We start from the raw sequence: 72,089 nt of genomic DNA, 5'->3' as shown, positions 1-72,089 counted from the left end.
AAATCTTGAAATCATAATTTTAAATCTGACTAATTATTTGGTTACTCAAAGTTTGATATGATGTGGAAATATGATGGATAAATAAAAGGGACTGAATGAGAATTTAGAAGAGGTAGCTCAGTAGCAGACAAAGTTTGGGCACCAGAGGTCAAGAAGCCTGAATGTCAAGGGAAGTTTGGCCATTGGTTACAGGCATCTTTCATTTGTTTTATATAACAAGCTCAGACAGCTCATCCCTCTCCCCTTGCATTGATCACATTGGTCCTAAGCTAGCTGACACAATTGCAGACACCTACACAAGTTGAATAGATAACAACAGAAGGAAGCAGGTCCAGTAGAATAGACATAGAAATTTGGAAGGTACCATATTTCCCCATGTAGCAGATGCACCCTTTTTTGAAAATTTGGGGTCTATAAACTGGGTGCATCTTATACAGTGGTTGTAAATTTTTTTACTTGCACTGCCCACTTTTTCATGCTTCTTTTTGCACTCATTGTTGTATATTCTTTTACTTGCATTTTCTGCTTTTACATGCTTATCATCTTTGTGCTCATTGTTTTGCATTTGTTACTGATATATTATGGTAGGTTATGTTTTGCCAAGTTCTGCCTAGATATGGCTCAGAAAAGATTTTCATACAGTGTTAAAAGTAATCGAGTTTGCAAAAGTGAATGGAAATTGTGCTGCTGAACATAAGTTTGGTCCTCCTCCAACTGAGAAATCAATTCAAGACTGGATATAGGAAGAAGAAACCCTACTGAAAATGTCATGGCAGAAGAAGACCATAAGAGGCAAGCCAGAAAAATGGCCTGATTTAAAAAGGGAATTAAAGATATGGATTGAAGAGCAAAGGGCAATTGGAATTCCTGTGTCCACAAATATGATTCAGCATGAGGCAAGAGGAACTGCTGATGAAAAAGAAGTTACTGATTTCAAAGGAGGACACAATTGGTGCTTCAGGTTCCTGAAACAGAATAGACTAAGCATGCGTACATGCACCAGACTTGCCCAAAAGATACCTGAAAGCTATGAGCAGAAGATCCTTGAATTTCATTGTTTTGTCTTTCAATGTCAGAAGACACATCAGTTTGAGTTGGGACAGATTGCAAATATGAACAAAGTTCCCCTTCAATTTGATGTCTCAAGTAACAGAACTGTTGATAAAAAGGGGATAAAACTGTAGCTGAAAACAAGTGGACACATAAAGAGCCATTATACAGTTGTTCTAGCTTGTGCTGATGGAACCAAGCTGCTTCCTATGCTAATTTTCAAAGGCAAAACAATGCCAAAAGAAGACATTCTTTGAGGAGTGATTATCCACGTTCATGACTAGGGTTGGATGGATCAAGATGGGATGAAGATCTGGTTTGAGAAAGTTTGGAGAAGGAGACCATGTGGGCTTTTATGCAAACCTGCCCTATTGGTGCTTGATCAGTTCAGGGCACACATAACAAAAAACACAAAGATTGCTGCAGAGCAAAGAACAAAACTTGCTGTCATACCTGGAGGCTTGACATCCCAGCTCCAACCACTTGATGTCAGCATTAACAAACCCTTCAAAGCTGCCATGGGAGATGAATAGAACCAATAGATGAAGTTTTCTAGGGACAATTTGACACTAGCAAGAAGAGTAAAGAAATCAACTATAGGAGTAGTTTGTACCTGGGTGAAAATATCCTGGGATAATATCAAGATTGAGATCATTGTCAAGTCATTTAAGAAGTGTGGTATTTCAAATGCCATAGATGAAACTGAGGACGAGGCAATATATGAAGACAGTGATTCGTCATCAGACACAGATGAGGACAAGCTCATGGATGGGGAGTTTTGACAGTGATGAGGAGTTGTATGAATTTTATGATGAATAAAACTTGAGTTCAATAACTTTATGTAATACATTTTTTTTCAAATTTCAGGCCCCAAAATTAAGGTGTGTCTTATACACAGGAGCCTCTTATACATGGAGAAATATGGTAAGTACCAGCTGACGCTGACATGTGATGTTAACAACACTGGGCATGGGAGAGAGCAGGGACACATGGAGAGAGTATGCTCTCTATGATGCAGACAACCTTCACTTCTAGCTGCCTGTTGCTTTGTGGAAAAAGAGGTTCTGCATTCTGAGAGCACCTTTATTTTTTTAAAGAAGCCATAAATTCAATTACATTTAATGTTATATGTTAGCAAAGAATATTTCAGTATTTTAAGTTATCTCCTAAGGCGACACGGTGAAGACCAATGAAACTCTGCTTCCAGGCAAAATTGAGGTCTCAACCTTCCAATTTGTAAGGTCATATCTGGGGCTTCTGGTTATTCTTTACCAGAAAAGCATCTTCGGGGTTGGGACTAATTTTTGCAAAAAGCAACAAAAGAAGTGATTTAAATATAAGTTCTTCTGAAACCTATTCAATTTCCAATTCTAAAAAAAATGTTTAATTTCATTAAAAGTAGGTGATGTGAAAGGAAATATTAGATGCAAAGTCTGCCTGGTATTTTTCTTGGAAAAGGAAGGTGTAAGGAGAAACCCATAATGGGATTCTACTGTGGGGACCATCCAGGGAGGCGGGGAGTTCCATGCAAAGCCTGCCAGGCAGCTGCGAGGCCCTGCCTGAGCTCTACTTTGGTTGGCAGTACACTACCAGGACCACATTGTTCATTAATGCTAGTATTATGTCTTTTGCTGTAAATAATTGAATATAATAAAGTATCTTGTATACATGAATAGCTCTTATTTAGACAGATTTTATTCTTTCATCCTAAAGGAACATTTAATTCTTATGTTAATTCATGGTGTTTGGTGAGTATATGAATTGTATCAAGTTATTATTTAACAAACATGTCCAACCTTTCAAGAAATGTAGACAACCTCAATTTAAAAAAATTTGGTTGGACTGTGACATGAAATAATGTTTCAGAATGGCACTGAGGAATATCATGGCATTCTCTAGATTGCTTATTGCCAGGGAGATGCAGCATTTCCTTTGTAAACATGAGCAGGATATTGTTCACATGCTATTTAACATTTTAGCCATGAATTTATTTCCCTGTAATCTCGGTGTATTACCAATAAACCGTCTCATACTTAATAGTTCTATTTCTATATTTTGTTGTCATTACTTGTCTCTTATTGATAAATATTGCTAATACATGTCATTTTATAGTTGTGATTTCCTTAATTAAAAGGACTATACTTAGTTGATGCCACAGCTATCTTTCTCCCCTCAGGAAAAACAAGAATAGGGAGGTTTAAACAATCTAATTTTCTCAGAAATCCAAGAAAGGTAACCTTACATTTTTTTTTAATGTTTATTCCATGGAAGGGTTACAGAGACAGAAATAACTGAAATATTTTTACTAGGAACTTTATGTGCATAATACCTATGAGACTATAAAACACACTCTTACTCCTGGAATTCTAATGAGCAACCTTTGTCACATACTATAGACATGTTAGAGTGGGAATGGGACTGTATTGCTCTTAGCCCAATGATGAGTATGTGATAGAATCACAGGTTAAATGTGTTCACTGGTCTAACAAGGAAAATGGGGAAGATGAGTGCTGTGAAGAGAGGAAGAGAGAAAAGAGAGCTCCCTGAGCTAATTTTCTAGCCACCAGTCAGCTCATTGTTCCTACTAAAAGAGACTGAAAGAGAATGAAAATGAGTGTTATTATAATAAATATAAAGTGGCTTTAGCCATGGGAAATTCCACAGGGAAGGTCAAGGAGGAGACTCCGGGAGATGGACGGTGAGGGGGAAGGGTGAGCAGAGAGATGCAGGGTCAGGATGCAGAAGTAGGAAGGAACTCACCCACATCAATAACTGCAATGAATGTGTTACATGGTTCAGGAAGGTATGCTGTTTTCTACAGGCTAATTTTATTTATATCCTAATTTTGACTTTATATTCCAAATAGATATGGAGTAAAGTGTGTGTGTGTGGATGTCCCAATTCAGTATCAACAGATTAACAATAACTACATGCTTCATAAGGAAAGTTTTCCTTTTAAGTAAGTCAGACAGAAAAAGTCAAAAACCATATGAGTTCACTGAAAGCAACAAATGAACACACAAGAAAAACAAACAAATGAAAACTTATAGACACAGACAACAGTATGGATGGTTACCAGAGAGAAGGGGGTTGGGAGTAATAGAGGGGGTCAAATATATGGTGATGGAAGAAGATTTGACTTTAGGTAGTAAACACACAATGCAATTAACAGATCATGTATCATAGAATTGTACACCTGAAACCTGTATAACTTTATTAAGCAATGTTAACCAATAAATTTAACACAGAATATTTTCTTTGCATATGTACTGAACTGATACAGAAAAGCAGAAAATCACTGTTACTGGGCCAGTTCACTGCATATATTTACCTGCCACAATTCCATGATGTGTCTATTGGGCAGGTACATAAAAGTGAACTGTATTTGCCTAAGTCATTGTTTGATAATCTATACTGATTGTCTATAGAGCACATAAGGCCTTTGAACAGAAGCACAAGACCTCTTCTGCTATTATTATCCTGTTCATCAAATGTTTAAAACCAGGTCTTAGCAAGAAGAATATACTAAGAGAATCTTCTATTCAATTAGCAAATTAAAAATCAAATAAAATATTTACTGAATAAGTGTAAGCTTCATGATATTGACTGGGAAAGACAAAATATGTGAAGAGCCAGAAAGAGCAACTATCTCCACATGAGAATATAATACAAAAAAGTGTCTTTACCCCAAGAAAAGAAAGTGAAAAAATAATGACTTATGTGAAGCCTAATTTAACTTACCTGACTGCCATCTTTCTCTTGCACATGTATTTAAAATCAATGTTTCTTCTTATGAATTTTGCATTATGCATTTGTAAAAGCAATCAGATCAATAACAGTAGTCCAATGCACCAGGTGGAAACATTAGCTAACCTTAAAAAGAAAAGAAAAAAAACGAGATTTAAAAGCTTCCAGGAGGGTGACGTCAGAAAAAATGGCAGCATGAGACATACTCCTGAACTCTCCTCTTGAAATTTCAAAAATTCTACAACTATAAGCAGAGAAAAAAAATTCAGATGAACCTGAAATATACATACACCAGATAGACAAAGGTAAGACTGTGCAAGAAGGCAGGCCAAACATAGAATCTGCTCACAGAAGAAAATATGCCAGAGGACTAAGCCTTTCTCTATCCTCACGGACCAGAAGGAGGGTGGCTCTGTTGGTGCAAGCTTTGTCACGGAGCCAGAGCCAGAAGAAGAGGAGAGTCTGGGGTGGGGGGGGGAGCTGAGATAGAGGCAACAACCAAGAACGGGAAGCAGAACTGTTTCCTAGCATCTGCTGCACCTGTGATAGCAGATTCTGGGTGATTATAGGCTTACAGGCACTGGGCGTGCACAAAGCCAGTGGCGTGCTCCCAAGACCTACATGTGAATAGCTTATGGAGATCAGCCCATTGGACACTGGGGTGTGCTTGATCTGCCTGCAGAGTTTAGCTTTGTGAGGCCAGACATGCTCAATCTGGAATCTGTACCCCACCCTCTCCGAAGCTCAGCACTGGCTTGCCAGTTGGTGTTTTGCATGTGTGGGTGGGACACCCCTATCTAGGATCCTGCTGCAACTGCTCCTAAAGCTCAGACACTGGCTTGTGGCACACAGCCCCTGCCCTGCCCAGAGCTGTGCTTTGAGTGCATAGAGTGCAAACAGTGGTGGTGGCAGACCCTCCTCAGCTGGGTCTCCAGGCTGCTCTCTTTGTGAGAAGAGAGTGCCCAGGTGTTTGATCCCTTGCTCTGTTGGGGCATGGGGGAAGGCCCAGGAGGACCCCTAGTTGGCCATTGCTAGAGCCATAAAATTGCAAAGCCTTAATAACAAGTCCTTCCTACCAACAAGACAGCCTTGCCTGCATCATTAGACAGTGTGCCTCAGCAGAACTCCACCCAAGAATCTCGCAAGGGCACTCTTGTAGTACAGCACCCCCTACCAGAAAAAGGAATAATTATCTTTTGTTGGGGTTATTAACAATACCACTCACAAATGCCATCAAGGAAAAAGAAATCAAATATGGATATACAAGACAGAGACATAGCTCAGAGAGATGATGAAAAATTTCCAAGAAAAAATCTCAATTACATGGAAACCTTGGAACTTAATGACAGAAAATTCAAAATTAAAACTCTAAAAATACTCAATAAGATACAAGAAAACACTGAAAGACAATTTAGTGAGCTCAAAAAAACAATTTAAAGAACAAAAAGTATGCTTCATTAAGAAAAATGAAAGTATAAAAAAGAACAAAATAGAGATGAAAAACTCAATATACGAAATGAAAACTGAGGTAACAAGCTTAGCCAATAGAACAGGCCAGATAGAAGAGAGAACAGTTGATACTGAAAACAGGCAACCAGGGATTCTACAGAGAGAAGAAGAGAGAGACTTACAAATTTTAAAAAATGAGAAAGATCTACAGGAATTGTCTGACTCCATCAGGAAGAACAATATAAGACTAATGGGTATATTAGAAGAAGAAGAGAGGGAAAAGGGAATAGAGAACGTATTGAAACAAATAATCAGTGAGAACATCCCAAGTCTGTGGAAAGACTTAGAGCCTCGAATCCAAGAAGCAACAGAACACTGAGTTATCTCAACCCAAAAAGACCTATGCCAAGGCACATTGTACTGAAATTATCACAAATCAATGACAAAAAAAGAATTCTCAAGGCAGCTAGGGAAAAGAACAATATAAAATATAAAGGAGGCCCATTAGGCTATCATCAGATTTCTCAGCAGAAACTCTACAAGCCAGAAGAGAGTGGAACCCAACATTTAAAGTACAAGTATTGATCGAGTTATGACCTGTGCAACTTATGACCATTCGACTTTAAGACCACAATCACTAGCCACGATTGCTCCACGTCTGGCAGTGCAAGCATTGCCCAGCTGGGCGTACGACAGTGTGGACCAGTTTCTGGCAGAACTACCATCTCTGTGTGCACTATTTCAACTGTTATCCCAGACTCGGTACAGCAATTTGTGTTTTGTGTCTTGTATATTTTTCATCGAATCCCTCCCAAGATGTCTACCAAAAGGAAATTGTCTTTGTCTACGCCTCAGCCTGCCAAGAGGAAGGAAAGAAACAAAATGGTGTAGAGATGATACAAATGGCATAAAATGAACAAAGAAAATTATGATATATAACAATAATGAAAGAAAATTAAGATAAAATATGACTTAAAGATTTTTATAACATCATTTCACAGTACTGTACATATAGCCTACTCAACTTACGACCAAATTGTGTTACGACTGGTCTGTCGGAACCAATCATGATCGTAAGTTGAGCACTAGCTGTACTGAAAGAGAGTAACTACCAGCCCAGAGTACTATATCCATCAAAGCTATCCTTCAAATATGAAGGGGAATTGAGACATTTATAGACATACAGAAGCTGAGGGAATTTATCACCAGAAAACGCCCATTACAAGAAATACTAAAGGGGGTGATCCAACCAAATACAAAGAACAAAACAAAACAAAACTACACGTAAAAATTTTAAGAAGATTATAATAAAAACAAGGATGTGACAACAATAACATAAAAATAGAGAGGACAAAGACCAGCAGTAGCAAAGGAGAATGGAGTGCAGAAGCACTCATGAGATAATGGACTCTAATAAATATGATACATTTTCTTTTAATAAGCTAATGGTAACTACCCTTGGAAATGCCACTACTAAAACACATAGCTTAAAAAAAAGAAGAAATGGAAGACAGAAGTATGGAATACCACCACACAAAAACAAATGACAGAAAAAAAAAGAAGAATCAAACAAGACACAAAGCTATCAGAAAGCAGTATGTAAATGGCAATGGGAAATCCTCAAGTGTCAGTAATTACACTAAGTGTAAATGGATTGAACTCATCAATTAAGAGGCACAGAGTAGCAGATTGGATCAGAAGCAAAACCCAACAGTATGCTGCCTTCAAGAGACACAGCTACAAGGATAAAAAAAGATTCAAAGTTAATGGCTGGAAAATGATTCTCCAAGCAAATAATATCCAAAGAAAAGCAGGTGTAGCCATACTTATATCTGACAGTGCTGACTACAAGACAACAAAGGTAACCAGAAACAAAGATGGATATTTCATAATGATAAAGGGGACATGGTATCAAGAAGACATAACACTTCTTAATATATATGCACCAAAACAGGGAGCTCCAAAATATATAAGACATCTACTAACTAATCTAAAAGTATAAACTGAAAAAAATATAATCATACTTGGAGACCTCAATACACCATTGATGGCTTTAGATTGTTCATCCAAACAGAATATCAATAAAGAAATATCAGCCTTAAATAAAACACTAGAACAAACGCACATAATAGACATGTACAGAATATTTCAGCTCTAAACGTCAGAGTATACATTTTTCTCCAGTGTACATGAAACATTCTCAGGAATAGACCACATGCTGGGCCACAAAACTAACATCAACAAATTCAGAAAGATTGAAATTATACCAAGCATATTCTCTGACCATAAGGCTTTGAAACTAGAATTCAACTGCAAAAGAGAAGTAAACACACACACACAAAAATGTGGAAATTAAACAACATACTTATAAAAAATGACTAGGTCAAAGAAGTAATAAAAGAAAAGATTAAAAGATATATACAGAAGAATGAAAATGACAACATGACATATCAGTATCTCTGTGATATAGCGAAAACAATAATAAGAGGGAAGTTCATATCATTACAAGCTTATATGAAAAAACAAGAGAGAGCCCAAGTAAACAACCTAGCATCTCATCTTAAGGAACTAGAAAAAGAAGAACAAAGGCAACCCAAACCCAGCAGAAGAAAATAATAAAAATTAGACAGAAATAAATTAAGTAGAGAACAGAAATACCATATAAAAATTAATACAACAAAAAACTGCTTCTTTGAAAATATTAATAAAATCGACAAACCCCTGGCAAGACTCACTAAGGAAAAAAGAGAAAGAACTCATATAAACAAAATAAAAAATGAAAGAGGAGAAATTGCCACAGATATCATAAATATAAAAAAAGATTATTGTAGAATACTTTGAAAAATTATATGCCACAAAATTCAACAATCTAGAATAAATGGATAAACTCCTAGAACAATACAATCTTCCTATACTGAATCACAAAGAAGTAGAAAGCCTAAATAGACCAATAAACAGGGAGGAAATAGAAACAGCTATCAAAAACCTCCCCCAAAATAAGAGTCCAGGGGCAGGTGGCTATACTAGTGAATTCTACCATACATTCAAAGAAGATTTGGTTCCTATCCCTCTCAAAGTCTTCTAAAAAATTGAAGAAGAAGCAATACTTTCAAACATATTTTATGAGATCAACATAACCTTCATACCAAAACCTGGTAAAAAACAACACAAAAAAAGAAAACTACAGACCAATATCTCTAATGAATACAGATGCAGAAATCTTAAACAAAATACTAGCAAATCAAATACAACAATATATCAAAAAACAATTAAATTCATCATGATCAAGTGGGATTCATCCCAGAAACACAAGGATGGTTCAACATACATGAAACAATTAATGTAATACACTATATCAACAAAACAAAGAAAAAAAAACATATAATCCTATCAATAGATGCAGAAAAGGCATTCAATAAAATATAACACCTTTTATGTTTAAAATACTCAACAAAATGGGTGTAGATGAAAAATACCTCAACTTAATAAAGGTCATTTATGACAAACCATCAGTTAACATCATGCTAAATGGTAAAAAGCTGATTTCCTCTAAAATCAGGAACAAGACAAGACTGCCCACTCTCTCCACTCCTATTTAACATAGTGCTGGAAGTTCTAGCCAGAGCAATCAGACAAGAGAAAGAAATAAAAGGCATTCATATTGGGAGAGAAGAATGAAAGGTTTCACTCTTTGCAGATGATATGATCCTGTATGTAGAAAACCCTATGCCTGACCAGGCGGTGGTGCAGTGGATAGAGCGCTGAACTGGGATGCAGTGGACCCAGGTTCGAGACCCTGAGGTTGCCAGCTTGAGCATGGGCTCATCTGCTTTGAGCAAAGCTCATCAGCTTGGACCCAAGGTCGCTGGCTTGAGCCAGGGGTTATTCGATCTGCTGAAGGCCCACAGTCAAGGCACATATGAGAAATCAATAAATGAACAACTAAGGTGTCACAAAAAAAAACTAATAATTGATGCATCTCATCTCTCTCCGTTCCTGTCCATCTGTCCCTATCTATCCCTTTCTCTGACTCTCTCTCTGTTTCTGTAAAAAACAAACAAACCCCAAAGCCTCCACAGAAAGGCTATTAGAACAATAAATCAATACAGTAAGGTCACAGGATACAAAATTAATATACAGGAGTCTATTGCTTTTTTATATGACAACAATAAAACCTCTGCAAAGAATTCAAAAAAATAACCCCCTTTACAGTTGCAACAACAACAAAAGAATACCTAGGAATAAACATAACAAAGAATGTAAAGGACCTATATACTGAAAACTACAAAGCATTATTAAAGGAAATTGAAAAAGACACAATAAAATAAAAAATATTCCTTGTTCATGGATAAGATGACTAAATATAGTTAAAATGACCATATTACCCAAAGCAATATACAAATTTAATGCAATTTCCATCAAAATTCCAATGTCATTTTTTAAATAAATGGGACGAAAATTCATCAGGTTTACATGGAACCATAAAACACCTTGAATACCTAAAGTAATCTTAAAAATAAATAGAAACTGGAGGCATTGCAATACCTGACTTCAAACTATTCTACGGAGCCATGCTAATCAAAACAGCATGGTACTGGCAGAAAAATAGATACACAGACCAATGGAACAGAATAGAGAAACCAGAAATAAAACCACATATATCAATATATGATCAGATCATCTTTGATAAAGAAGCCAAAAACATACAATAGAGAGAAAAAAGTCTCTTCAATAAATGGTGCTGGGAAAATTGGAAAAGCACATGAAAAAGAATGAAGCTTGACTACAGATTGTTTCCTTGCACAAAAATGAATTCAAAATGGATCAAAGACCTAAATATAAGATCTGAGACAATACATTAAGGAATTACATAGAAGGAAGCATAGGTACTAAACTCATGGATCGTGGCAATAGAGAACATTTTATGAATTTGACCCTAAAGTCAAGGGAAGTAAAGGCAAAGATAAATGAATGGGACTATATCAAACTAAGAAGCTCTGCACAGCAATAGAAACTGTCAACAAAACAAACAGCCAACTAAATGGGAGATGATATTTTCAAACAATAGTTCAGGTAAGGGGCTAATATCCAAAATATATAAATAACTCACAAAACTCAGCAACAAATAAGCAAACAACCCAATAAAAAAAATGGCAAGAGGGCATGAACAGACACTTCTCCCAAGAGCAAATACAAATGGCCAACAGATATATGAAAAAAATGTTAATCTTCACTAGCTTTTAGAGAAATGCAAATCAAAACTACAATGAGATACCACTTCACACATGTTAGATTAGCTAGACAGATAAATAATAATAATTGCTAGAGAGGCTGTGGAGAAAAAGGAACTTTCATTCACGGTTGGTGGGAATGTAAATTAGTGCAACCATTATGGAAGAAAGTATGGTGGTTCCTCAAAAAATTAAGAATAGAACTACCATATGACCCAGCAATCCCTCTACTGGGTATATACCCCCAAAACTTGAAAACATGGGTACGTAAAGACACATGTACCCCCATGTTCACTGCAGCATTGTTCACGGTGGCCAAGACATGGAAACAGCCAAAATGTCCTTCAGTAGAGAATTGGATAAAGAAGATGTGGTACATATATACTATGGAATATTGCTCAGCCATAAGAAATGATGACATAGTATCATTTACGACAACATGGAATGACCTTGATAACATTATACTGAGTGAAATAAGTAAATCAGAAAAAGCCAAGAACTGTATAATTCCATACATAGGTGGGTCTCAAAATTAAGACTCACAGACATAGATAAAAGTGCAGCTGTTATCAGGGGGAGAAGAAGAAAGGAGGGTGGGTAGGGGAGGGGAGGGGCTTAAAGAGAAAATATAGGGTGACAAGATGATTTGACTTTGGGTGATGGGTATACAGCATAATCGACTGTCTAAATGATGTGGAGTTATTTTCCCTAAATCTATGTACTCTGACCAATGTCACCCTGTTAAATTTGTCTTAATTAATTAATTAAGTTTTAAAAAGTGGAAAAAAAGAAGAAAAAGACAGTGTATATTTCTCCAAATTTTCTTGGTTGAATATGTCCACTCTGCTTTTAGATAAACTGGACCAGCTGACTCCCCCTCCCCTGGATTATTTTATATGTGTTATTTTCCCACTTTATATTGAAAAATAGTTATCATTTCAAATCCATGCTAAATAATGAAAACTTTCCATATATTTGCACTGACTCTAACAGAGGTGTATTTTATATTTTCCTAAGAGATTGGTGCAGAACACACATACATCCCCAAATGTAAGAATAGTCTTACCATCTTTTATACAGTCTAGTATTTATATTCATTGTGCCTTTAGTTGATGTTTACATTAAATCAGTATTTTAGATTCCAGAAAAATTAGCAGTCCTTCTATTTTAAAAGAAAATAAAATTCACAGGTTTGCACACATAAGGATCAGTTCTGGTTATCATACCTATACAGTATTTCTGAAAATATATGTTTTAATAGAAGTTTCACTCAGTTGAGAAATGGGGACCAAGTTAGTAAAACAAAACAATCTATATTAGAGATAGAAAAATATATAACAGACAGAAAATATTCATTTTATATTGATATATTCAGACTCACTTGACAATTTGTTTTATTTAGAAATTAAATTCAGTTGGGTGACATTGACCAGTAAGAGTACATAGATTTCAAGTAAACATCTTTATAGTATCTGAACTGTTGATTTTGTATGCCCATTGCCCAGAGTCAAATCATTTTCTGTCACCATATATTTGTCCCTCTTTATTCCCAACCCCTCTAACCCCCTCACCCTGGTAACGACTTTCCTTTATCTATTTTAAGGTACAAATAGGTCTATGAGAAATCCAAATTAATTTCAATTACACAAGTGTTTAGTGAGCATAAATTATGTTCCAGGCACTATGCTGAGTACTAATAGCCTAATAACGGCATTGGCAGCATTCTGTCTTACAGAAGGATAATATTGAATAATCAGATAGCATTAAAAATGTATTAGTAACAATTCATGAATACCCAGGAAGAAGTCTATGCTTTCAAAAAATTAAAGAAGCAGTTGACCTTACTCCCTCCAGATTCAACCTCAGGAATTCACTCCAATGTGTATATCTAAAAGCACCTCTTAAAACTTCCTTCCAAGTCGAGGCATTATCCCTCTCTCTCTTTCTCTTTTTAAAGTGAATAAATAAAATGTAAAACAAACAAACAAAAAAGTTTCTTCCTAGGAATTTTCAGAATGACATAATTAGTGTTCAGATAAATTTCAACTTTCTGGCCCTGGTCAGTTGGCTTAGTTGGTAGAGCATCAGCCTGGTGGATGGATGTCCTGAGTTCAGTCCCTGGTCAGGGCACACAGGAGAAGCTACCATCCGTTTCTTCCTCCTACCTTCTCCCCTTTCTCTTCCTCTTCTCCTCTTGCAGTCAGTGACTTGATTGGTTCAAACATGGTCCCGAGTGCTGAGGATAGCTCTGTTGGAGGGCATCAGCCTCAGGCTCTGAAAAAACAGCTTGGTACTCAAGCATCTGCCCATGATGGGGTTGCCAGGTGGATCCCAGTTAGAGCTCATGTGGGAATCTGCCTCACTATCTCCCCTTCTCTCCCCTAAAAAAAAATGAACTTTCTATCCTACCCTTTTGTCAAAGGCTTTGACAAACAAATCCTAACCATGTTTTTTATGCCTCAGATTGGGATCACCACTTCCTTAGGAGCTGTGCCTCAGTTCAACATTTCCCTCTGTATTTTCTTTGGCCCACACTGGAACCCTTTATTTCTAACTGTTTTTGAATGCTTTGCATATGGATTTCCTGCTTTTTATTTTAATAGCTCACCAATATTTGGCAGATGGATCCTAGATACTTGCTGAATGAATGGTTTGCATCCTGAAATCATTGCTCATAAATTGTTGTTCAACAATGGCTGTCTCTCCTATGAATGTCAAGAGGACTTTTGCATTTACCATAAATATAATACCTAATTTCTTATTGCATAAAATCTTCTGTTTACATTTTGTCTTTCTCCCCAACTTCATCATACATATCTGAAGTATAGCAAATTGGCTTTCCAGTTTTTGTAATCTCATTAGATCTGGGTACAGAGGAAGTGGTCAATAAATATGTGTATTGGTTTATCAAAATAGGAGTCATAAAAATGTTTAATTAAAAAAATAATAATTTGCCTGACCAGGTGGTAGCACACTGGATAGAGCGTCGGACTGGGATGCGGAGGACCCAGGTTCGAGACCCAAGGTCACCAGCTTGAGCACGGGATCATCTGGTTTGAGCAGAGCTCACCAGATTGGACCCAAGGTTGCTGGCTCGAGCAAGGGGTTACTAGGTCTGCTTGTAGCCCTGCGGTCAAGGCACATATGAGAAAGTAATCAATGAACAACGAAGGTGTTGCAACGAAAAACTAATGATTGATGCTTCTCATCTCTCTCTGTTCCTGTCTGTCTGTTCCTATCTATTCCTCTCTCTGACTCTCTGTCTCTATAAAATAAATAAATAAATAAATAAATAAATAAATAAATAAATAAATAATTTGCCAGAATAGTAAAATCAGACAATAGATTTGAATTCAAACCCTAAATCCATTTGATTTGAATTCAAACCCTAAATCCATATTTTACTAATGTAGATACCTTAATCACTGTAAGCTTTATTTTTTTATATGTGACACTAGGGTAAGACCATTTTATTCCATTGGTAACATGGAATCATATAATGCATATACATGGAAAATACTTACTGGGGTGATTGAGAGATAGCAAGGGCTCAATAAATAGCTGCTACCTAGTAAATACATACATTTTTCCGTTCACCATTTATTGAATGCCAACTATATTTCAGATACTCTGCTTGTAATGTTTCAAGTGTATTAAGTATGAAATACCATCTCCTTCAAAGAGAAGCAGAAGAAATTGTCATATTGAAAAGAAAATAACTAAAAATAAATATGAATAATTCTGTGGTATACAGAGTATATTACTTTCCATTGATCTGGATATCACACTTGGGAAGAAAGCGGGGATCACATATAGTAAGTAGACCAGAGTTTGACTATGAAGATAAATGCTAACAGTGAAGTAAAGTTGTAAAATTTCATGTCTTGGAAACTGTTGAACACTGAATACATTCTAAGGATCTGCAACAGATACAAAGCAAAATCTAATCTGAAGGTAGTAGCCATGGAAAGCGGCCTCTTGGACAACATTTGAGACATGAAAATCCCATAGAGACTTTATTCCAACTAATGGGCCCCTTGATTTTTCATAAATATTATTCTTTCTCTATACTGTGTGGCAAATGTGGGTTAATACACATGTAATATATATTTGCATGATTCATGAGATTTGTTTTACGCTCCTGTTCTTTGGACCAAAAGTCTGTGTCACTTATATAACACAGTGAGAAATTAATTAGGTAGGCTAAAAGTTCTTAGTGAAGTATTAAAAACCTTGAAGTAGGGCAGTTATCAAATGTGAAACTTCTATCAAGCCAACTGAAATAACCAGTTCCAGACTCAGGTCTTTCTGATGACCTGTTCCCCAAAAGTTTTGTGATGGTGGTAGCCAATAGCTCTGGTCTTTATTACGACCGTCTCAGCTTACTGCCCTGAAGAGATGAGGGATACAAGAGGTGCTAATCCATGAAGCAAAAAATTCCCAATGATTTACACCAGAACTAAAGGAATAGTTTTTTTTTCTCTCCTCCCTCCTACTGGATTCTCTGTAAGTAATTTTCTTAATAAAGCACAGCCCATATTTAGACAGGAAAATATGCTAGGAGATAGAAGGGCAAGCCTACAAATATCCTTGTAGTGTGTTTTGTATAAAACCAAATAAGGTAAAGGAACCCTGCTTCTCTTTGTCTATTGTTACTTTGTTCATTTATTCACTCATATAAAGAGGTCAATATTTGGGATGGTGCCACGGGAGCAAAGAGAGGAAGTGATACAGCCATACTTTCGGACTCAAGCTTACCCATTAGCCGTCACACTGTGACACCGAAAGGAGAGCCTACAGTCTGCCTTCCTGGAATTTTATGTTTAAACAATGCCTGGCTGCAAGAGGAAGTTATGAGAAATAGTTTTGTCACTTCTCAGAAGGGTCAATAACTGAAATATCTAATATACTAATTTTAAAATTGTTGACAAACATTTTTTCCCAGCAGCTTCTACTTACACCCTTTCATGACCAGAATTAAAAGTTTAGTATCTTTTGTTGGTCTTCAAGGAAATCCACACGAATTCAGGACAGTGGTCCTGGCTTTGAGGGGGGGGGGGGGGGGGGACATGTTGAAATGCTAGTCTTTCTGTCTTGATCTGCTCTCTTTCTGTAGTTAGAGAGAACAGTGTAACAGTACTTAAGAGGCTTGCAGGACCTCCTGCTGTCCTTCCTCAGAGCACGACACACATTTTGTTTTTCTGTACAACAGTACCCCCTAGTGGATGAAAGAAAAAGCCCTGTTCTTCATGGCCAACTAAGGCAGGCGACAAGAGCTCTTTAATAGATTCTGCCCTTTGAAAGACCATTCCAAACTGGCCTGATGCATTTTGTTTCTTTCTTTTTTAATTATTATTTAGTAAATTTATTGGGGTAAAATTAGTTCAAAAAAATACAGGATTCAAGTGTACAACTCAACAAAACACCATCGACCCACTGAATCACGTGCTCAGCACCCCATTTTTGGTCTCCATTTTTCCCTACTTTGCCCACCTTCACCACCCGCCATTCCCTTTCTCCCTGGCTCTCACCGCACTATCCTCTGTGCCTATGTGTTTTGTTTATATAAACACACACACACACACACACACACACACACACACACACACGTATTTTTCTTAATTCCTTCTTCTTTCATCTAGTCCCCCAACCTCGCTCTCCTCTGACAGCTGCCAGTCTGTTCCACGTGTCCATGCCTCTATTTCTTTTGTTCATCGGTTTATTTAGTTCATTAGATTCCACATGTCAGTGAGATCATATAGTATTTGTCTTTCTCTGACTGTCTTATTTCACTTAGCATAATAATTGTCAAGTCCATCCATGCTGTCACAAAAGGTAAGTTGTCTTTTTTCTTTTTCTTTTTTGGAAAGCTGAGTAGTGTTCTATTGTGTAAATGTACCAGTCTTTTTGTTTGTTTGTTTTATCCACTCATCTACTGATGGACACCTGGGCTGTTTCCAGAGCTTGGCTATTGTAAATAATACTGCAATGAACATAAAGGTTCATATGTTCTTTCAAATAAGTGCTCCTGAAGAAAGCCAAAGCATTTCCTTCTTACAGCGGTAAAAAGAGAGAAAACAAATCCACATATTTTTGGCATTAAAGTGAAAATATGGCTAATCCCATCAACCTGCTTTTTTAGATATACATTTTTTAAAGATTTTATTTATTCATTTTAGAGAGAGGAGAGAGAGAGAGAGAGAGAGAGAGAGAGAGAAGGGAGGGAGGAGCAGAAAGTATCAAATCCCATATGTGCCTTGACCAGGGAAGCCTGGGGTTTTGAACAAGCGACCTCAATGTTCCAGGTCAACGCTTTTATCCACTGCGCCACCACAGATCAAGCTAGATACACATTTTTTAAAGTTATTAACTGAATACTCAAATGACTGGGAGGTATACTTTTGGAAAGCTTAATTTAAGAATACTGAATAAACTATTCACATTTAAAAAAACAACCAGAATTCATAGATATCATTTACTCAACCACCTTTTGTTAACCACTGCTTGTTCTAGTCTAGTAGTAACAGTGTGAGAGAGTGTGAATGTGTGTGGACAGAACATTCTTTGTCTCCAAAACATGTGATGACAATATTCTGTACTCACAGAGAGAGAAAGAGAAATAGTTATTACATCTATATCACACATACATAAACACAATAATATAATTTGTTCATTAAGTGACAATTTAGAATAGAAAGCTTATTTTAGTGCATGGGTATATTAAAATCAATGTCCTTAAATAAAAAACATGGGTCTTGTTGCAGCTTATTTTTTAAAACCTTCCAGTATTTCATTTCTGGATAATTTCTGAAAGCTAAATACTTAATAGTTCTTTTGTGTTGATTTGCTTGTTTTTATTTCTTCTGTTAAACCATTAAACAAGCTCATTTTACCACTGTTTGTTTTTTAACCCACGAAGTTTTAAGTGGTTTTTTAAAATACATATTTAGAATTAAAAACATAAAACTGTAGAAACCTGAGCAATACAGAGAAAGGGAAATGTCCTTCTAAGAAGTCATGCATAAGAAACCCACAGTTTTTCTCTGAAAGAACATGGCGCAGGAAACGTCATTCAGTGTTCTTGTTTATAGGATATGCTAGGGTAAAAATTAAGTGTAATTCAGAGAGACAATAAAATCTTCTCAACTCCTGCGCTGTTGTGTTAGGGATGAATTTGGGGATGATTAATAAGTAAATCACACAGATCTAAACATTTTTTTTCTCCTTTCTTACTTTTTTTTTTTTTACACCTCCTTCGATGTCATCTTGATTGGGCTTGCACTGTGAACGCAAAGACCTATAGGTCAGACCTGAAATTATAGCTAAACCTCAACTCCTGAGGTACACAGGCTGTTTATATCGATGAAAATTTATGATCTCTATACCCTAAATCCCCGGCCTCTCTTTTACATTGACTTCTTTACTATTTGCTGCTTTATTTTATGGTGATCCCTTGCCCTCTATAAATATATCACGGTTACTTAACCCCGGGTCCCACCCCCAGCCTCCAGGACTTCAGAAAGAATCTATTTGTTCCTTACTCTGCTACTGGGTGTTTCATAATCCTCCACATTAGCAGCTATTATTTTATAGCAGTTAACATTTTCTAAATTTTCATCATCTCTTGAGTTTAGCCCTCTTATTGCTTAATAACACCAGTCTTAGAACTGCTGTTTAGAGATTATGCTGAGGAAGAAATGTTTTTTCCTTAAACTCTTACAATGACAGAAGTATTTTCTATTAAACATGCATATGCAGAAAAATGAATAAATTTAACTGTAAAAAAATTACATTTAAGCAAGCTTAATTGCCTTGTGTTACTTTACATAAAATTTTTAAAACCTGACCTAATCTTAAAAACATGCCACAGTAATTAAAGTTTTCTATGGTTTAGATTCTAATAATTATCTTTTTTTGATGGAACTTCTTATTAGAATCCAAAAAACTAAAGCTAGAAAATAATAAGGGATTACAGATTTGCTAAAGCTATTGTCTGTTGTTAAAATTGTTAAGAAAATATGAGTCAGTATTATGCAAATTCTGACCTAATCCCAGCAGCAATTGGTAGATAATTGCATTTTTTCTTTAAAGGAGGACAGACCCTACAATAATTATGCCTTGTTAGTGTCCACATTGCTACATTTTTGATTTATGTATTTTTCTGGGAGTTGACAGATAAGCAAGAAAAATTGACATATTATAAACTAATAAAAATAAATAATATCAGAATCTGCCTAGCAGCAGTCTACATTGGGAAGTTAAACAAGGCATTAATCACACAATTTTTTGAGCAAAACATAGTTTGTAAAAAATATTTTTAAATGACATATATCAAACAAGACTAAATATTTAAATTGCAGTGAGTGTGTTTATGTGTGTGTGTATGTGTGTGTGTATGTGTTTGTGTACAGGATTGTTAAGATAAATCATTATATACAGTGTATCAAAGCCATTTTTGTTTTATTTCCTTCTTAGAAAGTCCAGGCATTTGTAAATTCTCCCTACAGATTGCAATGTGTAATATTTCTGTGAGATTTAGTATTTCTAGTTTTTCTCCAAAGAATACCCTTTAATAGGAAATTTGATTATGCTCTCTTTTCAGGGTTTTGTTAAAATTCATATTACTTAAAAAGTTGCTGTTTGAAGGCTTTATATTATTTTCTACTAAATGCCAGAAAGGACATAAATAATTTTCAGACTATGACAACAGTTAGCATTAAGAGTCATGCTTTACTGTACTATGGACTGGACAAACAGACAAAAGAAATATGGCATCCATGAGCCCAGGGTTCAGTAGAATCTGGCAACTGACTCTGTATAGCATGAATGGTAAAAACAAATGAATTATCAATGTTCTTTTCTTCAAATGTATGTACTTCATAACCTCATGGGTTTTTTTGTTTATTTTGTATACCCATAGTTTTTTTTTAATTTTTTAAAAGATTTTCTTTATTGATTTTTACAGAGAGAGGAGGGTGGGGGGTACGAGAAGTATATAGTTGCTTCACTTTAGGTGTTCATTGGTTGTTTGTTGTATGTGCCTTGACTAGGGAAGCCCAAAGTTTCAAGCTAGTGACCTCAGTGTGCCAGGTCAGCATTCTATCCACTGTGCCCATAACCTAAAGCCATGGCCAGTTGGCTCAATTGATTAAAGTATCTTCCTGATACACAAAGGTTGCAGGTTTGATCCCCAGTCAGGACACATACAGGAACAGATTGATGTTCTTGTCTCTCTTTCTTTCTCTCTCTCTCATTTCCTCTCTCTAAAATCAATACCTTAAAAAAAGTCTTTAAAAATATATAACCTTAGTTTACAAACAAATGCTTTAGCAGCAATCGATGTAACAGCAATTATCTATGTTTCTCTATTATTCTAACGAAAAGTAAGCATTTTTTTGGTTTGATGTTAAAATCTTAATATTTTCTACTAATAGCTTTAGCTAGATTTTCTAACCAAGATGGATAATCAGTTCTTAAAATTATAGTGAAGGAGAGATAAGTTTTCTTACCATTTATGTGGATATGACCAACATAATCCCAGAAAGCATTGCTTCTTTCAGCCGGGGATGGGAAAGGGGCATGTGCTATTCCCCAATACTATGCATATCATCCCAGAAAATGAATCTTCTCAAACATGTATGAATGCTAAAACAAGCCCAACCTCTACTTCACAGAGTCTATAAACAATTAAGTCTAGTCGATGAAGGCTTATAGATTCATTTCCTCTTAACAACCAATTTTACACAGTCATGCTTGAGGTAATAGCTCAGTATCTAGCTATCCATGTTAGACCACAAAAAAAAATAGTCTTCTTAAAATACCTCTAACTAGACAGGGTATATACAGATGGTCAAAATTCTCAAAAATTGCTTTTTTACACGTTCCTCTTCTAAGCATGTACTAATTTTTTTCTGAAATATATAGGTAAGAAGCAGTCCACAAAATAAGTCAACCAAGGTAAACCATTAAAACACTAATTATAGTAGAATATCATTCATTAATTAGCACCAGGGTTATAGCAATCAGATTCAATAATTTAACTGGAAACTTAAAAGAAACATATCACTCATTTTCTATCTCAAGAAAATAGCTCCAAATGACTATGCTAAACCAAGTAAAAGTCATGACAGAGAAATCTGCTAAGAAACTTTAGAGCTTTCAAAATGTGCCACTGTTGTAACAACTAACTCCAGAAAATTCTGAAACTGACATGAAAAAAACACAGCATTTACTAAACCCATATACATACATCATAGGTTATATACACAGGGTGGTGCAAACATAAGTTTACTGTGGTGAGTATGGAAAACACAGAGTTTATTTTTGTATTATTATTTATTAATTATTGTATTATTTTCCATACAAACAACTGTAAACCTACTTTTGCCATACCCTGTATATGTGTGTGTGTGTGTGTGTGTGTGTGTATATATATATATATATATATACACATATATGTATAAAACACATATATATGGTAGTTTTGTACTTATATAAAAAGTTATATATATGTGTGTATGTATATATATATATATTTAAGCTTCTATTAGGTTCGTATATAGGAGACTTACTAGAAAATATATCTAGTAAATTTTATATATCCATATAATGTTTCATATATACATAATACCATACAACCTTAAATATTGTTTTTATTTTCAACAACTAGCTCTGGATGAATGAGTTAGTTACTTGTTCATGTGACATTCACTACTAGACAATTTCTAAATCCAAACCTGTGATTCTAGAATTTAATAAAGAGGAGATAAATTATTCCCTAAACTTGAAACCCTCTCTCTTCAATGATAAAGAGGGGAATGATTGTATGTAATTATGGGTTTGAAAGTACATGTCTCTTTATGTTTGTAATAATGTAGAGAATGCCCACACAGAAATATAGCTTAGGTAATAATTTCTATGTGCATATTTAGCAGCATGTCTGAGCACCTGCTCTGAATCAACCACTTTATATTATTGTTTCATTTGATATTCTCAACTTCAAAATAGGTGTTAATATGTCCATTTTACAAAGAAAGGCTGGTGACCAAAATGTTAAATAACCTTCCCAGGATTCATGGTAAGAATTTCAACCCATTGCTATTAACTTGACTAGTACATCAATCAGGGTTCTTTGGATTGAAAGCACTAGATATTTTCTCTGACTAAATTAAGCAAGAGGTGATTTAAAAATGGAAATCAAGTGTGGGCATAATTGACTAAAACTTCTAGCACAGGAACAAAAGGACTAGGAAGCAGGAGCTGACACCGCTGTCTCCCAGATGGGACAGTAGAAACCACGGCACTACTTGGAAAGAGTCAAAGTCCAAACATTTGCAGCCTCTGGCTCTCTGGTCAGCTTCAAGTTTCAAGATTGAAGCATCCAATTGGTCTGCTTTGTCTTTCATGTTCTCTCCTTGCTGACATCCCTAACTTATATCAAACGAGAAGAGGTAACTCCAATAATAAGAAATCCGATAAATAAAGAAATGGAAATGAAACATGAACTATTAAAGGGAGAAAAAAAGAATGAAAACACTAACAAAAAAAAGGCAAGGACTAATGCCCACCTCTGTGAGCTCAGAATTGTGTTTGGAAGGTGGCTCTGCTTCATGCACTCTGATCATTCTGAGTGCTGGCTCAGAGATTTCCACTTAAAGCACAATAGACATATGAGGACTGCCACCATTCTCTTCTTGTTTTTGTTTTTTTTTTGTTTGTTTGTTTGTTTCTGTTTTTGTGTTTTGGGTTGTTTTTTTTTACAGAAACAAAGAGAGAGAGAGTCAGAGAGGGGCAGAGAGGGACAGGCAGACAGGAAGGGAAAGATATGAGAAGCATCAATTCTTCGTTGAAGCTCCTTAGTTGTTCATTGATTGCTTTCTCATATGTGCCTTGACTGGGGGCTACAGCTGAGCCAATGACCCCTTGCTCAAACCAGCAACCTTGGGCTCAAGCCAGCAATCTTCAAGCCAGTGACCTTTGGGCTCAAGCCAGTGGCCATGGGGTCACATCTATGATTCCACACTCAAGCCAGTGACCCATTGCTCAAGCTGGTGAGCCTCCTATGGTCAAGCCAGATGAGTTTGTGCTCAAGCCAATGACCTCGGGTTTTTGAACCTGGGTCCTCCACATCCTGGTTAGATGCTCTATCCACCGCACCACCACCTTGTTAGGCTTCTTGTTTGCTATTTAACATGTCTTTAATAAATAATGAGCACAAACAACAATCAGAAAGAGGATATGAAAAAAAATGTGGGAGGTAGAGTTTAAATAGAGAAAAACATGCTTCTGGATTACTATCCACAAATAATAATGTCACATCTAAGGCGTCAAAGAGTTCACCTCTTCAACCTGAGCACAGATGAATTAGGGGGATCAAACCATTTAAATATTTTATCAGTAGTTCATATTTTAATAGAGGTGGTCAACTTGGTATCCATGTAAGGCTTCTCCTGTTTGGACCTCCAGGTCCACTCTCCACCATCTCTAACTCAATCTCTCATTCTGAAAGTCATCTCATCGGAATGAATTTGAATCTTACTTGTATTTCTAAAATACTATCTTTAAATTTTATAACTCTCATTTTCCCTAACGAACTGGTTGTTTCTATCATTCACATTCCTAGAAAGCAAAAAATACCTTCTTTTTCTCTGAACACAGTATTGTAGTTGGTACCATTTTAACTGAGGATAAATCTTTTATAAATGTTAAAACTTTTTACTTAAACAGAATTTCATAAAGAATGCATGATGAGGTCACAAAGACTCTGGGTGTAGGCACTCATTACTGATGATGAGATACTCTTCAAACAGCTGCCAAAGTCTCCTGTGCTGAATGCAAGTCACTAGATTTTATTATGGAGTTAAAATAAATGTCCACCATATTTCATGATCAGCTTTTGGGTCTTCACTTCAAGAAGAGAACCTATGAACAAGAACTTTCATGTGGTCCTGGACAGTTGGCTCAGTGTATAGAATGTTCAGCCCTGCATGTAGACATCCTGGGTTTAGTCAGGGCACACATGAGAAGCGACCATCTGCTTCTCTCACCCTCTTTTTCCGGCTACTTTCTTTCTTCCCTTCTCACAGCCTGTTGCCTGATTGGTTTGAGCATGGCCCCAGACACTGACGATAGCTATTTGGTTTGAGCATCAGCCTCAGGAGCTAAAAGTAGCTAGTTGAGTCCAACATCAGCCTCAGACAGGGGTTGCCAGGTGAATGCCAGTAGGGTTGCAAGTGGGAATCTGTCTCTCTATTTCCCCACCTCTCACTTAAAAAAAAAAAGTTATAGATATTGGTAAGCTCATTGACATCGGTGTTGGTGTTGAGATTTTGAAACTAACTCCCAAAGCAAAGCCAACAAAAAATAAAATAAGTAAGTGAAATTATGTCAGGCTAAAAACTTCTTTCTGAAAAGAAAAGAAAACCATCACAAAATGAAAAGGCAACCTACTAAATTGGAGAGAATATTTTTAAATTTTATATCTTAAACAGGGTAAATATTCAGAATATATAAAGAACTCAACTCAATAGGAAATAAATAAATAAGTAAATAAATAAATAAATAAATTCAATTAAAATATGGGCAGAGGATCTGAATAAACATTTTCCCAAAGACATACAGATGTTCCACAGTACATGAAAATATGTTCAGCATTACTAATATTTAGGGAAATGCAAATCAAAACCACAATGAGATATCATATACCTGTTAGAATGGCTATTATAGTGGCCCTTTATCTATTGTGGGGGTTAGGTTCCAGAGTTTCCCAGAGATAGATGAAAATCCACGAATTAGTGACCTTACATTTATTTTATTATTTATATATATTTTAAATCTCGCGATATAGTGAAAAATCCATGATACAAAATTAGATATATACAATTTAAAAATCCATGATACAGTGAGACCGCAAAAAGTGAAGCACAATATGGTGCAAGACAACTGTATTATAAAACAAGAAAGATTTGGAGAAAGGGAACCCTCATACATTTTGGGTGGAAATGTAAATTGATACAGTCATTATAGAAAACATTATAAAAGTATCTCAAATAATTAAAAATAGACCATTCATATGATTCAATTATTCTACTTCTGGGTATTTGTTTGCAGAAAATGAAACTAATTCAAAAAGAGATATGCACCCTTGTGTTCACTGCACCATTATTTATAATAGCCAGTTGATAAAAACAATCTATATAGCCATTTATAGATGAATGAATAAAAAACTTTGTATACACACATACACACACACACACACACACAATGGAATACTAACTACTCAGTCATTAAAAAAAGAAAAGAAATTCTACTGTTTGAAAAACATGGATGGACCTTGAGTGCATTATGCTAAGTGAAATAAGTCAGATAACTTATGACTTCACTTATATGTGAAATCTAAAAAACACAAAACAGAACTCATAGAAACACAAAATAGATTGGTAGTTATCAGAAAGGAAGGAGGTGAAAGGTGAGCGACATATGTAAAAGAAGCCAACTGTATGGTGATAGATGGTAACAAAACTTACTGTGGTTGTCAATTTATACTGTATAAAAACATTGAATTATTATATTGTATATTCAAAGCTAATATAATGCTACATTCCCATTTTATCTCAATTAGAAATAATAAATTAAAAGATTATACATGGATCATATAGTTCTAACAGACAATGCCAGTGTCTAAATGTATGCATAGTACGTAATAAATACTTAAAATAGTTTAATATCAATACTTTAGGTAGTTGTGTCAGAGTTTTTAAAAATCTCATGTCCTTATTCAGAGTTCTGCAAATCCCTCTGAGGACTAATGAAGACACACTGAAAGGAAATTCTGTTCTGTTGAAATTTTACAAACAAGAGAGTTTTCATTGACAGACTCATCTACATCTCAGCAATATAGCTCTAGTTTGACTTATTTTCCTTGGAAATAAATGGAGAAAGAAAACAAAAATAAAGAACTAAGGGCATGTACTAAAAGTTAAAATCAATAGCTTATGTGAAGTTCATGTATCATAACCATTTTGTCAATGTATTAAAATAATCTTAATTAGAAAACCCCAGAAATCACTGAAATGATTTGAAATATAACAACACTTAGTGTATATTCTGTCAAGTTGTAAAAAAAAAGAACAATATCTAAAACAAAACTGCTTAAACATTTAAAAAGTCATGTAATTTTGGGTAAAAACATGGGTACACATGGGTAAAAGTAACTCTTAAGTTCAAGGCACAATTACTTATGGAATGTAAATCAAACGGTCACTTGTCTTTCTTGTAGATATGACACATTGTTCTTTTTATTTATTATTTCCCATAAGGCCAGAAGGGCACCTTATCTATATGTCTTTTACATCCCTTACTGTTTTTAGCTTCGTGTTTAGTAAGCTTTCTAATGTTACAGCTTCCCTCTTGACTCTAAACTCTTTCAGGTAAAAAATACGTATTCATTGCAGCCTGTATCTGCTACTGAACTTAATACAGAACCACAAGAATTGGATATAATCACAAAAATGTGTTAATTGAATACATGAATCATTTTATTCTAACCCAAAATAACATTTCCTTCATTAAATTTTATTAATAATCCTGAGTGTGATAACTGGACCTTTAATCTTACAAATGCAATAAAATTTTAAAACACTCATGATTTTATCAGTATCAACCAAGTATACAAGTCCAAAAAGCTCTAGTTTACTTGGTGTCAGAATCAAGAACTGAAAGCGTAATTATCATTCAAGGTTAAGTTATATTCCGTTTTGTTACCCTTTTCTACTCCTTCATCTTCCAAAGAAATTGACCTATGCATCATTTGGGGTTGTAAGGGTTTTTCCTGTTTTAACTCAACTGAGTTTTCTATTTCCAGGATATTGTTATATATGGTCTAATCTTCAAAAAAAGATTTCATTAGGTTATAGTTCTGATAGGCATTGTGCAAGCACAGTATTTGTTCTGTAGAATTCATTCGAAAATACATATTCACGTGACAGCCCATAATATCCTTGAAACAGCCATTACAGTCTGTCAAATAAATAATGCGCATTTTAAAGATGGTCTTTATGTGGGATGACTCTCCTGCATTTTCATGAGACAGATTTTTCTTTTATTCTTTAAGAAAGAGAAGCACACAAAGGAAATGAACATGCAGAAAAATATGTTAAGGTAAAAGTGACACAAAGCAGAAAATTCAAGCGTCCTTTAGTTTCCCACTCTTACTCCCAAGCTCTACCATTGTTCCCGTAACATTTTATGATAAAAAAAAAAAGACTTGTGAAGCTTATATCACCTTCTGTAATCTTCTGTGTATGGACATTTGGAAATAAAAACGTCTTACTTTGTGTATTTTTGTAATGTGAATCATAGTTTGCATTTAAAATGTAACTTGTTCTTCAAAATTATAGTTTACTCAGCAAATGTGTCTATTAAAAGAATTGACACTTCAGTAGAGTTAGTAAGTGGTATCCTTGTTATGTTTAAATGACAGGTTCTTTTTTCTCTTGTCTTTGGCAAGTACCGATCTATGTACAATGATTTTGCAAGGAAGTTACCTCAATTCACAAGAGAAAAATTGTCTAACCCTTTCTCATGCTTTGATCTCTTATTGGTAGCTACAGTGGCTTCTAGGAAAATAAGAAAAATGGAAAACAATACATTGCATGCCTATTATGTGCTGGGCACCATGCTACACAATTTTATATATTTTCCAAGATAATGCTTTAAGGTGAGTGTAATGGTAATCAGCATATGGGGAATTAAATTAACTTGAAAAAAGCACTGACATGTAGTATTTGACTTTAGAGACCAAACTTAAATGAAACAAACTATGGATATAATGCCTAGTGGTTTATAAATTGTTATTGCATTTTTATATTAGAAATAGAGCATTACTTCCATACCCATATTTTATAACACTGTGATATGACATTTTCTTATAAAATGCTTTCACTTTTTGTATTACAGTTATCCTTTGCTATTCAAAAATTTAAATGAACTGGTTAATAGTTCTTATATAAGAAAACCATTAAAGAAACCAGGAAAGAGTTACTGGGATTTATCTATAACAGTTACAGACCTTTTAGATTTATAAGCTAGCTTTCTTCCTATTTCCTGACATCTTTTCTCAAACCAATACAAAAGAACTAATAAGAATTATCTGTTAAATGGTTGATATTACACATTACTATTCAAAATACCACAGAATTATATTTGGAATGAATTTTGTTGGGTATCACATCTAGCCTTTAGCAGAAATGTGCAACAGTACAATGCTATGTAGACCCCAAGTGGACTTGGGACCTTGGCACTGACAGCATAAAAAGCTGAAAGACAGACTAAAATCAAGGTTGTTCACATTTAGAACACTGTGACAACTAAGAGTTTGTAAGCAGATTCTAGTTAATTTGTTAGAAATCATTATTTTTTACAGTTAGCATGATAATGTTCAAAATGGCAGCCACGGGCCACATACCATGATTTATATTGAAATTAAAGTTACATAAGAGATGGGAGGTAGAGGAGGATATAAGAGTGAAATATGGAGATGGACTAAGACTTGACCTGTAGGGGGTGAACACACAGTACAGTGTACAGAGATGTGTTGTAGAAATGGACACCTGAAACCTGTATAATTACGTTAACCAGTATCACCCCAATAAAATTCAATCTAAAAAAATTAAAGTTAAAAAAAATGAAAGAAAATTTAAAAATCATTTTCTCAGTCATACTAGCCACATTGCAAGTACTGAAGAGCTATCCATGTCTAGTGGCTATCATACAGATTATTGAACACTTCCAACAACACAGAAAGTTCTGTTGGGCAATGTTGCTCTGGTTAATTAATGAAGTCAATGGAAATTCCCTTATATTCCCATAAATGAGTCCACAGTTCTAAGGAACTATCATATTCTTTTCAAAAGCGTATGTTTAATTTCTATTTATGTGAAAGAAACTAACTTACACACACAAAACTTGACAACTCAATTTTAAATTTAAATTTTAGGATTCATAAGGCAATTGCATTAACATGAATACTCTATCTCCTTTGATATTTACGATCAATAATGTTGAAAAGAAATTTTTTGATAATTTTTTCAACTCCTAATTGGCTTTCTTCTTTATCAATTGTTTATCTTCTCCAGGCAACCATGTGAATTAGTACATATTCATACATAAAAACTGAATAGAAATGAAAAAATCAAACTAAAGAATACCAACCAATAAAAATTCAATAAACTGCCTTTCCTTCTAACATATTTTTTCTCTTAATATTTATTAGTGTTTGTAAGATTGGAAAACTCTGATGTTCATTTAGACAGATAATACTATTGCCTTATTACAATTTCAGTGGAAGCAATCGGAGCTAGTAATCACTTTCGGCAGATTGTGATAGTGGTTTTAATAAATACATGTGATATTCACAATATATTTAGAAAATAGTAATTGACAGGCTCATTAGACAGTGAGTTACTTGAAACATGACACTACGTATTAATTCATTTATTGATTCGGTCATCCATCCAACTTATTTATTAAGTCAATCAAAAATTTAATATCAAAAATGTACCAGCCACAGCTATTCTAAGCAATGAAAACAGAGCAGTAAACAACATGCAATGTCTTTATCTCAAGAATTTTGCATTTCAGTAGAAATGAAAGACAGTAAGCAAATAAATAAAAATAATGTCAGATACTGATAAGTGTCACAAAGATAGAATGGGCAGGGGAGGCACCATTAGAAAGACTAATCAGATATTAATCAGAGAGGGTCAGTGGAAGAACCATGGTTCTGCAAAGGCAATATGTACAAAACCCATGAGAGAGAAACTGGCTTGGAAAATTAAGGGAGAAAAAAAATGAGGCCAGTGTTATTACTAAAGCATGGGAATCAAGGGGTAGAGTGATGAGGTATTGTCTTCCCATTTTTATTTATAAGGTGTAAAATAGCACAGACTGAACAATCAAAGAATGCACATGGTCTGCTGTGTTGATATAGCAAAAATATATAAGAGCTTTTTGTAACATAAAACCTTTGTATTCTAAAATAAAGTGTGTAATCTAAAAGTTATATTAGAATGATGAAACTTTCCAGACTTTTTGTGATATAAAGAGACTATGACAGGCTAAAGAGGAGGGAATGAGCATTCCAAATATATCTAAATGGATTTTTGAAGTTAAAGAACTGTAACAATAATATTAATATAATCTATAGGAAGACCTCTCAGATTCTCTGAGGATCTATTGTTCCCACCCCCATCAACTGCCATTCTCTCACTCCATCTGATTGCAAGGTGCTGATTAGGCAATAATAAAAGATACTAGTCCAGTAAGCAATTGATTCGACAATGCCAAGCAAAGGTAAAGTGGCATTCTTGTCCTTTTCTTCTTTTCTAAACAGGGTGTAGACATTAGCAGGGTGGCACTGATGATGGAGGAAATGAATGTTCACATAAAACCAAAGCATGCATTCTATGTTATACACACTTGTTTACATTATTTAGGATCATGATTTTAACAACAGACATAGAATAAAATTAATACATATTCTAATAATACATTTTGCAAAGACCAAAATACTGTCATTAATGAATTTCCTGTATAAACCTTTCTTGTCCTCATCATAAAATAGAAATATTAGAATTGACTTGCAAGAACATATAATGACTCTATTTAAATCTACTTAAGACCCACTGTGGTCTTGCACAAGCCCTGGGCTCATAATCTACTTCTGATATCAAAGTCATAAGCAACATACATGGTTTTTCCATCACTATTCTGCTGCAATGACAAAAGCATCAATATCAATGCTATATCCAGATGGACAGGTATTCTGTGCAATATTAAGACACATGTGACCTCGCCTGTGGTGGCACAGTGGATAAAGCATCAACCTGGAACGCTGAGGTCACCAATTCAAAAGCCTTGGTTTGCTTAGTCAAGGCAAACATGGGAGTTGATGCTGCTTACTCCTTCCTTCCTTCTCTCTCCCTTCTCTCTCTCTAACTTTCTCTCCCTCTCTCTCCTCTTGAAAATGAATAAAATAAAATCATTAAAAAAAGACACATGCAAGTTTAGTTCTTATCCATCTTGGAATTTATTTTTAAATATTCTTAAAAGTTACTATAGATTTTGTTTGACAAAAGGACTAGAAAGGTAATGAAGTTTGTTAACATAAACATGAAAACTATAATTGGATAGTCAACTAGACAGAAAGTGATCAGATGTATAGAAAATCATATACACAAATTTTTAGGAAATCTTGCTCAAACTTTTCTTATACAATTTTTGAATGCGCAAAACTAAAAGATAGTCAAATTAATAAAGTGCACTGAGAAATTCTAAAGATTACTTATTATCTCTAGACATCTGTCTGAACAGCTATCAAATTTTTGAATCTTATAGCTCCAGCTACAGAGGATATGGTCACACATCTGCTATATAAGAATTATTTCACTTAAAGTTTGCTATCATGTAATTATATTGTTATGTAAACAAGAAACCAGAAATTGAGATACACATTCAAGAGAATGCTTTATATATATATTCATGTTCATAGAATGCTCCTTTTTATGACATTGAAATTCTGGGCATCTGGTTATGTCATGTGAATATATTTTGCAATTCATAGTCTGGCTCCTGCTACGTTTACAACGGTCCAAGAGGAGTTGACCAATAAATTAATATAATAGAATTATGTCTGGTCAGACGTTTGTTCTGCTTGTGTGTGACCAGCATCATTTTTCTCAGAATAGATTTTAATTCTAAAAAATGATGCATTGTTTTTGTCCTAAGGCTTTATTTTATAGGTAGGAAAATAAAAAGATAAAGGTTCTTTATTCAACTACTATAATTGATTTTAAATTAATAGTGACTGTTTCTCAAGCATCTTCAAGAGATAAACATGATAAGCTATTAAGTAATAATCATTTTGGTAATAAATAAAAAGTCTTTGGTATTAAATTAACCTGTAACAGCATTTAAATAATATAATAAAATAAGCCTTTGAAATTAGTTTATCTATCATACATGACTAATATGTTTCCAATTCTGTAACTAATTTTTACATGTATAATGTATAATATGAGATTTTAATGACCAAATATCATATTATATTACGATCAATGCTATTTACTGATGAGTAGACAGATGATATTATATTTTAGTGGATTAAACATTTACACTTCAACAAATATAGTCTCCAGATTTGGATTTTGTAAGCTATTTATTTCTAAAATGGACCTTCACAAAATGTTTGTATTTTTGGAAAGAATGTTGAACTAAAATCAGGGATCTTAGGTTTTAATTTTTTGACTGTCACTAGGAACTCTGTGAGCTTGAAGAATTAAGTTCAATTCAATATTGCTTCATTAAATATTTATGGAGCAACCTCTTTTGTGCAAGGACAGGGAGACCAAAACGTATTTGAAGGCAGAGGGGGGGAACCCAGTACAGAACAAAAGATTAAGGATGCTAGTGAGGAGAATAATTGATGCAATGAGAGTCTGAGACGGAGAGGATAAGATAAAGAGCCCAAATCTAGGGGCTTGTCTCACGAAAGGAAAGGAGCAGGTCTTCCTAAGAGATAAGAACTAAAAAGGGAATGTAATCCAAAGATAGAGATGTTGAAGCAGAAAGAAGGCAAAGTAAGAATTTCCAGTAAGATTGATTTTTGTCTCAGTAAAGAAGGTGTTGAAGCCATCTGCTGAGGTCAAGTGCCCATTGGGATATTGAGGGAGTGAAGAAGGCTTGAGATGGTTACAGTAGGGAATGCAATGAGGAGGCAGATGAGGCACTCAAAACTGTCACAATCAATGGAGTTTCACAGCCTTCTTCATGAAAGCAATGCATGGGATGCTGAGAAATGCCCAATTCTAGATGTTAAAGACTCAAAATGAGAAGAAGCCAAAGAATAGATGGCAATTTTCAGTTAGTGAGTTGTAGATGCTTCATTTAGCAGTAAAATTATGGAAATGACAAATTATGAAGTGTAAACTGAGGAGAAAAATGAAATTAGAACTGAGAAAATTAAAAGATGATTATGGAAATATGTTTCACTATAAAAAAAATAAAAGCTGACATTCAATGAAGAGGAAAGTTAAATATACCAAGGTCTGGTCACAGTGGGATTTCAAGATTAGAAGTTTTATGAACTAAGCCATTTGGCTTAGAGCAGCACTTCTCAAACTTAATATTCACATTAGCTCTCCAGCCTCATAACAACATCAATCCCAGGCCCACCCACAGACATAATGAATCAGGAGTATGGGGATAGGAACTGAATGCTTTTTTGGTTTTATGGTTAAAAACAACACAAGAAATTCTGACGCATAATCAATCGCATATTGCAGGATTAGATGAACTCCAGGCTTAGAATTCTTCAAATTTACAATTAATGAAAACAATAAAAAGAACTTTTCCCACAGCCTTGTAGTCAATAGGAACAAAGCTTGGTGAGGGACCATTCAAGAGGACTCTCAGGCAGAGATGTGAGTGGGCAGGACCAGGCAGTCAGCAAGTTGGAGTTGATGGTCAGTCCTCTTTTCCCTTTAATCCTACCACCACCCTCACGTTATTTATTCAACTTCCAATCTGGAATTTTCATTCGTTGTCGCAATGAACAAGCACTCTGAAGCCAAAGGAAAAGTTTTGTTAACAGGGGCGCCTCACTGCAGTCTGGAACGGAGGGAATTTTGGCCTTTGGAGGGTGGTGGCATCCGGGGGAGCGGGCCAGCAGTGCTCACAGGAGCACCGCTTTGGGAGTCTGTTCTGTCGTTTTGTCTGTCTTGCAGATCATCTTCACCTGCTGCCCCAATCAGTGGGAGAAGCAAGGTTGCTGAGAGCTCCTCGGTTTATATACCACACACTCAGCTATTTGGAGAGAGTACCCAAGCTTTAAAACCAGATTTCACCTTTTACAGCAGTTTTAGGTTCACAGCAAAACTGAAAGGAAGACATAGAGATTTTCCATATACTCCCCGAATAACTAACTTTTCATTTTTCATAATTATAGATGTCTTCTGAGCTTTATCTAGCTGTGCTTGGCTGGGGTCATGGGGATGGTAACATAAAAGATGATGGTTCTGCACCCCATTCTGAATAAGGAAAACAGCTGTGGGTTCTAGTGTGTGCCAGGCACCACACCATAATGGGCTTTTGTCAATAACTATACATACAGCTCCACAATGTGATAAAATAATGTAATTAGACTTCAACTGAAGAATGGCTCCTGAGATGTTCACGTTTTCCAGAATATTGGTATTTTTGTGCAAAGATATGATGCACTACTCATTACAACAAAGTAGCTGACATATGTATTCCAATTTAAACTTCTATTTCACTTGGCATTAGGTAACTAGTGAGCACAACCTTCAGAAGAAACAAGCCAGTTGAAAGGGTGGAGACATGTCATGTAGTTTGTATACACGATGGTGTATATTAAAAGAAAATGACCTCATGAATGACTTTTTATTTAATTTTCTTGTAGACACAATTCCAATAGACCTTCCCAAACCCTGAGAAGAATTGGAAGTTGGGTTTGGTTATTACTACAGTAGTCAGGACTATGACAACAGTAAGACATGACAGAATCTGACGCAAAGGAGTCAGAAGCAATGTAGGATAAAGATAGTCTCCTAACCTATGTATCACTATGCTACAGAACAACAAAATTACTATTATTAATCAATGTTTGGTCCATTAACTATTCTAAAACACTTTATTTTTTTATTTAGAAATTAAATTTAATGGGGTGACAATGGACCATAGAATCACTTCACTTTTTTAATTGATTTTATTGGGGTGACACTGGTTAACATAATTATACAGGTTTCAGGTGCCCAATTCTACAGCACATCTCTGTACACTGTGTTGTGTGTTCACCCCCTCAAGTCAAGTCTTTGTCCATCACCATTTATCCCCCATACCCTCCTCTACTCCCGCCCCAGCAATCACCACACTGTTGTCTACGTCCATGAGTTTTATTCCTCTTTTTTTGCTAATAGAATTCTATCTTATATTGTAGACAATGCCATTAGTCTTTACAGGTATTGAACAGAGCTTAAGTAATCTAACAAAGCTCTCACCAAGTAAATAGGTACACTCAAGTCTTAGAACACAGAAAGACTTATATCAAATAAAACTTTAACAACTACCTTAAGGACATTTATACTGATGATGCAAATTAGTCAAGAAAAGATAACATTATGTTTAAAACCATAAACCAAACACAAATCTATAAAATTGGTAGAATATAGTATACAAGAAAATCTTAGTCTTGGATTTGTCAGTGACATTTTTAAAATTTTTTTTCAATTACAATTTTTAGATATAACACTAAAAACACAATCTAAGAAAGAAAGAATTAATAAACTGGATTTCATTAAAATTAAGTGTTTCTGCTCTACAAAAGACACTCTTGAGCCTTACCAGGTGGTGGCGTAGTGAATAGAGCATCGGACGGGGATGTAGAGGACCCAGGTTCGAGACTCCAAGGTTGCCACCTTGAGCGCGAGCTCATCTGATTTAAGCAGAGTTCACCAGCTTGGACCCAAGGTCGCTGGCCCAAGCAAAGGGTTACTCGGTCTGCTGAAGGTCCACGATCAAGGCACATATGAGAAAGCAATCAATGAACAACTAAGGTATCACAACAAAAAACTGATGATTGATGCTTCTCATCTCTCCGTTCCTGTCTGTCTGTCCCTATCTATTCCTCATCCCTCTCTCTGACTCTCTCTCTGTCCCTGTAAAAAAAAAAAAAAAAAGAATCAACCAAGGAATGCATGGATGGATAATGCAACAAATCAGTGTTTCTCTCCCTTTCTCTCTCTCTAAAGTAAAAAAAAAAAAGACACTCTTGAGAGAATAAAAACACAAAGCACAGACATGGGGAAATCTTTACAAAACACTTACCTGATAAAACACACTGTACAAAGAATTATTAAAACTCAATGATAAGACAACCCAATAAAGAAGTGGACAAAAGGTGAAAAGAATACCTCAATATCTAAAACTCTGACCACACCAAATGCTGGTGAGCATGTAGAACAACACGAACTCTTGTTCATTGCTGGTGGGAATGCAAAATGGTGCAGACAGTCTGGAACAATTTGCCAACCTCTTTCAAAGGTAAACATATCTTTCCATACAATCTATAAATTGTAGACCTTGGTATTTTTATCCAAATGAGTTGAAAACTTAGGTACACACAAAAATTAAACATGTATGTTAACAGCAGCTTTATCTATAATTGCCAAAACATGGAAGCAATCATAATGACTTTCAATAATATAAGAATGAATAAACACACTGTGTGCATCCACTCAATATATTACACAGTGATAAAAAGAAATAAGCTATTAAGCCACGATAAGACCCAAGGAACCTTAAATGCATGTTGCTAAGTGACAGAAGCCATTTGGAAAAGGCTACATACTGTATGATTCCAACTACTATATGATACTTTGGAAAAGACAGAACTATGGAGACACTAAAAAGATCAGTGATTATCAAGAGTTTGAGGGAAGGCTGGAGGAGAGATGAGTAGGTAGAGCACAGGAGATTTTTAGGGACATAAAACTATACTGTGTGGCACTGTAATGTTAGATAAATGATATTTGCATGTGGCAAACCTCATACAATTAAACAACACATGAGTGAACCCTAATGTGAACTATAGCCTTTAGTTAATAGTAATAATAACAATAATGATGATGATGAATCAATATTGGCTCATCAGTTATATGAGCCACACCAATACAAGATGGTAACAATAGTGGAAATTAGGAGAGAGAGGGGTAATACGGGAATTCTGTATTGTCCGCTTAATTTTTCCCTAACCTAAAATTACTCTAAAAACTGAAATCTGAATAACTATTTAGAAAAAAAATTTAAAAATTTTTGGCATTGTCATTTGTTAAATTGCTCATTGTGCTGCAGACTTGGAAGTCAACATGGAATTGATCAAGACACTAAATTTGGAAAACAAGTCTACAATTATGCAAGAGGAAATGTTTATAAAAAGTTAAACTTAAATGTCTTTGAAGTAGAAATAATAAGTCTTATGCCTAATTTGCTGATTTTTGTGAGAATCATAGATGTTTCTATGACAAATCTACTTTAAAAACCAGTTGTAAGAAATGTATATTAATATTTAAGAAATAAATGTTTAACTACATTATGTATATGTTTAAATATATTGTATATGTGTATAATATGTATGTATGGTTTATATAACTTTTAAAACTACAAAAGGGCGCCCTGACCAGGTGGTGCGCAGTGGATAGAGCATTGGACTGGGATGCAGAGGATCCAGGTTCGAGACCCCAAAGTCGCCAGCTTGAGCACGGGCTCATCTGGTTTGAGCAAAGCTCACCAGCTTGGACCCAAGGTCACTGGTTCGAGCAAGGGGTTACTTGGTCTTCTGAAGTCCCACGGTCAAAGCACATATGAGAAAGCAATCAATGAGCAACTAAGGTGTCACAACGAAAAACTGATGATTGATGCTTCTCATCTCTCTCTGTTCCTGTCTGTCTCTGACTCTCTCTCTGACTCTGGGAAAAAAAAAAAAAACTACAAAAGGGGTAGGCCTTATGATTGACTCTGGTTTTAAGCTCATCCTCAATTGTATGGGTGGAGTTGAGAAGGAGCTTTTTGTTTAAAACTTAGTATCATTCCTGTTGAAAATCCTGTCCAGTGAAAGCAGTTTACAAATGGAACATCTAACAGCCAAAATATACACCCACAAAGGAAATACTTATATTTTCATTCTCTGACATGTGAAAGGTGTACATTGTGAGCAGATGTCACTGTCAAATTCAGAAGTCTGGATGTCCTTACTGACTCTGATCAACCTGGTGTTGCATATTCCTCTGCCACAGCACAGGGAATTGCCCAGATCGGAGCTAGTAATAGGGATGGGTACCACACCATCAACATGCAGCAGAGGGCAGGGCAGGGGGGATCTCTACACTGATCAGGGCCAAGTGCACAGTGTTCATCTTGAATATCTTTGAGGAACACAGGAGAAGGATGGTCAGGAATTAGAGATAAGGTGGGTTTGGACAAAAGGATATTGGTGCCCTGGAGGAGACTTAAACATTTCCATCATTAACTTCTGACCTCAGACTAAAGTCTTCCACAAGAACAGTTTCTGATTCCCTCTAGCAACTCCATCTCCTGATAATAACGTGAATTAAAAGAGGTTGGGACCTAAGAACAGCTTTTTTCTTTCCCTTCTTTTTCCTTCTATCTTTCCTTTTCCTTCTTTCTCTTTTTCTTTACGTTCTTTGCTTTTTTTTTATTCTTTCTTCCTTTATCCACCATTCCTCCTTCCTTCCTTCCTTCTTTTCTTATTTTTTCTTCCATTCTTCTTTATTTTATTTTTCAAAATCATTCTTAATTGAATGTCTTTTTTGTGAAAACCCTGCCTAGTGCTGAATTTTAAGCTGTTAGAAACACAATGAAATCCTGACTGGTGATATAGGTATTTAGAGGGGCAGAGAGACTGTAGCCATGAACTACTATATGAACAAGTTTGGAAAATTTACAGTTATATTAATTTTCACTTAAATACAGAATAAATATATTTGTATTTATTTCTAAGTGATTGGTAAATGTGTAAATATCCCAGAATTGAAAGTTTAAGAAAAAACTAGAGTGAAGTTTTAAACATTCATAACAATTGTTAGTTTCCCACATTTTGGATTATAAGAATTTCTTGTGAACACGAATTTATTTATTCTCAAAATACAGTGATATTTTTATAATTATGAAATTGATATATATATCACATGAAAATGCCACATATTATTATAAGATATTTGGGATATACCCCCAATAATCGTTGCTAAACCTCTCCACAATAGTAATAGTAGTGCAGGGCATAGATATTCAAACACACGTATACAAACCCATAGTTACATTTTTTTATTAAAACATTCCATTGTGTGATGATACACAACAAAGTTATTTAAGAAGTTCATTATTGGAAGATATTTAGATTGATTCCAAGTTTTCTCTACTACAAACAATACTTTATACACATATTTGTGTAGACTGGCATAATTTTCTTTCTTTCTTTTTTTTTTTTTTTTTTTTTTTTGTATTTTTCTGAAGCTGGAAACGGGGAGAGACAGTCAGACAGACTCCCGCATGCGCACCACCGGGAACCACCCGGCACGCCCACCAGGGGCGACGCTCCGCCCACCAGGGGGCGATGCTCTGCCCCTCTGGGGCGTCGCTCTGCTGCAGCGACCAGAGCCACTCTAGCGCCTGGGGCAGAGGCCAAGGAGCCATCCCCAGGGCCTGGGCCATCTTTGCTCCAATGGAGCCTTGGCTGCGGGAGGGGAAGAGAGAGACAGAGATGAAGGGGGGGGGTGGAAAAGCAAATGGGCGCTTCTCCTATGTGCCCTGGCCGGGAATCGAACCCCGGTCTCCCGCACACCAGGCCGACGCTCTACCGCTGAGCCAACCGGCCAGGGCCTGGCATAATTTTCTTAATCATTTCAGGCTGCTATAACAAAGTACTGTAGACTGGGTTGCTAATAACCAATGGAATTCTATCTCTCACAGTTCTGGAAGCTGGGAGTTGGAGATCAGGATGGCAGCATAGTCAGGTTCTGGTGAAAGCTCTCTCCCATTGGTGACTTCTCATTGTCTTCCCATGGCAGAGAGTATGAGGGAGCTCTTCAGGGTCTCTTTATAAGGGTACTAATATCATCTATAAGTGCCCTGCTCTTAAGATCTAATAAGCTCCCAAAGGCTCCACCTCCTAATACCATTACATTGGGAGTTAGAATTGCCACATATTTATTTAAGGGGCACACACTTCTAAGAGATTGCCAATGGCTATCATTGTGAATGGTTAGGAAGAAAATGGGATTAATAAGTGAAATATGAGTAGACCTGAGTAACACTTGATGTGAATGTGTGCAGATGCTTTTGAATATAAATAAAAAAATTTAAATGTACATCCAGTAAAACTCTGATGATAATATATTTAAAATATAAGTATCACACTGGAAAAATGGTTTTATTATATTTCTGTGAACTCATAAATATACAAGAAGTCAAACATTTTGAAAGAAAGAAAGAATATGATCAGAAATTTATGAAAAAAGGAAATTCAAATCCTTGAAAATTTATATTTTGATAAATTCAGAATATAAATCTGATATTTTTCTGATGAAAATATAATTGGTGCAATTTTCTGGATGGCAGTTTCATAATACTCTTAACCCAAAGTCTCAAAGCTGTTTTACAGCAATTACTCTTCCAGTAATTTACCCCCTACCCCAAATAAAGACATATTCAAAATTTACCTAATGGGGCAAAGGCAGAGATGTACTATGGTAAACTTGTGATTTTTAAATTTTCTCTGGAGACAAGAAGAGAAGATTCCTAGTTATTACTTTGATATCAATAATGGTGGACAAATCTTCTTTAATGACTAAACCTCCCAGACACTGTGCCCAAGTTGGAAAAGGTCAACTTGAAACTTGAACTGCTAGTATGTTGTGAGGGAACCTGCAAAGTAGAGCCTTTCAGGAAGAATACTGACGATTTCCCTTTGAGGGCAGTCTTAAGCATTTTGAAGTTAATCACAATAAAGGGTCAGTGAGGTCAAATGACCGTGTATTGCTGGGGCAGTTTAAACAATGACTCACTAATGCCAATAGATTCAACTCTATAAGACACTTGCGAGGTTGAGGTTCGATTCATTCTTAATGCATGAGACTTTCTAAGAATTAATCATCTATCCAATGTGTGAGGAAAAATAAGAAAATGTGAACTTTTCTTATTTATACTGAAACTTATGATAAAAATCACCACACAGCTAACATTTAAAAACCCACAAACTCAGAAATAGAGTTTGTGTTAGGCTTAATTATTTTATCTCAAATTAATTCCATGACTAACTAAACAATAAAAAGCTTTAAAGGCACAAATATTTGTCAAGCTGTCAAATTCTCTGATATTCTTTGTCTCATTCAACACATAATATTTATTGTGTGTGTGTACACTTCAAACAAGTTGTAATTAAATTATTATTATGAGAGTAACCAAATTATTTTGATTCACAGTTAATCCTTAAATTATTAAACACTTTGTTTCTAAACTGTATATATAATTTATATTTATAATTAAATGTATTTGAACAAATCAAAGGCATGGCAAACAGAATACTGTTAATATTTCTAATAGGCACTTTTCTTTCCTACACATATCCTTTGATGATAAATGACTCAAGCATAATTTGTATTTTCTGCTTTAACAATTCAGAATCTTGTTTAAATAAACCCAGGTCTTATAGGTAAATGATTTACTCAAATGTTAATTCATGATCGAGGAGAATTTTTTATTTTTTTTAAATTAGATTCTCTTTTTAAACAGTTACTATAGATCTTTGTTTGTGCATTAAATATTCCATATAAAATATTCTACATAAATATTCTTTTTATGCAGAGCTGACATGTATGGTTATGTAGTTTATGAACTGCATTAAAGGACAGGACCAAATGGGGCTGTCAGGGGCTGACATTCACCGAAATTTCTTCTAGGCTCGGCCATGTGGGAGGCACTAAGCCTACCCTGGGGTGAAACTTAATGAAACAAACCATGTGTGCGAGAGTCGGTCCTCGTTTTATGCTTTTCTGTGCTTTACAGAATAATTGTGACACTACATAGAATTTTTTCTCCTGAGCCATTTGAGAATAAGTTGCCAGCTGGGTACACCATTACTTCCTAATGTTTTCTATCCATTTTCTAACAATAGGGAACTTCTCAGCTATAACCACTATACGAGCAGGACATGAACCTTGATACCTCACTACCAACTAATCCTCAGACTCCGCTCAGGTTTTATGAATTATCCCCAAAGTGTTCAGAATTGTTCATTGTCTTTAGTTTTCAAGTTTCTTTTGTCTCCTTGAGTCTGAGACAGCTCCTCCACCCTGAAGTAGACCTTGACAGTTTTGAATAGCCCAGCAATTCATTAGTGAAGGGTGTCACCCATTGTAAATTTTGTCTGATGTTCCTCATGTTTAGAGCCAAGTTAATAGTGTCAGGACACTGCAAGAGTGACAAGGTGTCTGCTCCCCTTCTTGCCATCCTCTCAAGTGACATATAATTGATATTTGTTTAATTAATGACAGTTTGCTTAAGGTGATATCTTAAGGCTTCTTAACTGTTAGTTACTTTTGTCTTCTCTTGGAAATTTATATGCATTTTCTGAAGAAATGGAGTTATGGAAATATCCATTCCTCTTCAAGATGTTGCTTTTTTTTCTTGATTAATTTTTATTGATAGAGACTCTAGGTCCATATCTTATTTTAGTTAATAAGTCACAATCCACTATTACCCTTATTTGTTTTGGTGCCCAGGTTGACTCAGTGTTGACTGGTTCGATTCCCCTTAAGTGGGCTCCTGTGGACTTCTGTCATGGTCCATTATTTCATGCTGTCTCACACAATAAAATAGTCCAGGTTAACCTCACAGTTTTTCTGCTTCAACCCTTACATAAAAAAGCTGGGTGCTTATTGTGGTGGGAGTGTCATTGTTGGCAGGCTCTCTCGGTGGGCAGACAGGGAATCTCTCTGCACCCATTTCTATTTGCTGAAACATTTACACCACCACCTTCATGTCCCACCCATAGTCACAAGGCTAATTCTAATTTATTCCTTCCATTAATTATCTTTGACACATCTTTTAATTAACTGGCTATATGTAACCAGTCTCCCTTTGCCCTTTGCTGCCACCATTCCCTCCCTAGGAACAGCCGCCTTCCCCTCTGTAGTGAATGTGAGCAACTGCTGGTTCACTCCTCTCCAGGTGACACCAGCACACTGTACTCCCGCTGCAATGACTACACCAGGCCAAGCACCTACGTGAACACCTGGTGGACACAGCTCAGACTCTGAAAGCCATGGCTGGGCCAGCTGTCCCATAGGGAGTCTGTCCCATCCCTCTAGCCCTGAGAGAGCAGCCTAGGGCATCTCCTACAGGGCAAATCCCTCCACCCTAATTGGATGCCCAAGGTCAGTTTGTTTGTTATTTTTCATGAGCATACTGCTCACATTTCTCAGGTTTCAACTCACTCTCTGCAGCCCCCTACCCAATACACCCGCACTCACAGCATGCTATCCCCCGCCCCAGCTCTTGCTAGGTAAGTACCTGCAGGAGTGCAACTTCCCTCACAAGGTCCTTCCTACTACTCCAGGCGCAGGCATGATGCTAACCTTGTCTTGTGCAAACTAACAGCTTTAGAACTGAATTGTTCCGAAGGGAAAGGGAAGGAAAAAGAAAAGAGGAATGGAAAGCCTGTGTTTGTTTAAGTTAGGGGCAGAATGTTGCATTAAGTACACTTTTCACTATATATCATCAGTCGTGGTTGAAGCAAAGCCCAAATCTTGTTTTGCTTAGTTTTTAATGTTTTCATCATTTATTCTATGTATTAATTTGTTTATATTTTATTGTATGGAATAGTAATTAAAATTCAATTCCAAATTATGCATTTCCTTTGTATTTCTGGGTTTCTTAAGATGTGTCTAACTATTTCCTGTGGCTTTTAAAAATATTGTGCTCTATATTTTGATAAACTGAAAATAAAAATGTAAATGTTTTGATACTCAGCATTTTTCCTCTGTTGGCTTGCAAGTTTACTAATTTATTCTTTGCTCATAGTGATGATTGTTAAAACTATCCAATATATATGTATCAAAGTATGAAGTTCTGTCTTAACCTTCCTTCCATAAGATATCTTAAAATGCTTTGATTCTTCCCTCTATATTCATTTCTTATTTCCTTTCATTCTAACTAGGTACCTCTTAAAGTGCCAGTTATGATTATAATGCTATTAACATTGTTCTCATATCAAAATGATGCATTTAAATTTACTTTTATATTATAATAATCTTTTGTGCTATGTTTTTTCTTGCATATTGGTTTTGGGGATCACTTTCCTTTGTCCCCCATATACTATTTGGAAATTCCTTTATTTCAAGTCTATTATAAATTTTCTTTTGGGACCATTTGCTTTCCTTTTGTGAAGCTCTGTTTAGATAAACTGAATCTATGTTGCAACTTTTTCTCATACGCCACCTAAGTTATATTACTTCTGTCTTCTGAATTCCTATGTTTAAACATTGGCTGGGCTGTTTGTATTGTCAATAGCCAATTCAACTTTTCCTCGCAGGCTTCTTTATAATTTCCTATTTGCCTTTTATGTACTATAATTTCTATATGGATCCAATCTCTAGATGTGTATCCATATACTTAGATGGAGATTTTTTTTCTGCTTGGTATAATGATTAAAAGACTATCTGGATAATATTTAACAGTTATTTGTGGGGTTTTTAAAGCCAGAAACTAGAAGATAAAATTTCTTTACTTGAAAAAGAATTTCTACCTACCCCCTCTATAAAAATTTATTTAAAATCAGAATAAATATCATATTAAAGATGAATGTTAGAAGCATTCTTTGGATCAGTTAAAAGAACAGAACAACAGTTATCACCACATGAAATTCACACTATTTTGCCATTCTCACACCATCAAGAAAAAAAACATATTAAAATTAGAACTATAGAAAAATTGCCATATCTCCCATCAACATAATTGTACATAATGAAAACCAAAAGACTGCAAGCTGTCTGTTAGAATTATTAATAAGCAGTTAGCAATATCATGTTTTTGTGACCAATATTCAAAATATTAGGCTTCATACACATCATTTAAAGCCATCAGGAAAAATATAATATTAAAATTTATATAATTGACAATGATAACAACAAAAATAAGACACTTAAGAAATAAATCTAATAAAAAAGTATAGGTCACTTGGGAAATAAAGTATAAAATATGACCCTTAAATTTTTTTTACATAAGATAAAAGGCTAACATAAATTTTCTTAGACAATTCTGATGAAGAAAAATAGAAATAATTTGCCTTTTCAAATATCAAGAAAGATTCTCATTAATAATAATTAAAATGATATGCTCTTCTCACAGAGATACACCATTCCCCACTGCACTAGAGTACAGAACTCAGGAGTAAACTGCTAGTTAGTATTAAATTATATTTCATTAAAAAAATAATTAAGTCCTTGCTTCTGGACACACAAAAAAAATAAATTAGCATTAAAGATATAAAAACAGGAAAAGCAAGTCAAAAATTTTAGAGAAAACATAAGAGGACATTTTTATATGTTTGCATAGAAAAGACTAAGGAAAGATTCTATGGAATTGTGTAGGAAGTAAACACATTGCCTGAACAAGACATAAAAAGAAAATGACAACTGTCACTAAAAAAAAATTCTGTACAATAAAAATAGCTAAAACAAAATTAGAAGATGGTTCTTATATTGGGAAAGTATATTTTAATGACAATAATTGATATAGAATTAGTCTCCATAGAAGACTTTCTTAGAAATAAAGGAGAAAAATAGATATCTCAATAAAACAAAAAGGCAAAAGGGTGGGACTTGGCAGATGACACAAGAACAAACCTGGTGTGGAATAAACATAAAGCCTCTAACCTCATTAGGAAATAAGTGTGTGAGAAGCTTGGTTATGAAACCAGGCTTCCTAAATCCCAGAGATATTCAACCACTACCAACTACATATCATTGGGCAAGGTATTTTCTCATTTCTCAAGGACCTTTTCAATGAGAACAACAAACCACTGAACTTCCATATTTATTGTGAGAAGTAAATGGTTTAGTTAGTACATGCAAAAAAGCTAGAAAGAATAGCACTTGGCCCTAGGAGGCAGCTCAATAAATGGTGCCAATTACTTCACTGCCAGTAAGGTTGTTAGGTAGAAACTGCAGGAATGAAGTCTTGACAAGAATAGAGCATGCTGTTAAACAAAAATATGTTGAGTAGAAATACAACACTGAGGGCTGGGAGGGGGGGTTGGAAAACTGATGTGAAGAAAAACATGTTCCAGGAGAAGAATTATCGAACAACACATACAAGAAGCACTCATTTTAAATTTTTAAATATGTAGGTCCTGGCCAGCTGGCTCAGCGGTAGAGCGTTGGCCCGGCATGTGGAAGTCCTGGGTTTGATTCCCGGCCAGGGCACACAGGAGAAGCACCCATCTGTTTCTCCACCCTTCTCCCCCTCCTTTCTCTCTATCTCTTTCTCTTCCCCTGCCGCCTCCAAGGCTCCATTGGAGCAAGGTTGGCCTGGGCACTGAGGAGGGCTCCATGGCCTCTGCCTCAGGCGCTGGAAAGGCTCGCTTGCAGTGGAGCAACACTGCAGATGGGCAGAGCATCACCCCCTGGTGGGCATGCCATGTGGATCCCAGTCCGGCACATGCGGGAGTCTATCTCTCTGCCTCCCCGCTTCACACTTCAGAAAAATACAAAAAAAAAAAAAAAATTAAATATGTAAAACTACAAGTTGTGTTGAATCATAAATATATAATAAATGTCAGCCACAGGCAACTTTGAAGATCTCTGCGGAGCCCTGTCTAGTTGGGTGAAAGGAACCCTCTTTCAGACAGTCAAGGTTCTGCTCATGGAGTGCCTTGCACCACAGACTTCACATTGCCAGATGTTCATCTGGCTTGACTAGGTGCAGCACCTCAATGGCACAGAGACCTCAAAACCTCAGGACTTGCCAGCCCAGCACTCAGCAGGCCCCAGAGGATACCCAACAGGAAGCTGGGTCTGCCCCTCTTCCAAGGCCCAGGAGTGGTGGAAACCAGCCCTTGTAGAACAGGGCCCAGCCTGCATCACAGGGGCAGAAATCAAGCGGCTCCTCAAGTCCTTGCCTTACCCCAGGACGCTCAGAGGCAATAACCCGCAGGGTACACGACCCAACTGTCCTGCCTGGGGCCAGCCTCTCCTTGTGAGCTGGAGGCTCCAGCACTCTGAACACACACATACACACACACACACACACACACACACACACACACACTATTTTGGGGGACCAGTTGGGCCACAGAGATAAACAAATAAATAAACAAGTCAAAGCATGTTGGCAAGATACATAGCAACTCAGGATCGCAGTTAGGTCTGAGACTGAGTGAGAGGAATGGGTCAGGGAATGAAATCCAATCGCATATGTAGTACTGTAGCTCTTAAATAATAAAAATAAAGGGACCTGTGGTAAATAAGTCAACATGCCAACATTTGTTAAATCCCGATGACGGAAACACAAATGTTTATTATTCATTGAAATAGTCTCTATGTTTTAAATATTTCATAATTTCAAAAAAAATTTAATGGGTTGAAGGCAGGGCATTATTTTTATATGCCTGTCAGGAAATATTCTTGCTTTATTTTATAGTTATTCATGTACATATTTTGACTCTGTTACTAAATATAATCCCTTGACAACACAAGCAATTCCTTTTCTAACTTTTATCCCTTAGCTACGAACACAGTGGTTGATACATAACAAGGAGGCAATAAAAGTTTGATGAATGAATGAGTGAATGTTTTACTGGGCACTCTGGCATTTTAAATTTTCAGTACAGACATCTGTAAATAATTCACAGAAACACCTACACAGGGCCTTACTTATTTATTCTAAATGTAGAAAATAACCAAGTAAATATTTTTAATTATTAAAATTTGACTTACAATATTGGAAGGGAATAATTGTGTATCCCAGAGTTACTATGGTTTCTCTTTACTTGCTTTTTATTTAAAAAAAAAAAAAGTAAAGGATTTTTTATTTATTCATGAAACTTTGCATCATACTTTGTAACTTTCTGACTCTCACACATTTATTTCTCATATAATAGATAAATGCTCAGACTTCTCGAGCCTTAACTGAATGTCTATGAGTAATCAGAGACAGATAAATTAGAGGCTGCCAACTATTAAAGAATCCTTAATTCTTTAGTGAATAATTTATGTTTCCCTATTAACAAAAGCAAAGAATGTAGCATTTTGCTCCCAGAAACAGGTAGTTAATTATTTTTGGATCAAAAATACTTATTCATTATTATATTTTACTACACGTTTATTTGAGCAACTTGGAAGGGGGCTCTTTTATGGTATAGTCATGGAAAACTAATCAAAAGGAGAAAGATCCTCCAAAATAACCCAGAGCAAGAGCTATTCTTGGAAAAGAGATGTTCTATCTTGGCTAAACACACACACACACTTAGTTTAATGAGAAACACAAAATAATCTGACTTGACCTAAAGATTTGTTTGAGGAATAAGGCTCTAAGATAATTTCTTACTATTCTGCTTCAGAGTATATGTTCTCTTTCAAGTAAAAATGTATGAAATAATCATTTAGCACTAAACATTTTGCACACAACCTTATTTGATCTTTTAATTTCTTCAAAATGTTTATATGAACTTTTGATTTCTCATAACATCTTCCTCACTATTTTCCTTTTTTCATTTTTCTGCCATAATATACAGAAATCCTGAGTATTTCTACAGTTTCTCTTAACATTGCCTTTCATTTATGTAAGCATTATGAAGTTATATTTCTTACACAAAAAAATGATCACGATCATTAAAATCATTAGCTTTAATTTACACACTATTACTGATAACCTCATAAGGTTTTTGGTTGATGAAACAAACAATAATGTATGTGGGAGCTACCATCAAAAAAAGAAAAAAGCTGGTAGAGCATCAGCCTGGCATGCGGGAGTCCCAGGTTCGATTCCCGGCCAGAGCACACAGGAGAAGCACCCATCTGCTTCTCCACCCCTCCCCCTCTGTCTCTCTCTTCCCCTCCCACAGCAGAGGCTCCATTGAAGCAAAGTTTGCCCGGACGCTGGGGATGGCTCTGTGGCCTCTGCCTCAGGCGCTAGAATGGCTGTGATTGTGGCAGAGCCACGCCCCAGATGGGCAGAGCATCACCCCCTGGTGGGCATGCCGGGTGGATCCTTGGATCCTGGTTGGGCTCATGCGGGAGTCTGTCTGACTGCCTCCAGTTTCCAGCTTCAGAAAAATACAAAAAAAAAGAAAAACTAGGTCTGAGTATTTTGAATAAATCTATAGGAAATATATTCAAAGAAAGATTAAAAGATCAATCTTACAAAGATTAGATCTTATGTGAAACTTTTGTTCTTTAATAATAAATTAACAATTGTCTAAGGCAAATCTGAATTCAGGAAAGGCATATGGAAAAATAATCTCATTTTGTTTCTAGAGTACTCATAAAATATACTCAAGCTGGCAGACTTATTTTACTTATTAATTTCATTTGTGCTTTTACTCATTGAATAAATAAAGTATATATTCAGCATATATGCTGCACCAGTCAATATTAGACCAGGCATAGAGAAAGTTCAATTGCGTCTCTACCTCAAAGAAAGGACAAAAATGCAGGATCTAAGATTATAAACTGGAGAGGGCAAAGATTGTGTGTATCTTCTTTACCTCTATGTATGCAGTGCCTACCACAGTGCCTGACATATAGTGGGTATAGATACTAAGAGAATAAGTGAATTAAAAGCACAGAACATTTAGCAAGACAATGCTAAAGCACTATGAACAAAGATAAGGGAGTGATTAATTCCATGTATAGTTGTCAAGAAGTGACAATGAACCAAGGGTTTGTCTGATCTAATAATTCAGTTTGAGAAAACAGCTCATATTCCTTTGGAAACCATGTCCATCATTCATACCCTGTGATTCTATTGGATGTACCAACCATAGGAACGTGATAACCTCTTACACATGCATCCAGTCTTCCACAGATGAGTGCTTGCCCCAAAATCAGGTAACCAAACCCATTTTGGCAAACTGATATAGTCTATGGAAGGTAGGTGAAACACATAACCAAAAACAAAAATGATATTTTTACTTAGAGAAATTTTAGTTTGGGTCAACTGAGTTAGGGATATAGTAGCAGAGAAAAGATGTGGCAGCATCACCAGAAATTCTAACAAGCTGCCTCTGTCTCACTATCTGATACCCTCTCACAAGAAATTTTTTTAAATGTAGGGCCTTGTAATAAAACCTGATGAACCAATTTATGGATTAAAAACTCTTTGCCGCAATTGTCTCATGGAATCTTTGAAAGCCTTTATAAAATAATTCTAATATCCCTTGAAGATACAATCTCTGTTTTGTATTAAAGTACCCTTGACCTGAGCTGTGGAAATATGCCCCCTACCCACCTGCCTTAAGGATTCTATCCCTCCCCTCCAAAGTCCATCTCTTCCGCTCTACCAAATTTCCAAACAACTTTTACCGAATTATTTAATGACTACTCATTGACTATAGTTCATCTGACTTCGAATGAGCATCATTTCTAAACTTCTGCTATCAAATTCAAGTTTCACACAGTCTAAATTATTTGAATTTTCACAAGCATGTCATGTTTTTAATAATTTAATTGTTCAACACTTCTATAGATTGTTTTTCTTTGCCTGGAACACTCACAATGATATTCGTTGCAGGGAAGTGTAATCATTTATTTATTTGAACATTTCAATACCACACTGGATGGGGCAGCTTGAGAGGAGCACAATATCTTACCTCCTAATTCCTGAACGTAATGCCCATGCCCCGCAAGTAGTGCTTTAGGCATGTTCATTGCTTATGGCTCATTCTCCTTCCTGATAAGTTATAGGCAGATTAAGCGACTTGTTCAAGACTCCATAAATGAAGACACCAATATTTAAACACAAGCTTTATGAATCTTAGTTCAAAGTTCTTTAAGCCAATTTCACCTCCCAAAATCAGCGGCCCAGAGGAAGGCCGCAGAAACTAACGCAAAAAGAACCAGGAGCAGCTTCCAAGTGGTTTCACAGACTCGAGCCATCTGTCACTGGGTAGAGGGGAGGACTGGAGACAGGAAATGACCAAAGTTATGTCTCTTTGTATCATCAGTTTCTGTGTAGCATTCACATCAGTAAATTTATATTAAAAAGTAAACTCAATTTTTTTTCTAATTAGCTTTTAGTGTCATAGATGAATAGAGATATCAGGCAGTGAAGTTAACCTTACCTCTACCCCAGCAACCACAAGTCATCATTTTGTTATTGTATCTTCTTATCCTTATATATAGGGATTTGGGGATCTTAACAGTTTAATTCGTGTGTCCTATGTAATATCTGAATGCTGACATTTTTTGCTAAATTTCGTGTTTTCATTAAATGGCCTGGGTTGAATTGACATGTTTATTTTTTTATCTTTGGAAACTTGTGAGTCTACACGGTTTCTCTTGGATGCTATTTACCTCATGTCATTCTGAATTAAAAAGAAAAAAACTTTGAAAAGACTAACTAAAAGAATTTTGGTTTTAATTTTGTAATAATTAATTAAATTTTTTAATTCATTGATTTTTAGATGGCGGGGGGGGGAGGGAGGAGCGGAAAGCATAAACTCGTAGTAGTTGCTTCCCGCATGTGCCTTGACCAGGCAAGCCCAGGGTTTTGAACTGGCGACCTCCGCATTTCAGGTTGATGCTTTATCCACTGTGCCACCACAGGTCAAGCTGCACTGTAATAACTTCTAAAGTGTGAAAATAAAAATATATTCACTTTATTATTTTACAACAAAATGAATGATTAATGCATTTTTATCACTAATTCTAATTTTCAACATTTTAAGAAATCGCTGTGTTTTACAGATACTTGATGACATGATTCTTAACTAAATTCAATACATGCTTTTTTGTGTGATAGAGACAGAGAGGGACAGATAGGGACAGACAGACAGGAAGGGAGAGAGATGAGAAGCATCAATTCTTAGTTGCGGCACCTCAGTTGTTCATTGATTGCTTCCTCATATGTGCCTTGACCGGGTAGCTACAGCAGAGCAAGTGACCCCTTGGCCAAACCATTGACCTTGGGCTCAAGCTAGTGACCTTGGGCTTCATGCCAGTGACCTTTGGGCTCAAGCCAGCAACCACGGGGTCATGTGTATGACCCCACGCTTAAGCCAGCGACCTCGCACTCAAGCCGGATAAGCCTGCACTCAAGCTGGCAACCATAGGGTTTCGAACCTGGGTCCTCTGTATCCCAATATGATGCTTTATCCATTGCACCACTACTTGGTCAGGACAGAATTCAATACATGTTACTACACAGAAAAATATAATTTATTAGAGAAATGTTTAAGAAACGAGGTCACCTTGGGGATTGTATTGACTATATATTTTCACACATGTGTTCTTGATGTACTGGCATTTAAGGCCTTGATTCTAGAAAGACTGCTTCTCTGAGTGCCACTTAATTCTTAGAGCAAACGAACCCCCGGCCAGCACACCTGTGACATGTGAACCAACCCATTCTTAGTTCAAATCCCAACTGTCCCCTTCACTGAACTCTCACATACACCAAGCCAATATTCCCCTGCCCTAAATCACCCCAGGGCCAGGTGTGGGGCAACTAGAGACCATCCCAGTAGTCCAGACACCACTGAAGTTATTCTAACTGTCCAGCCATAAACAGACTCCACACATCTGCCCACCCGCCTTCCCCCTAAACCCCAGTGAAGGCCTGGGCCATGTTCTCCCCTCTCCCACTTCTGACTCCTGACCTTTCCTGGTCCTTCCCCCTGTGGCCCCACGTGGTGAGCCATGCCCCCTGTTTCTGAGGATCTGTGAATGTAAGCCTATTCCTTCTTTACAATTATTTCTGTGTCTGTGTGTTTCATCATCATCGATTCAAATGAGTCTTAAATACCTTTTTAACACAAGGATGATTATTACAATAAACCTGAGATATGTGAGCAGTTTCCTAACAGGTATGATATGACATTTCTTTTTGGTTTTGATTTGCATTTTCCTGATGATTAGGGATTGTGGGCATTTTAACATATACCTATTACCAGTTGCATATGGTCTTTGAAAAAAATGTTTATTCAAGTCCTTAGCTCATTTTAATAGAGTTATTAATTGTTTTGTTATTGAATTATACCAGTTACTTCTATATTTTGATGACTGACCCTACATCAGCTATATGGCTTGCAAATATTTCCTCCCAGTCTATAGGTTGATTGTTTCCATTGTCATGAAGAGCTTTTTAGTTTGACATAGGCCTGAAGAAAAAGTGTGCTTGATCGTTTGTCTGGATGAAGTGGGGAGGGTATGTGTGAACCTCTCAGCTCCACTGATTCCAGCAGCCTGTCCGACCTCTCTGTGGCCCCCGCAGCAGTGACAGCACAAAGCTGTGGATGGCTCAGATCCCAAGGGGCCAGTCCTCAGCTTTGTGGTCCCAAACAGAACCAGCACTCCCAAGCAAGTACCTTCATTTCAGGTATCCTCTTCTTTGTCCCCATTGTAACACAAATACCATCATTTCCTACGTATGATTTTTGTAGAAAGGATAAAAAAGGAGACCTTTGAGAAGAACAGTCCTTAAGAGAAAAGAAATGGTGTTTGACCTCGGTATGTTTCTGCTAATAGTTTCACAGAGGGAGGAAACATTGTCCACATCTACTCTTAAGACAACAAAATTATTTTATCAGTTAACAAAAGATCCAGGTATTGCTGGACATACAATGTTACACTGACAGTGATATGGAGATTTTAGCAGATACTTTTTAAACATATCCCAAAACCAAGAAGACTTTCAGTGTATAAATAGATATATTTGTTATGATCATGAGTAAAAGGCATCAAATATTTTTTTATTACTTTTTTTTTTTCAAAGTGAGAAGCAGAGGGTGGCTTGTGCCTGACTGGGATCCACCCGGCATGCCCACCAGAGGGCAACGCTGCCTATCTGGGCAGTTACTCCACTGCAACCGGAGCCATTCTAGCACCTAAGGCGAAGGCCATGGAGCCGTCCTCAGTGCCCAGGCCAACTTTGCTCCCATGGAGCCTTGGCTGCAGGAGGGAAAGAGAGAGATAGAAAGAAAGGAGGGAGAAGGGTGGAGAAGCAAATGGGCACTTCTCTTGTGTGCCCTGGCCGGGAATCAAACCTGGGACTTCCACACGCCGGCCAACACTCTACCGCTGAGCCAAGCAGCCAGGGCCTCTTTTACTACTCTTGATAGTTTTATGCAAAATCATACTACAAAGGATAGAGTCAAATTAGCATCTATACCTAAGTGATTATTTGGGAATTAGAGAGAGAAAGAGAGAGTTATTCTTCTGCAACCCAGATGTTTTTCATCCAAACACAGAATTAGAGAGAGAAGAGAGAGTTATTTTTCTGCAACCCAGATGTTTCTCATCCAAACACGTCATACTGTAACCCACACAATGTGGGCCCCATGTTCATTCAGAGGAACATCTGACCTTGGAGATTCGCACCACACACTCACAAGCTAGGTTCAGCTGTCGCATTTTTATTTCAGGGACATTATAAAATGCATTCTATGAGTTTCAGGTTAACCGAAAAGAATACCCAGTGGTTCTTAGATTCTGAAATAAACACACATAGACTAGACAGAGATTGTCAGTCTGTCATTACAATGCTGGCTGTTAACAACCACAATTAAGTCAGACGGCATACCAATTATTATTTGTCTGGAACTTCAACTTCCCTAAGCACAAAAGGAAGTGAGGCCGCCTGCATTACTGTCTCCCCTCTTCAGCTAATTAGTACTGTTTTCAATGGCTTCATCTGCCCAGGATCAATTGTCTAATAGGAACAGGGCTTTGTCAGTTAATAAGGTGAGGAACTGTGTAGAAAGTGATTATGTCTGCCTCTAAAATAGCACTTCAAACAACACTAAAATAATCATGTGAGAGAATAAATAGACTAATGGTCCCAAGAAGTATTTTTTATCTTATTCTTATACAGTGTTCCAGTAATATTTATGGAAAAATTAGAACAAAAAAAAATGAGGAAGAAATGGAAACTTAGAGACAAACACAAGATTGCACACATGTAACATGTACACACAGACACACACACTCTCCAAAAACTTGTCGAGAAAGAATGCAGAAGAAGTTTTATAAACTGGAATTTAATGAGTATTACCATAAGAAATGCTGATGTGATGATGGACCCTATTCTCCAAAAATGCTCTTTGTAAAGTAAACATTTCTTCTGTTCTTGTGCTGATTGTAACCCAAACTATATTAATTTTCCAGTCACAAAATACAATTCAGTGAAGAAATGGATACTGATGCTATTTATTTGCACTGAATTGGCTTTTAGCATCTATTATCAGACTTGTATAACAGCTCTGATTGGAGTAAATGTGCTAAACAATAGACTACCTAATAAAGACATCTGCAAATACTAATTCACAGTGTGCTAGCGAGGCTGATGCAGGCTCGGCTTGGGATGAGAGAAATGATGGAGAGCAGTCACTGTCTCGAGGGGCAGTATGAGCGGTGGGTAAGGATCTGGGCTCGAGACTCACATTTCCTGAGTTTAAGTCCCAACACCACAACTTCCTGTGAGCTTGCATAACTTGGGCAAGTTACTTTACTTCTCTGTGTCTCATTGCCTTATCTGTAAAATGGGGATGATTAGAAACAGGATTTTTATGAAGATTACACGAATAACTCAGGAACTGAGAGCACGATCTGGCAAACAGTAAAAACATTGTAAAAATTTTAGCAATTATTAGAATTATTAAAAAGTTTATCTTGATGAGTTAATTGAACACAGATACAGACCACAGCATTTTCTGAGCCAGTAACTCCAATCACTCTCCCTTTCTGAAGCTCATCTACAACTCCAGAATCAGACTGTTTCTATTTTACACCCTGAAATAATGCCAATTCTCTAAAACTGTGGTTTTCAATGTGTTATCCCTGGACCAGAAGTATCAGCATTACCTGGGAGCTTCTCATATACGCAAATTATCAAACCCACCCAGGTCCTCATGAATCAAACTTCCAGCCTGGAGGCCAGCAGTCTGCTTTAAAAAGCCTTCCAAAGATTCTGATGTGCACAGAGGTTCTAGAACTACTGAGCTAATAAACCCTCAGGCTCTAGATGTGTTCCTCCTTACTAAGAGATTGATGAATTCTAAACTACTAAAAATAAAGGTTTCTTATCAATTCAATAATATGATATTTTTCAAAATAACTCAGATCTAAACTTGAATCCATGTTAATGTCATATGTTTTTAAAATGCTAAAACAAATCCAGTTATTAATGAAAACCTCTAAATGTGGTTTGAAAATATTAATAACAACAGCATGCAGGAAAAAATCTAGAATAAAAGAGAACTAATTAAATTATGAAAAATAAGACATTAAAAGTACAAATCAAATACTAGTGTTTTCTCCTTTGAGAGTTCATATGGAATATGGTGTGCTACATAAATTGGTTTAAATAATTCTTATATCCCAGATGTTCCTCTTATCAATTAATTACTTATTAAACTCAGATCCTGAGTTTTCTCAGCTTTTATGAAGAATTTTAGCTTGGGTCTTGGTGTGATATGACACACACATGCTCATGACAACCTGACATCTGTTGACCATATCTGTGACCACTTTGTTTAACCTGAACAAGATTTTAAAATAAAATAAAAATTTCTTCTAAAAATTAGAAATGCCAGCTTCTCTTAAAAAACTATAAGGTCTAGCAATATTGGCACTAAGCCCTTCTAGGGATCAGTAGCAGCTACTCTCTTGGGTTTTGAGTCGGACTGTTTCCCACTCAGCTGACCGCCCTCATCTGACCTGTCTGGTTCCTTGCAGGCACCTGATGTACTTCATCCTAAGACAAGCTTGGCACAAAAGCCCTCACAAACACTGTATCTCCTCCCAGGTCATCTGCCTTTCCCAACTCTCCACTGGTGAAAGAGTAAAATCCATCCCAGTAGAATCCCGAGGGCTACTTGGGGGAGGGCAGGATAGTATGTATATACACTTGTACTTAAATCCATGTACTTCCACTCTCATTACACATACAGTCCACCAATAAAGCCATGATGTCTCTGTAGACTGCTTTGAACCTAGCAGAGAAGAGGAAGTGTGTGCTCAATAGAAGAGTTCACGTCAACGTGGGAGCTCGTGTTTTCACAGTGAAGACCAGGATTTGGCACTTCAAAGTGAGAATTTTAAAAAATGAGGTCATTGAAAGAAGTTAAATCCAAATGTATTAAGTATAATGTATAGAATAGATTTTTATCAAGACTTTTTTTTTTTTAACAAATATTTGCTAGGAAAAGCAGTTGAACTAGCTCTGGAAACTCCAGTTGTAACACTAGTCCAGCTGCGAGAGGCTTTGTGGGTTTGAGCCAGTCGTTTAACCTCTCCGGCCTCTGAGGGCTCTTATGTCAAATGAGGAGGCTGGGCTCAGTGCCTTCCAGAGCTTCAAGCCTGCTCTGGGATTCTAGAATGCTGGGGCAGACAATTCATTTCATTTTTTTTTTGTATAAATGGCATCCAGTGTCATAAAGTAATGTATCAAGAGCAGCAGCAGGGCCTCTCTATCCTGAATTTGGTTTGAAGCCAGCAGATAGGGTTGCTTGAATTCATTTTCTGCCTTTGGTGAGGGGATAAGTTTGATGACCTAATAGGCCTTCTCCATCTCTTGGATCTTTGATGAGGCTACCAGGCCTCTGTGCTGGGAACTGCAAGAGTTACCGTGGTGAATTCTCCTTTGTAGCGATTTTCTCCTTTTCATCATGTTTGACATTTCTACAATTGTACTTTGATTCAGATTATATCCACTGCATAGCCCAGTCTGCTAGCAAGCTGAGACTTTGCTGTGATATAGATGCCCAACTGTAGAAATTAAAAATGACAAGCTGGGGTGTTGCTGCCTGCTGCTTAGACATATTATTTGAAGTAGCTGGTTGTGGCTCTGGGAAGTTCCATAATGGTCATAAGGGCGCCAACAAAAAAATAGTTATAGATATTTTTTTCTTCTGTAAAGTAGTTTACTAACAGATGACTACAATACTACTTTCCTTCTTTTTCTCTTTTCTTTTTCAACAGTTCCTGAGATGCATATTCCCTTATAATTCATTCCAGAAAACAAAATAGATACTGCATGAATATGGAATCTAGTTATAAGAATAATGTCTACTTCAGGCAAAAGAAAAAACAAAAACATCCTTATTTCAGTTCTCCAAAGAAACAGAAATTCAGGAAGCAAGCAATCAAATTTGCTTCACATACTTCACCATTAGAACTCATCTCCTACAGCATTCTAAACAGTGGGGGATTGAAAAAGCCACCACACAGGGGCAATTACCCAGTGAGCAAGATGAAGCCATTAAGCAGAATTGCGTAGAAAAGTTCTGACTCCATTTATTAATTCTGAAAACGACACATATACATTTGTACCAAGCCCTGTAAGTAGGTGTGACTTTTACAGTTGTTCTAAACTTTGTAATTTACAAAACGCCTCAATTTCTTCAATATTTCAGTCATTTCCTAAAACCAGTTGCAATGAGTGAAAACTGATGTTGAAAGAGTATGATAGGACACGACAAAGGAACAGCTCCAAAGAAGAGAAGAAAGATTTAAGGTTTGCACCCATTCTCCAAAATGAGTCAAATTATGAAGAAATCTGGGAATCAAACATATCAAATGACAAAACAGTGAAAATGTTTCTTTCACCAATCTTCTTCCTTAACACTAAAAATAAAAGAAAAACACTAAATTTCTATGAAGTGCTTTGTTGTTTAGGAAAGATGATAAATTTGTTAATAGAAAATAAAGTGAAAACAAGTCTCAAATACAATTTTAGTTACAAAAAGTTGTCAAATTTCTTTTCTTTTAAAGTTTCAGTAGGAAAACAATAAAATCTTTAACTTATCTGTATTTTACTTCAATACTATTATGTCTAAATAAGGTAAAAGCAATTTTAGTGTTGAGCTTTTACTTAGAAGTACTCTTAGGTAATTACCAGGATGGTGAGGACACACACACACACTCACACACACACACACACACCCTAGTATACTGTACCAGTAAACAGACCTTTCAAATATGCTCTATTACTATTTCAGATAAACTTTTCTCATTCTCCTTGCTTTAAAGCAAAAGTCTTTTCAATCAAATCAAATTCACTAGAAAGTGAAAGTAGTCTAGAGAATGTTGACATTTAAATCAGGCAAGGAACGGCCCTGGCCGGCCCATTTGCTTCTCCACCCGCCCCCTCCTTCCTCTCTGTCTCTCTCTTCCCCTCCCGCAGCCAAGGCTCCATTGGAGCAAAGATGGCCCGGGCGCTGGGGATGGCTCCTTGGCCTCTGCCCCAGGTGCTAGAGTGGCTCTGGTCGGGGCAGAGCGACCCCCCGGAGGGGCAGAGCATCGCCCCTGGTGGGTGTGCCAGGTGGATCCCGGTCGGGCGCATGCGGGGGTCTGTCTGACTGTCTCTCCCCGTTTCCAGCTTCAGAAAAAAAATACAGAAAAAAAAAATTAAAAAAATAATAAATAAATAAATAAATAAATAAATAAATAATAAATCAGGCAAGGAACATAGCCGCTTGAAAAAGTAAGTTTCCATTGAGTCCCTTTCCCAGGCCCCCCTCCATTTTTCTAAATTCAAGTAAATGGTCAATAAATGGAATTTCCTGATTCAATGTATATCCTAGTTCTTATTATTAGTTGTTTATCCACTAGTCTTGACACTCATTAACTTTTGCCAAGAGATTCCCCTTTTTTTTTTTACACAAAGACATGTATCAGAACAAGTCTTCACATCAACAGAAATAGTACATGAGAATTTAACAGTCATCTTTATTTCACACCAAAGAAATGACATTGCCCCAGCGGTGAGAAATAAGTTTCTTCAAGAGCAACAAAGAACCAAAATTATACCCAAATAATTCTCTTATAAGTTTTAAATTCACTCTCTTTTTAAACTCTCTGTACATAGAGTTACATATCAACCAACAAACATTTGGGGATATATTAAAGCATCTCGAATTAGAAATTAAGAACTAATAAGACAAAGAGATAAGATGAAAAGTAGTAATAAAATGAGAGACAATTGAACTTAGAGAAGAAAAGATGACAGAACTAAAGATCTAAGGTTCCCCAAAACCATTAAATTTGAAAGCAAACTTATTAAAGAGGATAGAATATAAATTATAAAACACTCAAGACAATAAAAATAAAGTGGTCAAAAAGAAAATGGTTGAAATAAAAGGTATCCGAAAAAGATCCAATGTATCTATACATACAATTAAAGATCTTAAAGAAAAACAAAACAGTGAAAAATAATATTTTAAACTATAATCCAAGAAAAATTTTTGTAAATAAAATGAGAAATAAGTCTAAATAATGAAAGGATCATATCGGTTTCTGTGCTACATAATAATTTAGCACAAATTTGGCAGCTTATAACCACATACAGTCACTGTCTCACAATTTCTGTGGGACAGGATCGCAAGCATGGCTTAGTGAGCCTTAGCTCAGGGTCTCCCAAGGCTGTAACAAAGCTGAGCTGTGTTTCTTGTCACTGTGTGACAGTGTTCCAGCTTCTTCATTGCTATCAGTGAGGGACCACTTGAAGACTACTCACAGTCCCTGCTCTGTGATAATTCCATAGGCATTGCACAGCATGACAATTTGTTTCTCTGAATTTAGCAGGAGAGTAAGAAGTCTACTAGCAAGATGCTTTTACACCATACCAATACTACAGAAATGGTATGTCATGAACTTTGCAATATTCAGTTGGTTAGAAGAAAGCCACATGTCAGAAGGCAGGAATCATATGGGGCAGGGGTCACCTCAGGGTCTGTCACAAAGGCCAACTAGGTCTGAGGGATTCAACCAGTAACTATATAAATGAAGCTAAAAATTCCTTTAAACATTGTCTTTCTAATCCATAGTTTCTCTGTAAAAGAAATGCTATTCAAATAAAAATAAAGTGTAAATAAATCAAGATTTCAAAAGTGACATTAATTAAAAATTAAAACTGAAGAAATGAAAATATATTGGAATTAAAAACAAAATTACATGTCATAGTATTAGAACATACTGCTAACAATTTCTATCCTTCTTGTTATAACCAAAATTGCCATTCTTCTTTGTACCATACTTCCTACTTTCAATTTTTTTGTTACTTAAATAATATTTAGCAAATATACGCTATTTCCTACAAATCACTATATAATGGGCACTGTTCGAGGCATGTCTTCATGATGACATTTTAAAAAGATAATATCTCTATTGAGCTGGAATACTCAATTTTTCACTTGAAAATACATTCCACATTCACATTTAAGTAGATATAGACATTTTAGGAAAGCAATCTGACTCAGCCCTTTGTCTTTGTTATGCTCAGATTCATTGCTTAGCTTGGTAACTTGGACACCTGTTTTCAACCTGCCTGCCCCACACTCCACCTCCTCGGCATTTGACTCTCATTTCTCATTCCAGAATCTCTACTTCTAATCCCTCCTTTATCCTTGTTCTCTATACTGGATTTGCCATAAATCTCGAGCCAAGGGGAATAAACAGTTCCATCGCAGTGGATATGAAACCCCAATAGATGGGATAGATGGATAAGCCTCTGGGGTTCCTAATGTGGGGGAAGGAAGAATAATTTTAGTCTGAGCTGAAGCCAGCCTAGTTTATCAACATCTCCAATGTATTCCTTTGTGCTTCAATCAAAATCACCTTCATTATAATTTTCTCCATCATCCTCATCAATACCATTGAACATTTGTCATACAATCTCAAATATTCACATCAAATTGAATGCTAAGTACTTTGAGTACTCTAAATTACCCAAATAATTCCTCTAACTAATTAGGTAATTTATTCAAATAATCAGATAATTATCTCTTGAGGTTTTTGTTATCATCACTTTATAATAGTTGAACAATTTCAGTTACACAAAAGTTAAATGACTTGTTCAATATATGGTGAGAGTCAGAGCTGAGTTTCAAATACTAGTCAGACAGTTAACCACTGCACTAAACTGTCCCCCATTATCAATGTTTATTGAGCATTTAGAATGTTTACAAGCTTAAAAGTCCATTCTTTCCATGATATAGTTATAATAATCTACTGCAATTAAGATGTATTTAATGTTTATAATATATGAATAGTTTATACATTTGAATATAAAATAGTATTATATTTAAAGAGAAATGTATATATATTTTTATTAATTTAGAAAAAAATGTACTTTTAAATATAGCTTAAGCCAACTAACATCTTTGATTGATTTTTTAACCTCTAATGAGGTTTTTACCCAATAGTGACATTGCCAAAAGCTTTAGCAGAAAAATACCATTTTCTAGGATGTTATTATTTATTGGAAAATTTTTTCAACCACTATCAACTGATCAATATAATTACATTCATCAAAATTTACTGAATTTGGGCTATGTGTCAAACATTATGCTAAGAACTAGTGACTTATGTGTCATCAAGTTACCAATTACCATCAATGATTAATTGGCAGTTATTGTAAACCTATAAATGAATGGACACTGCATATATGTAATGATACCTTCTTTCTTCAATCACCTTAAATTTACAGAGTAAAAAAAAAATGAATCTGCAACCAAGTTTTAGTTAACTATTTTTAGGTTACTATATTAGTAAAATTATTTTGTGTTCTTTGATATATAGTACTGATGATTAATTATAATTATGCTATATAATCTACTGAAAACAAAATTGATTCCAATCGAAAAATATGTAAATGAACATAAATGATGTGTTTTTGCATACTGTGTTCTATTATTGAAACTTGTGTGAATGACATTTCTCTATTAGTGTCAGCTTATTCTTTTAGACAAAGCACAGGTTGTCTGTTTTCATGAAGAGGAAGGCACACCAAGCTGAGCCCGATTTTCGAATATGTAAATCTTTCCACCTGATAAAGAAAAAAAAAAAACTTTTACATTTGAAAATAAAAAAGAGACCAAATTTAGCAGGATTAGAGATTGAAAAAATTGTCATACTTTGGGAGAAAATTATGAGCAAAAAATCAAAGATAAGCTAACAAGGTACTGTGATAAACCTTAGTGAGTGACCAGGAGTCATTCTGCATGACAGAAACACTGTCTGATCTGGGACCCAATGACCATATGTGACTACTGAGAACTTAAAAGCTGGCAAGGACCACTGAATAACTACATTTTTAAATTTACTTAATTTTGATAAATTCCATTATAAATATGAAAATATCAGTTATTAGAAAATATCTGAGTATTAAAAAGTTTATTTTAGACCTTTCAGGATTCCCTCGCCCCACTATTTCTGTTATCTCCGTTACATCTGGAGGAAAGATTATCAAGGTCATGGAGCAGAAATATTAGATAAGAGAAAGGGTAGAGGTGAGAGAGAGAGACATCTGTAAGTTTTCCTCTAAGATGTCTGTGTTTGCACCCAGGCCTCGGGTATCAGTCCAACCGATGCGGTGTTGCTCCAGGTTAGCACCTGCAAACCTTCCATGATGCAATCTGAGGCTGGTTTCTTTCAGTGATTTCCATGGCATTGCAACTACACTGCACACTTTCTGAATCTTATGAATCATACCGGTCTGTGGGAAAGTCTATACAACTGTCTCTGGTCTTTTGCTGCTTACACAAATTACTCAGATTTTTCTTCATTACTATAAATATGGATACCTCTGTCTGCCATGCAACTGGGTTCAAATTCTGGCATCACACTTACTAGCTGTGTGACTTTGGCAGATTATCTAACCTCTCTGTTCCTGAGTTTATTCATCTTTGTAAGACATTTAAAAAGTCATACCTCATAGGCTGAATTTGATCATTTAAGTAGTTAAATACTTATTAAACTCAGAATTGTGTCCTAGACAGTGTAAATTCTCATTTTCTAACTCTTACCTCTTGTTGCCAAGACCCGGATATGTAGAATAATAAATTTTTTTTTAATTTTTGAGCATTTGAGATTCTCAGTTGTCTTTGTTGCCTGTTCATTTAATCCCAGGATAGAAAGCATTGCTCAGATTCAACTATAGCACCTAGGATAAAAATTAATTCTGCCTGTGATTACTTCATGTCAAAATAAATGTTGTCAGCCAGTCTCTCACACTCACACACTCATCGGCGGCCACCTTCCCCACAGACATAAAACTGTAGTTATAAGAACAAGATTTATTGTCCTTCAGCTTCCTGTGGAAAAAAACTCTCTTGTTCTATTATCTGCTTTACCTCATGTGGCAGCCACTGTGGGTTAGCTGAATCAACTTCTATTTCCAGCCCCTCTCTCCCTTGTCTACCTCCATTATAGGGAATGTAACAGCCAACAATTCCCATCACTGTCTTTCTTTTTCAGCAAGAGGCAAAGCCGTGTGACTCCATGCAGGACCCAGCAGCAAAGCAGAACTGCTCTCTCTGGTCCTGTGTCTTCCCTGTCTCCATTATTCAGGTTGGGAAGTGAAAGTCCAGGGGAGAGTAAGGGGGTGCAGGGTTAGCAACAATTCTATGACCATAAAGAAAAAAAAATTTCAGGTTTCTCAGGAAATTTGTTTATGATGAGAAAGGCAGAATAAGTAGGTAGAATAGTCCACAGAGAAACATGAGCATGTGCAGTGGATCTGAGGCATAAAAGTGATCAAAACAGAAACTTCTTAATCTCACATTCAAGAAAAGAAACACTGTTCTCAGAACACAGCAGCAAGCTGTCCACCATCAGCCACCAGAATTTACTTTTAATTTGTCCCAATCCAACAGTGATTGCCTCTTTGTTTCAGTAACAATGCCTCTAAATGTTAACCAATCAGTAACAGGCCACTATGCTGAAAGCCAATCAGCTGCAGCCACATTCAGAAACCAGTCAGCCAATCCCTGAAGACTTATGTTTCTGAAAGTTCTCCACTTCCACAAGTCCTTGCTTTTTTGTTGTTGTTGTTAAGAGATACTGTACTTTGAAATTACAACTCTCCCTTGCTTGGCAAGGAATATACTATACATTTTTGTTTGTTTCTCTTACTGAGTGGTGTCTTGTCTTAATAATGAGTATGAAGTCAGACAGAGTTCTTGAAGGAACGAAAGGAAGGTAAAGCTGGAAGAATCACCATCAGCGAAAGGATGGAGGTGCTCCTTGGTTATGCTTTATAACTTTTAACTTTGTACTAAGATTAATGAGGAAGATTGAAGGATTGCCAGTTGGTATTTAAGGGAGTGATAGGATAAAATTTACATTTGTAAAATTTACTTTAGCTTCAGAGTAAATATGAAATTGGAGACATTTAGAAGAGGCCCTTCCACAGATGCTTCAGCATCCATGTAGGAACGAAGGACGCCAGCTTCAATTAGTGATGCAGAAAAGTTTCCATGCTGGAGAGTTTGTTACAAAGTAAAATGAAAAAGAACTTGCAAATAGATTAAAGAAAAGGTGTAAAGAAGAAAATGTTATGAGTTCTTGTTTTTGAGTTTTTGCTACCAGATGGAGTGTGGGCCATTCATCCAGATCAGGATCATTAGAAAAAGAATTAAAAGCTTGAAAGTAGGGGAAAAGAGCATGAATGTACTCTGAATGTAATGAGTTTGCAATGCCTTTGAAATACCTATGGACGATTTCAAGGCACCATTATGTAATACCTGATCTGGAGCTCAGAGAAGAGAGCTGGGCTTGGAAGACAAATGTATTGTCACTTACCAATGAACTCCACACATTCGTGGCTTAGATAAAGGTGCATCTGTAATGGAGATAGAGAAGAGATATAGAGGGAATGGTTATAAAGGAGAAATATCTAGAAAGTTTGGTGTCATGAAAGCCAGTCTCTCAAGAAAAAGGGAGTGGTCAACAATGCTGAATGCTGTTGAGAGGTCACATGAGATAAAACCTGCAAAAATGGTCAAGGAAGTAATGACATGGAGGTCACTGGTGGCTTCAGCAAAGCTATTCTCCTGCAGTAATGGGGGGAAAAAAACAGATAAGATTTAAAGGAAGGAGTGGAAACTGAGGAAACAGAAATGAAAAACCACAGGATAGCCAGTCTTACTAGTACATTTCATTGGGAAGAACAAGGATTGTTTAAGGAGACAGCTAGGGAGAAAAGTGAGTTTTGGGAAGAGGGAGGAAGGGGTAATATTTTTAATGAGAAACTTCCAGTGTATAAAAAGAATCAAATTTGTATTTTCAGTAAACTCTATTAACATTTACATTGTAGTAAATTCTCTTAGGAATACTATTTAAAAGTATATATTTATATTACTTGAAATATAGAGTCCATTTTAAACTGAAGCAGTTCATGTACAATTAGTATTATAATCAGAGTAACCCATTTTGGTTTTTGCATCTTAGTGTATTTTAAAGTTTTGTAAGCCTAGATTACATTATGACTTTAAGTTCATAATGTTATTACATTTCTTAATAAAGTTTTGCTTTTATTTCTTATTAACTGTGATTCCATTAGCAATTATATTGAAAAAGATTTCCACAGCGGGTGGCAGCTGCATTTAAACACACAGATTGGCACGGGGGACCAGGAAGAAAATTGCATACTGAACTTAAAAGAGATATACTTATTATTTGGGCTTATTTTTGTTTTTAATTTCTTCTTGACAGCATTGTTCATTGGTTAAATTGCTGTTCTCTGGAAATGTAAGCTAAAGTAAATAATCGCCTTTGAGGCAACCTATAACTCCACAATTGTTCAAAGGCTATGTTAAAATAATTCCAGAAATTGCCTGACCTGTGGTGGATAAAGCATTGACCTGGAACACTGAGGTTGCCGGTTCAAAACCCTGGGCTTGCCTGATCAAGGCCCACATAGGAGTTGATGCTTGTTACTCCCCGCTTCTCTCTCTCTCCTCTCTCTCTAAAACTGCATAAATAAAATCTAAAAAAAAGTTTTAAAATAAAAATAATGCCAGATATCTACAAGGTAGTAGATAGTAATAGGAGAATTGATGACTACCTTAAGTTAAGACCTGAAGAAAAGAACAAAGACACAATGTTTACTTGCATAATTGGAAAGAAAGGACCACTAAAACTGTAGGCACATAAAAGAGTTAATCATCACATTTGCATGACCATAGAAATGCTTACTGCTTATCCTAGGTAATGAATGGAGGAACCAACAAATGCCCCTGACAGACCAAGGAGTAGCATTAGTTCAACGAGAGGTCATTGCCACATGTGTGCCTTTTGAATACTTTGCCAAGGAACATTTGAAGTTTTCCTTGGAGTAAAGAAGTATTTCAACAAGGACTGAAAATGCTCCTTATCCCACTGGCTTTGTTCCAGAGATGTTAACAAGATCGAGTGAGTGCTGGAAATACAGGGAACAAAGGATTTTATAACATTCTCAAGCCTTTCACTCCTGTCAGAATTTAGAGATAAAATCGGATCATACCATTGAAGCTTCCCATTGGGCTGCCTGTCCCCATTGCTAAACCTCGGGAATCCGCCAGCAGGACCCACTCAACTGGGAGATTAGAGCAGAAAGCCAGCTGCCTCTCTGCTCCTGTCTCAGACCTGCTACAAGTATGTCTCATTCCACACAGAAGTGTGAAACCCTGAGCTGTGCTGCCAGTATTCACTGCTTTCTCACTTTTCCAAGTTAATTCATAACAAAACCAATAGCTAACATTTACTCTGTGTCACAAACTAGGCTGTTTCCTTTCTATATATTCTTATTCATTCTCCCAAACAAATTAGGAGATTGATATTACCATTATTATTTTTCCTATGAAGTGACTGAGCCACAGAATAACTAAGTATATTTTAAAGTTCATACAGAGAATGTAAGGCCTGTGGCTGCCGTGGCCATGCAGGTTCAGGTTCTCATTGGATTCAGGCAGACAGTAAAGAAACTGTGGAGCCAGAAGATGGTGGGCCATTCCATTTATTAAAGTCTCATAATGGTGGATGAGCAAACAGGCAGGGAAGACTGCTTCCCTCCCACTCAGGATTCTCAAAGCCTGGACTCCTTCTCCAGACTCCCCCAGACTCATAGGTCCCCACCAGCCTCAGCACCCCCCCTCTCTTTGTCTCTCTGCACTCCCAGTAAAACCAGGCTGGGCGAAAACCCCCTTCTCCAGCAAACAATGGCACCTCCCCAAAGCACAGGCAATCTGCAATTTGCTATTTGCTGCCTTGAGGGCAAGTACTCACAACCTTCCATAGACTATACACATGGCATGGCACTGCCCCAATGCAAGTGAGCAAACCTAAAAAGCATTTGTAACAAACTTGTTTGCCCAACATTCCACCCCTTTTGCTCACTTCACAATCTATATATACCACAGGTATCCCTGTGTAAGAAATGAGGTACATTACATAAACAAACTATAGCAACAGCACAAGTTATACAATTGCAACAATTACAAAGGTGCCCTTCACAATGTCTCCCTGAGCACTCTGCCCAAGGCACACACTGGAGGCCCATCTCTTGTCTCCTACGTCACTGTAGGTGGAAGGGCCTTTATAGTCCAGGGCTTTGTCCATGGAAACCTTCAAGTGTCCTTGGTGCATCTCTCCCACTGAATGGGAGCAACTGCCTGATGAAGGAGGGCCTCCACTGGAGCTGGCCAACCCCATCAGGGTGTCTCATATTGTCCAAAGGCATCATGTCCGTTCAACAAGGAAGCTGGTACCCCCTCTGGTTGCAGTCCAAGAGTCAGTCCATGATAGACAGCCCAGCTGTCTGTGCAAATCACCAAGGTAAAGGTCCATTATAGGCAAATAGGTTCACAGAGAGCCTCAGGCCTCCCCCCTCATCCCTGTAGTCATAGCAGCCCTGAAAACACTGCCCCAAGTAGGAGCACATGGCAAAAGTGGCCAACTTCTCCACCTCTGCTCCAGAGACCATGATGCCATCCAACCCTATGTGCGACAATCGCAGCAAGCCTACGAGGGGCTCAGTAGGTACTCTTTGCTTACCTTCTGGATGAACACTGGTCAAGCTCTGAGTGTGTATGACAGAAGCTTCAACCTAAGCCTCCTCATCCTCAGAAGAGGAGTTGCAAACACCTGCTCCCACTGACTCACAGCCATTCCACTGGCACAGCTCCATCATCAGCTCCTGTGGCTGCCGGCTCTCTGCCTGAAGTTGAACCTGTAATTGTTCCTCTAGCAACTGCTGCTGCTAACATTCAACTTCCAGAGCAAACTGCAACCCAGGAACCTGTAGATCGCTCTAGTTCCAGGCATCATCGGTGCTCAGCAGCTCTTGAACCCGGTCAGCGGCCTCTTTCTACAACACTCCCTCCATTTCAAGTCATTGCTGATTCTTAGCCTTTTGCCAGACCTGAAGTTCTTGGATCTGCAGCTCTTTGTGGAGATTTTGACCTTGGGCACCCTCTTTCACAGAGCTCTCAATTTCCTCTCATAGAGCTGTAAAAAATAGCCAGCTCATGGCCCTCATAAGGAAAGCCATGGGGAACCATGGACTGGGGAGCAATGACCAGTCCTCTACCCCACTCCTCAAGGGTGGCTGAAGCTCCATACCAATCTGAATCAGATCCTGCCAACTACACCAGATGTAAGGCCAATGGCCACTGAATCCATGCAGGTTCAGATTCTAATTAGATTTGGGCAGATGGTAAAGGAAGGAACACTGAAGCCTGAAAATAGTGGGAGATTCCGTTTACTAAAGTCTCATAACAGCAAATGAGCAAAGAGGCAGGAAACACCGCTTTCCATTTACTCAGGGCTCCCAAAGCCCCGATTCATTCTCTGGACTCTCCCCGACTCACAGGCCCCCACCAGTCTCAGCATTCTCTCTCTCTCAACTCCTAGAAAAACCAGGCTGGGGATGAAAAAAACCCTTCTTCAGCAAACAATGGGCCCTCCTAAGCAGGAAAGTAATCTACAATTTGCAATCTGCCATCCTAAGGGCAAGCACCCACAGCATTCCATAGACTATACACAGATGGCAATTGAGCAACCAGTGCAAGTGAGCAAACCTAAAAAACATTTGTAACAAACTTGTTTGCCCAACAGATAGTCATATGGTAGAGCAGCTATTTAAAGTCACACAATCAAACTAATATTCTTTCTTTAAAGTATAAATTTAGAAAAAAAATTGTTAGGTACATTATGAAAAAAATATTTTTTTATTATTAAAATTTTTATTGAATTTTTTGGGGTAATAGAGATTTCAGGTGCACAATTCTACATTATCTGTATGTTGCAATGTGTGTTCTCCAGACAAGGTTTTCTGTATCGCCATCTATCCCCCTCTACCTCCTCTACCTCCCCCACCCCTCTTTCAGTCCTTCAATCCCCACATGGTTATTTGCATCTATGTTTCCTTTCTTTGTTTAATCCCTTCAACTTTCTTACCTAGCCCCTACCCTCACCCCTCTGACAGCTGTCAGTTTGCTCTTCATACCTATGAGTTCATTTCGATTTTGTTTGTTGTTGCAACTAAGAGTGATATAACATGGTATTTGTCTTCTCTGACTGGCTTATTTCACTTAGCATAGTAATATCCAGGTCCAACCACACTGTCACAAAACATAAGATTTTCTTCTTTTTTACTGCTGAAGAGTTTTCCATTTTGTAAATGAACCACAGCTTTTTTCTCCATATTTAAAATATATTGTCTTAATATATAACTTTATCATGTAACAATGTCACTTTTTTCATACTAGAAGTATATTGAGTGTCTTTTCAAAGTTCTAATACTTAAATTTTAATTCCACATATGTCATTACATATTTATGCTTATCCTTCTGACATTTCATTTTGTTGAATTCATATAAATATTTTATCTCTTTGGAATCCACATATAAAAACATATCTTTAGTCTTCATATTTTGTTTCACCATTTATATGCCAAGCATTTGGGGTTTTATTTTCTACTTTAATTTTAATGTTTAAAAATGTGTTTATTAAAAAAATGAAAATAAAATGTTTATTGTATTTTTATCTCTCTTTAATATCTAAAATAACTTTTTATGTCAACCTGTAGAAAATAGATAGCCAAATATTTTTCCAGCAAAACAAGTTTATTTGGGAGCAATAAAGAATTACAACTTCAAACAACACTGCAAATCCAAAGAAACAAACAAGAAGAAAGCCCTTTTTTTGGACTTGAAAGGAGCTCTCTTATAAATGAAGAGACTAAAATTGAAAGTTGGAAGTAAATTGACCTCCCATCAGCTGAGCTGCTACTGGGCAGAGAGGAGTCTTCTCTTCCTCCTGCTGAGGCCAATATAGTACCACTTCCTGTCAAAGATGCAGGTACACTCCTTCCTGTCGGGAACAGGAGTATGTGTTGAGTGACACCTGCGTGATGTGGGTGGAGCACAGAGTGCATTCCTAGCAGCTGTGGCTGATGCAATGCTGTGAGAATACTCCAGCTCCCAGAACCCTGCTGGGCATACCCAGGAAGGAAGCTCGCCTGCTATAAGGAGGTAACTCAGCACCAACCACACAGCTCCCTGACCTTTTCAGCCATTGGCTTTGAGGAACATGCTGTAACACTCTATAGGCTGAACCTGTGTATATAAGCTAGCTTACTTCCTGAATAAAGTGGGTCTGCATCACTGAACCTGGTCCCTGGAGTCAGGTGTTTGCGTGTCTGTCGTCCTCACCCCCAGCAGGACTTGTCCACAGTGTGAGAGTTCTGTCTTCCAACCCCCTGACTACATTTTAAGTGAAGTTTCTGGCTTATAATTTTCATAATAACTGAGGAATTTTTTCCAACATTGTTAACTGAATGTCTCAGAAGACCTCTCTACAACAATAAGAATGAAATGGAGCCAACATCCTTTAAAAGGCATTGCTCAAAAGTATGCAAATAAGGAGAATTCCTTGGGGATGACAAATGAAGGGGGATGAAAACCAGAATATGACAATGAAATCCTAACTGCATTTACTGGGGATGAAACTGTCCATTCCTGCCAGCAAAGGGACTGGACAAGAACCG

This window comes from Saccopteryx leptura, chromosome 3 (genome assembly GCF_036850995.1).
Source record: "Saccopteryx leptura isolate mSacLep1 chromosome 3, mSacLep1_pri_phased_curated, whole genome shotgun sequence".
NCBI classification, from domain to species: Eukaryota; Metazoa; Chordata; class Mammalia; order Chiroptera; family Emballonuridae; genus Saccopteryx; species Saccopteryx leptura.
This window is presented reverse-complemented; position numbering follows the sequence as displayed.